The following is a 72,089-nucleotide window of genomic DNA, read 5'->3' as shown; positions in this document are numbered from 1 at the left end:
ACCTTTCTTCTGCCACAGGATTACATATCTCCAAAATAATATTTTTAGGTGAGAATCATCCATAAAACTATTTTAGCTCTTTATGTTACCTTAAAAACCTAGCCATATGAATCATGATTTAAAATACAGTCTGTTTCCTTATGTTCTCATATACTGTGCTCAGCTATATTTTATTACAGTGAATTACGAAATGTTGATGTTTGCAAGATTCATCTGTGGTATTCATAAAAAGACAGATTCTTAGGCTGCACTCCAGATATTCTTGTCCAACAGTTTTTAGTAAGAACTGAGATGTCTAAATTTGTAGTAAGCACCCTGTATAATTCTGATGCTGGTGATAGCGTTTTCTCTGGAACTAACTTTGAGAAATTATGATCCTTACCATTTACTCTTGATAACTTTTTGCATGCAGTGAAGTCAAAATTTCACTTTAAATATCACAAAATATCAAAGATCAAAGTGATAGTTATATCTTCAGAAATCTTTTTTGTGTGTGGCGACATGATACTCTTAGGACTGCAAAACCTTCTTATTTCAACCCCAAATTGTATGTTGAAAGTCACATTGAAAAACCATGTTGGAGTACTCATAAAATTGTTCATGATCTTGTCAGGTTTCAGTGTGAAATGTCAGTTCTTAGTGCGCTCATAGTAAAAGAATGACCAGGCACACCAAAGTAAGGCAAGCATGAAAATGAGGTTTATTGAGGAGAGAAAGATAGGGTTATAGGGCAAGAGCAAGCTATAGGTTTATAGAGCATGATACCTATGCCACAGATGACGACCAGACCCATTGTTGCAGCAAAGGGAGAGCAAAAGGAAGGGTGCAAAAAAGGGCCTGGTTACGGTCTGAGTCTTGTTTTATAGTGCTCAGATTGGGACCTCCCTAGTGGCTTAGACTGCACCATGGAACCACTTTGATTGGGCAGCTGGGAGTTGCATTACTATGCATGTGAGTTGTTCTAGGTCAATTTCCAGACTCTATGGTACCTATGCTGCTTGGCCCATGGGCTAGAGAGTCCTCTGAATTCCCTTACAGCTGGTACACTAAGTTATTTATGATTGGTAGATTCATAGGGTAGCTTCTCTTCCCTTAGTTTTGAAGAGGATTAGGATGGGGGCAATTGCACCATGGCAAAGCACTCACTTTCATCCTTAGGAGACCCAGAAACCCTCACTGTCTACTTAACAATCTTATATGTCACACTTCTCAATATTAAGTTCTTAATTGATAAGGTAGATAATTGTGGTATTACATGATTACTAACTAATGTGCTTATTAGCTATAGATCTTTCTGAGATCCTGATGTTATCAGGGATGACAACTCATGCTGAAATGTCACCTTACAAGGTAAAGTACCTTATGCTAAGGTCCTTTTGGAAATGCATGGCTTAAATGCTATTGACTGGAATCCAAAACTGAACTGCCATATACCGAACTGCTTTATACTCAACTGTGGCCAGTGATAAATCAAATTAAAGCAAGTTTGTAGTTTATTTTAAAGCTAAATACAGTGCATTTACTTAGAACAGCTCAATACATCAAAAAATCAACATTCTGAAACAATAAAGCTAACAGAAGGGCAAAAAATGATAAAAGGGGTAAAAATATAGCTTTTATTAGGAAAGATTAGATTAACATAATCTTTGATATATAAATAAACTCTGTGGCTGCCCAGTCTCATCTGCTTTACAAAGAAAGAATTTCCTTTTTGTAATTATCCATTTTCTAAGTATGGCCAGAGGAAGGTTAAGATCTACCATTTTTTTGAGGCAGTCTTTTCCTTATAATTTTCGTTTTAATTTTCTCATGTGCTTATTTTAAGGGTCTATATTTTCTTAATATCATTGGTTAGATTTTATTTTTTAAATCCAATCTAAGAATCTGTTGTTTAAGTGGTGAGTGTACATTTATTGTAATTATTGATATATTTTGATTTATTTCTATTGACTTAATAAAACCAAAAATCTTAAACTGGGTTTTAAATCTTTAGTGTAGGTATTGTGGATTGGGAATGAGGAATATAAAGAGGTATATTTAAAGTTTTGTGCTTTCTTATAATTCCTCAAATTCATGAAGCTTTTCAATTTATTCAACTTATTTTTAAGTTCATCTTTGTCTATTATAATAAAGCAATTAATGTTTGCAAACAATTGTTACTTCACTTACTGTAATATATTTTTTATTCTCTGGCAAAGATTGAACTATATTCTGGGGCTATGAAGGAGGAAAAAATATGGTATTGCCCTGAAATATGAAAGAGATGTTTGAATTATAATAATATTTGTGTTTTATCTACAAAAGGTGTTTATAAATCAATGGTAAATATTATAAGGAGATTTTTATAACTTCACTTTTACATTTTCTATTTAGAGAATTTTTAGCTGTAGTACCTTTAAAGTGACTATTTGACTTCATTCATTTTACATAAATAGTGGCAGATTTCCGGATTTTTTCTAATGCAAACTTTTTTTCTGTAGCATAACAGCTATAATCTCAACAGATATTGGGCATTGAATGTGACTGGTACACTCTATGCTCTTATGTATGTAGGACAGACTGGCAAAACATACAGGCTCAACAAGTAATTGTAGGATTATACTAAAACTATGGGAACAAGTAATATGAAGAATTTCCCCAGTTTGGGGGTTTGAGGAAAGCTTGCTGGAGGAGCTCCTAATTGGGCCCAAACCTAAAGATGAATGAGAGTTAATTTAATAAAAACTGGAGAGAAAGAGTATTCTAGGCAAAGATAGTAAGATGTTTGAAGACTGGATAACGGGAAGAGCATGAAAAATTTGAAGAAATACATACAGCCCAATGTGGTTGAGGTAGATAGAGTGAGAAGAAAGATGGGGAGAAGTTAAGATGGGTGAGGTAGCCAAGATAGAAATCATGCAGGGCCAATGAGAAACCTTGAAGGGTTTTTTTGGTTTCTTTTTAACCATCAAAAATTTCATTTTATTGTGCCTAAGAAAGAAAAAAAATCTAAATCACATTGGCCCTCAAAACCAGAAACAAAGTTTACTTTGCAAAAACCAAATAGTTTTGCATTTCTTATGTGTTTTTTTTTTTTATCTTAAATTTATTTATTTATTTTTCCCCAAATTCTGTGGGTACAAATACTGTTAGGGTTACATATCTTGTCCCTGCCCCCCTCCCCACCCCGCTCTGCCAGAGCTTCAAGTGTGTCCAGTCTTCAAGTGGTGTGCCCTGCACCCACCATGAAAGTGCGTACCCGTCCCCTTCTCCCCCCCTACCACCTGTTCACCTCCCATTAACAAAATTTTTTTTTTTAGATATTTTGGTTACAGTGTGCTTCTTTGCCTCTCCCTAAAAAGGGATAGAGGTAATCCTTCCCCCCCCCTTACAATGCTCATTACATCCTTAAGGTGTGGGTCTCTCCCCCTCAGATCCCTGTTGAACACTACAATTATTTGAACACCATAGTTTTAGGCTGTCAGTACCAATTTGATGGTGAGTAGATGTGTAGGGTTTTAAACAGGAATTATTTCTCCATTTACAAGGACCTACTTGTTTCCCAAAGCTGATGCAAATATAAAGATGGAGAATTCTGATAATGCATGTATATTATTTTTGACCCAGCCAGAAACATAATCAGGCTAAGGAAGGAACTGTCCACTTGTCTTCTTCATTGAACACTGGCATTCTCATTTCTTTGAAAGAGATACTGTGATTGTAGTACACAGATTTTACTATCTGGCTACATAAATTCTTCTCCACTGCATACATGCTTTCTCAGTCTGTGAGATGTCTGCCTTAATGAACTGCTGTTTTCCCAACAGTTCTGGTTTCTCAGCAATTATTTCACTCAACAATTGGCTTTTGAAGTTCAATAATTCTCATTTCCACAGCATGTGTTTGAGGAGCAACACGTACTCTCACATTACACTCTGACACTGCATCTTTCTAGCAGCATTGTACCAGCCAGCAGTCTCGATCAGCACATATGTTAGAGGCTTGTTTGGCAGCAGGGCACGGCATTGTCATACACTGAACAGTCACTTCAGTTGGCATGCATTTCTCAGTGCATACCATCCTTCTAATGTCTTTTGGCTCGTGGATATGCCTACTAGAATACAAATTTTATCAATTACTCAAGATGTTAGGCATTTCAGAAAAACCATGAAAATCAAGGAATTGATTTTGATTATGTAAGTTTCCACTTAAATGTGAACAGAGGAAGTGACTTTATTTGGAGATAAAGTTGTTGCAGATGGAATTAGTTAAAATAAGGTCACACTGCAGTATGGTAGGCTCCTCATCACTGGTGTCTTTATATAAAGGGGAAATTTGGAGATAGACACATATAGAGGGAAGGTAACGTGAAGAGACACAGAGAGAAAACAGATATCTACAAGCCTAAGAGAGAAGCCCAGAACCCATCCTTCTCTCTCAAAGCCCTCAGAAGGAATTGACACTGCCAACACCATGATTTCAAACTTCCAGCCTCTAGTACAATGAGAAAATACATTTTTGTTGGTGAAATCACTGTTTGTGGTACTTTGTTACAGCAGTCCTAGCAAACTAATACTGTAGTAGTGTTGTCTCTGTTTCCAAACTCACAGTTGGTCAATGCCTAAGTTCTGATCAGGACCTCAATTTTTAAAGGAATATTTCAAGGCTAAGTTTGCAGGGGCAAAGCAATCTCTTTTCAATACATAATTGGTGCCAACACATTTATATAAAACATGTCCAGTTGGAACAGACTTGGGAACAAATTAATTCCCAACCAAAAAATAACCCAATTTGTCATTAATTGTAAAAACAATTGACAAAAAGATTGTACAGCCTGCTGCTCTTGTATAAACAGTGAAATTACCTTGGCTATGACAACTAAACAATAAGAAAACAGTAGCTCTAATTAGCATTTTGACATCTATGCATTATGGAAAACCCCGAGAATGCATTAATAAGGTGTATTTTGGATTACTCTTACTTGAAATTATCAAGCAATATTTGTGTGTCTAACAGCTTCATTGCCACTGTCACATTAATTTATGGGAAAGAGTCAGATTAACAGCACATCACAGGATTTTGAAGATATCCTCTTATTAGCTACTGAGAAGTATAGAAGTATACAAGTATACTTCTGATTTATGCGCATACATTTGCACAGATAAATTCCACAATGGCTCTTAATAACCAATGCTGAAGTTAGTCATTTTGAAATTCAACCATCAGAAATCTGTTGGATCTTATCCTACATACCTTTGTTTTTCTTGCATCTTCAGGGGCGAAACAACTAACAATATTTATAAGACTAAATGATCATCCCTTGCCAGAAAATTAAGAACAAAATCTCAGTCTTTAGCTTTCTATTCATAAAATAAAAGCAACCGATTCCATGTAATTCATTTATTCATCGTTTATGTATTGAAGGCTAAGAAGTGTCAGGCACTGTTCACAGCTCTGGGGATGTGGAGGTCAAGAGCCAAGGTCCTTTCTCTTCCCTTGATGGAACTTAAGTTCTAGTGAGAGAGGAAGGCAATACAGAAAACAAAACAAAACAAAACAAAACAAAAAAACCAAATTAGAACCCCAAACTTCAATGATACGTGGGTTATGAAGAAAAATATTGCAGGGTGAGGGGATAATAAGATAAGGGGTAGCGTTGGGACAATGAAAAATTGAGAGTTAGTTAGATGGTCAGGGAAGGCCTCAGCAGGCACATGGATGATATGGAGGAACACATGGTGCTAGATTCTGGATACTTGCATTTGCTGTCTCTGTTTCTTAGAAAGATTTTTCCTCCTGATCTTTCACCATTATTAACTTCTATGAGCTTTCTACCGTTATATATATATGTGTGTGTGTGTATATATATATATATATATAATATATCACAGCACGTTACAGTGGCTCTTTGTCCTATTGGTTTTACAAGGTTAATATCACTGTCACCTGTAGGATGTGAGCTCCATGGAAGAATAGATTGTGTCTTATTTATATTTATTTGAATATATATGTTCTTGGCCCATAGTGAGTTCTCAATAAACTTTTATCTGTAACATATGTATGTATGATGAAGACTTAGGTTTAGAGCTTTCTTTTAGTAATATGGCTGTTAGAACCTGCACAGCACAACTGTACATCATCATTTACTAGCTGTGTACACAAGCACATGTCAAGTTAATAACCTTTCTGTGCCTTAGTCTTCTTATATGTAAAACGGGATTAATAAATATAACTACCACATGAGACTAATATAAGAATTAAAATGAGATAAGCCATGCAAAGGGCTGAGAAAGTGTCTGGCACACGGTGATCATTCCACAAATATTTTGGATGATGTTGTGATGATAGTGATGATAATGATGGTTATGATTGTGATGATGATAATGACGTTGACTTTTGCCACTTGAATAAGCTAGCCCTATATTTTTGGTGTCCTTTGGGGCACTGAAGAAAGGCTGAATGTATCTAATATGTAGGAAGCCTTATTACTTTCATGATATTATTTCACTTAATCCGTATAACCCATTTTCATTAGTAAAGACATTAAGGCTTAAAGAGAGAAAGTCATTTCTTTAGTTCACACAGGTTAGAAGCCTGTACACATTAGCTGCCAGGCATTCTGTTAAGGAATCTAACGTGGGTTATCTTGGATTATCTATTTAATCCTGATATCAGCTGCTCTGTGCAACTAAGGATGAGAAATTTTCATACTTTATAATAATAATTGTGAAAATATTGCTTCTGCCTAAACTGTTACAAGGACCTAATACAAACTGAAGCATATCTTAAACAACAACAACAAAAAAAAATGTAGTTTCTTTTTTTTCAGTTCTTGGAATTCTCTGGTGTAATGAAAGAAACTTGAGGTTCAGAAAAAGATAAATGAAGTGTTCCTGCTCTACTTTGCTTTTTAGACAACACTTAAGTGCATCTATTCTTTAAAGGACACATAAACAAATTGAAGCAGTCAGAGGGGAAAGATCAGGATGATGGAGTGACTCAGAAATCAGGTAATATTAAAAATGGTTGAAAGAACCAAGGAGAGAGTAGACTCAAGGAAGAAAATAGTGCCTTTCTTTGAATATTTTATGTTCCATCATATGAATGAATGTTTCCTTCCTCTACAGGACTACAGTAGGCTGAATTGGAACCATTGGGTATAAGGCATAGAATTATTTGTATAAACTTTGTACAAATTTGTGATCTGCACAATCTTTTTTGTAGTTATGCAAATTCGCAATACATTTGGATAGTATTTGACCTCAATATATCAAAAGTTTTAGAAATTGTGAAGAGAAGGGATAGCTCATGAAAAACAGAATTCCAAGTTCATAAAGGTGATTTCAAAGGAAATTTAATCCATCTTAAATTGCATGACATTGAAAATGCCTTCCAACCCTGATACTCTAGAATCCAGGGGAGTTTATGGAGAATGTATGATATTTCTAGCATCATCAAACTCATTTCCTCTTCTATCCTATTCTGGGTAGATTTAGTAAATATTTTGTGCATCAACTGAGAAAGTACCCATCTCTGTTTCTGTTATGATGTGACCAGAAGGTACTATAGAAAGTTAATGAACTTGAAATTAAACATACATGATTTCCAATCTTGAGTTTTGCCATTTACTATTTTGAGGACATTATGCAGATTCCCCAGGTCTCAGTACTTTTATCTCTGACATAAGAATATTATTCATTTAGTAGTAAGATTTAATAAAGTAACATGTGAAATGCCCACCTTGTGGTGGTGGTTAACAGATAAAACCATCAGTACCATCTGATGAACAACAGGCAATAACTGCCAAGAGAAAATATTTAACTCATTTTCCAGTACAATTTTCATTAAAGTCTAACATACATGCAAATAAGTGCACAAAGTATAATTATTTGGCTGGATATATTTTCTTTAAGTAAATAGTCTTTTTTAATACTAATAAGTAAATTTTATCTTGCATGTAGAGCATAATATCCAATTTAAGGAAGATAATAACCACACATTATTGAGTATGCAATATTAAAAAAACTGAGCTGGATAAGATGCACTATATTTTTAAATTATTTTATTACATATACAAAAATGAGCAAATTGTAAGTGTGTACATTTATAAATTTTGTCAAAGTAAATGCCTTGTAACCAGCATTCAGACGGAAAAAAAACACCCGAAGCTCCCTTTTTCTGCTTCTGTCTCTAACCATAGATTTATCCATGGGATGGTATATAGCAGAATTATTTTTTTTATGTATTTAGTTTTGCATTTAAGGCAGTGCTTCTTAACCTAAACATGCATCAGAATCACCTGGATGTTTTGTTAAACTGGTGCCCCAATTCTAGAGTTTCCAAACCAGTAGGTGTGCAGGGCCCAAGAATTTGCAATTCTAACCAGTCCTCAGGTGGTACTGACACTGTTGGCTCAAGGACTGTACTTTGAACACCATTAATCTATAGTATTCCATCTCATGAATGTATTACAATTATTTATCCACTATCCTTTTGATGTAAATTTGGGATATAATAAATAATACATGCCTGGCAATTCTTATATATGTGCTTGGATGGGTAGATACATGAATAGGTAAATGAATATATATTATGGTTTGTACACATATATTTGTACACAATTAATATTGTACAAAAGTTCAAGAGTGGTACTAACTTGTACTTCCACCAGTAAAAGAAAGGCCTAGCTGCTTTACATATGTAACAGCTGTGTCATTTATAAAATAAATTTCCTACACTAAATATATAATGGTGCCTCATTGTCATTTTGACTTCCTTTTTTTCTGATAACTAATATTATTGAAGATATTTTCATATGCTTCATTTGATATCCTATTTTGAAGTACCTTTTCAAGATGTTTGTTCAATTTATTCCCGATCTTTTATTTTTTATTATTTTGAGACAGAGTCTCACTCTGTTGCCCGGGCTACAGTTCTGTGACATCAGCCTAGATCACAGCAACCTCAAATTCCAGGGCTCAAGCAATCCTCCTGCCTAAGCCACCCGGGTAGCTGGGACTACAGGTATGCACCACCATGCCTGGCTAATATTTTCTATTTTTTAGTAGAGACAGGATCTCACTCTTGCTCAGGCTGGTGTTGAACTCCTGAGCTCAAACTATCCGCTGGCCTTGGCCTCCCAGAGTACTAGGATTATAGGCGTGAGCCACTGCCCCTGGCCTTTTCCTGATTTTTATATACATATATTTTTCTTAATAATTTATAGAAGTTATTTGTCTATTTTTTGGATACAGGGACTGTATATATGGGGTGTCAAGGCAGATGAGGGACAACAGATGTTATCACTGACATATCTACAGTCTAGAGCAAAAAGAAATGTGCCAGACTAGGTCCCAGTTTTTTAGGATGAAGGAGAAATCTATGCAAGTGCTCTCAAATCTTAAGGACATTTATGGAAACTAGGGGCGTTCTAACAGCAATCTGTGAATTGCCGAGCCCAGAGGGGAGGAAAAGCATCTCCACAAATGCCTATGAGTATAAATGACTTCTGTGTAAAATGACGTCTCCTCCAACACTCAGCCTTGTGTAACACCATCAAAATTTAGCCACAGGCAGAGGAAAATGAAGAGGGAAGCTGACCAATATTAAGTTTTCCCTACCCAACAGAATAAGCCCTCAAAATGGGAAAAAAATTTTTATTTTCTGCTCACTTGAATTTGTGGATAAAAGCTATAGGAATTGTGGTTGATATTTTTCAAAGAAGATTTAGTTTTCATAATTTTAATTTTATTTAAAAAATTGAAACTTTAATATTTATTGGAATTTATACTATTTTGTTGCTTCTTTCCTGAATTGTAAATCCATGTGTTGGCTTAAATCAAATGCCACGGCTGGGAAAGTTATAGTGCTAAAAAGCAAATATGGCTGCTAATTTTTTGCATCTTTGTCATCAACAGTCTTTTGACTATATTATTAGTGCATTGCACAAGGTGGGAATAAACAGGATTTCCCCAACTTGAAACAAGACATTCCACATGCATTTGACCAATAAATGTTGCATATATCTGTTAGGAAGATGCTAGAAGAAGGGAAATAGTAACCAACATTGTCCTTCTTAACACATTGACTGCCACACTAGAGAAAGAAACTTTTTTGGGGGGGTCATAGTGTTCTATTACAAAAAATAGAATAAAAACTTTTAAAACAAATGATCCTTCTAATTTAAAGAAAAGTTTTTATTTGTTATTGTTTTCTGTTGGTGAATTATATGCAACTTGAAAAAATTCTTGGGGCTCCCAAGGGAAAGAGACATGTGAGTTATATATGCTTCATGAGGTTCTCAGGCTCAAAACTAGCATGAGTTAAATACAACTCACATGGCAGTTAATGTGTTAAACTACAATCCTCAGGACTGTGCATGCCTGATACAAAACCATACTCCATGTCTGTAGTATTAATTTTAGATTAAATTGGCAAATAAAGCATAGCAGTGAAGATCAGAAAAGTAATTTATGAAATGACTAAATCCTTCCCTTAGAACCAGTGACATTTAGAAGTATTTTTGATTGAATAGTTTTAAATCTCGACAACACCAATGCTAGATTAAAATGCAAGCCGTGTTCTTTGACTAACCTTAGCTGACATCCATGTCTTTTCATTTCCTACAGGGTTGTAATGTTCTTCAGCTCTCACAGCGATTAATGAATGAAAGAATTACAAAACAGTAAATTCAGTTAATTACTAATGTTCTAAATTGGAATTCATATTTAAATTGCAGTTCTATTTTTGTAATGAAGGGAAACAAAGCATGCAATTTTTTTTTCATTCTATAAACCTTACAGAGATGCCATAGTACATTTAATATAACTTTATAAAAAGAATTTTAAATCAAGAATTATTCAACCATACTCAGGGAAATAAAACAGTATTACAGAGGAGCTGCTTCTATACTTTTAATTATTTAGAAGATAGAACTGCCTTTCACCTGCTTCAAAAAGATAATTTATGAAATTGAAATACTTGAAACTATCCAAAACTAAAATTTCTGGCATGTAAAATCATATGATACCTTAGATAGAGATAAATGTAAGATGAAAACGACTTTTTGCATCTTTTGAGAGCCACAATATCTTGTTTTCTAAAACATAGAGTGCTTCTTTTAAAAAATTGTGAAATATTTAGGCCGGGTGTGGTGGCTTATGCCTGTAATCCTAGCACTCTGGGAGGCCAACACGGGTGGATCGTTTGAGCTCAGGAGTTCGAGACCAGCCTGAGCAAGAGCGAGATCCCATCTCTCCTAAAAATAGAAAGAAATTAGCTGGACAACTAAAAATATATAGAGAAAAAATTAGCTGGGCATGGTGACACATGCCTATAGTCCTAGCTACTCAGGAGGCTGAGGCAGGAGGATCACTTGAACCTAGGAGTTTGAGGTTGCTGTAAACTAGGCACTCTAGCTCTGGCAACAGAGTGAGACTCTGTCTCAAAAACAAAAAATTATGAAATATTTAAAGTATAAAAATGTATAGAGAGCAATAGCACAAATGTCCATGTACTTACAAGCTGGTCTGTCACATTTACTTCATATACTTCATTTTTAAAGCAATGAAGCATTGTAACATTACCTATTTTAGTTCTCCTCTCCCTGCTTTCACTGTGATTACCATTACTCTGAAATAGGTGTTGTAGCAGATTGCATTTTCCAAAAATGTCCCCAATAATATCTTGCATTCCATATGTGCTTCTCAATGTGGCCTTGTAATTCCTGCAACAGTGGGTAGAGTCAATTGCTCCTTTTTCTCAAATTATGGCAAGTTCCATGACTGCTTGGTCTAAGGAAAGATGAAATGAATGTTATGTGAGTTTGGAGCAAAGATTGGCAGTTACCGCTTCTTGACTTTTGAAAGCCAGCCCAAGCAAGAAGTCCCATGGAGTGGCCCTGAAAGAGGGGCCATAATGTGAAGAAAGAGACCAAGGAGCACCCTGGCACAGAACTTTCTAGTGCCCCCAACCCAGCTGCCATCCTTCTGCATCCCTATGAAAAATTCAAGCATGAACCACCCAAAAGCAATCAACACCCAGAAAACAGAATGCAACAAATAATAAGTTGCATGTTAAGCCATCATATTTTATGGTGATTAGTTACACCATGCTAGAAATTGAAAGAGGTTTAAGTGGTCTTACCCCTGTTTTCGTATATTTACAGGTATCCAAAAATACGATATTTTCATTTATTTAAAAAATTTACATACATTCTTTTGAAATTTAATCTTACCTGAATTTAAATATTTTTATTCACTTTTCTCATTTATTTCTTTATTATGAAATTTTATGCTTATTAAAGGCATAGCAATAGCATAATGATGGTAAATATATTGTTGAATGAAAATGAAGTTTGAGTATATTTTTTCCAAGAAAAATTTATTTGAAAATGTATTCCTTCTCTAATTGAATTCCATAGGTCCTTTGGCAAAATTCTAGTGGTTTTATACCTGTCTTTCTATTTCCGGATTCTGTTTTCTTTCATTAGGCTATTTGTCTTTATATTCCAATATCAAAATTTATTTGTTCCTGTTGCTTTATATGTCTTTAAACTTTATTGTTTCTGAAGATGATTTAACTCCTCTAAAGTCTTTTGGAATCCACCTTAATTGAACAATCAGTGTCAATTTTAATCTGTAGCAAAAATGCTTACAAGAATTTTGACTACAATTATATTGAATGGAATTTTTCAATCTATGCCCATGTCATTTTAGATCGTCTTTAATTTGTCTGGGACTTTTGCATTTTCAGTATTTGGGTTTTATACATTTCATTTAATTTATTCCTAAGTATTTTAGATCTTTAATTTATTTCAGATTCTTTTGCAGTTATTACTATAGAAGTCTTGATTATAAGTCACTGAAGTTATTTCTAAGTGTTCTGTGTTTTCTGATTCTATTAAAATTACATCATTTATTTAATTTCCTTTCCCCGTTGTTTATTGCTTATATATAGAAATAAACATGTTAAACAAATTTTGAAAATTTTTTGCAGAGATGGGATCTCCCTATGTTGCCCAGAACTCCTGTTCTCAAACAGTCCTTTTTCCTTGACTTCTCAAAGAGTTAGGATTAGAGGTATGAGCCACATACCCAGACAGAAATAAACATTTTTGTTTGTATACAATCACTTCTCTTTTGCCTAGGTACCTATGCAATTCAATCAGGGGAAGTAATATAATTCTTAAATTATTACTGTTTTTACATCCATCAATCTGCATACTGAATGCATTTTGTAAGAAATTTTGTTTAGAAAGAGACTCAAACTTTATTTTTGTTCAGCAATATATTCACCATTGTATTGTTTTTTATTTCTTCCTCAATTTTCTATTTCTTATGGATTCATCTTTCTTAAGCCCAGAGAAAATGAAATGATATTTCATTGTTTGTTTGTGAACAATATGTTCACTTTTGCTTTTTTGAAAGTTTCTATTTCTCTTTTATTCACTGTATATGAAATTCTAGGCTGCAAATATTATTTCATTGTCTCCTTGTTTCTGTTGAGAAGTTAACTGCTAGTATAATTGTTGTTTTTTTTTTTCTTTTAAAAATAATATGTCATTTTCCTTTGGTGAATTTTTAATTTTTCCTCATTGTCTTTTGTTTTCGGAAATTTCCATGTGATGTTTCTATACTAAATTTATTTTTTAAATTTCCATTCTTAAGGCTTATAGGCTTCTTTAATTCATAGTGTCTTATATTCTGTGGATTGTTTCATCATTTTAGAAAAAATTCTAAGGCACTTTTCTCTTCAAATATTGCCGTATCTGTATATTTCTGCTTCTCTTTCTGTTACACTGGACACCAGTTAAACGTATCTGTCTTCTCACTGTGATTTATATGCTTTTGTTTTTTTTCCCTTCATCATTCTAGATAGTGTCTTTAGACTTATCTTCAGGATCACTAATTCTCTCTTCTGCTGTGTCAAATCTTCTAGTAAAATCATACGCTGAGTTCTTAATTTTGTTTGTGATTATTGTTTTTGTTATTTAGTTGTTTATTGAAATATGCCATATTACTTCTTATGACTTCCAGATGTTTACCAAATTTAAAATTTTTATCACCTTGTGGAACATGATAATATCAGTTACAGTTTTAATATCTCTACCTGGCAATTTAAATGAAGATTTAGAGGTTCTCTTATTATTATATATCATGTCTAATGGTTTCTATGTCGATTGCCTTATCTCCTTTGATCTTTATCTTTAATAGCATGTTGGAAATTGTAGTTTAAAAAAAATTGTAGCAATAATTTACATTCTAGAATAAAGCTTTTTCCAGAATGGATTTTTTTCCCCCTTTTTTTGGCACATGATGGCACTAGTGACGTAGAATCACCTTGATCCAAAATCGGAGAGTGAGATTTTCTGGGACAGTTAGGAAATTACTTGCCCAAAGCTGGGCAATTGATGGTTTAGATTTAGTTTCTACTATTCCCAGCAGATAGCCTTTCATAGGGGAAGAGTTTGCATTTCTATTCCTGCCACCATCTATTTTCCAATTGTTGCTCCCAAGTCCTGAGAGCCTGTCAAAAGTTCTTCTGAATATGTGCCAAACATCCCCCGGAGAAAGAATTTCTAAATGCAGGATTCACTCTCAGAATTTCAGAACTTCTCCCTTGACCCCATTTACCATTTTATTAGTACTCTGCCTTTGAGATAATTTTTCAAAAAGTATTTTGCACTGCCTTGTCAGTTTTCTTCAATGGGATTCGTTAGTCCAAATTATGCAAATCCATTGTTGCTGGAATCAGAACCCATTCCAGCCACAGAATCAGAAGACCACCATTGTCTTTTTAAGTATCACTTTTCCTTTACTCTCTCTATTTTATCTCACTGAAACTTCTATTAAATGTATGTTAGAATTGCTCATTCTGTCTTCAAAGTTCTGTAACTCTCCTTTCATCCGATGGATCTTTTTTATCTCTTTTCTCTCTCTTTTGGACAATTTCCTGAGCTGTTTCTTATAATTATTCAAGTTGAGCTTCTGCTTTAAATTATTATATTTATTTTATATTTAAGAAGTTCTACTTGTAACTTATTCAAATTGGGTGACTGTCACCTCAGTGTTCATTTTTATCCATTGTGGTTTCCCTTTTACTCTTTCATCTTTTACAGTATTTTATTTAATTTATATTATTATTTTTTGAGATAGTGTCTCTCTCTGTCACCTGGGCTAGTATGCCATGGCATTAGCCTAGTACACAACAACCTCAAACTCCTGGGCTCAAGTGATCCTCCTGCCTCAGCCCTCCAAGTAGCTGGGACTACATGTGCAAGCCACCACATCCTGCTAATTTTCCATTTTTAGTAGAGATGGAGTCTCACTCTTTCAGGCTGGTCTTGAGAAAGACCTGTCCTCATGCGATCCTCCTGCCTCTAGCTTCCCAGAATGCTAGGATTACAGACATAAGCCACTGTGCCTGGCCATTATTTTCATTATTTTCTTTTCGGAGACAGAGTCTCACCCTGTTGTCCAGGCTGGAGTGCAGTGACCAGATCATAGCTCACTGTAACCTCAAATTCCTGGGCTCAAGCGGTCCTCCTGCCTCAGCCTCCTGAGTAGCTGGGGTTATAGGCGCCACCACCATGCCCTGCTAACTTTTAATTTTTTGGCAGAGACAGGGTCTTGCTAGGCTGCCCAAGCTGGTTTCAAACTTCTGGTCTCAAGCAATCCTACCACTTCAGCTTCCCAAAGTGCTGGGATTACAGGTGTGAGCCATCATGCCCAGCCTCTTAAAGCATTTTAAACATATTTTTTCCCATAGTCTCTTTCAGATAAATCTGTTGTTTCTACTTCTTGATGTCTCAATTTTCTTGTTGGTTGTATTGTATGCCTTTCTCTCATACTTCCACACTGTTTAAAAATGTTTATAGAAAACTCCTCTTTAGGGAAGGTTCCTATTTATTCTTCAGGCATTTTATATCCATGTTGTTGAAGTGGCCTTACAAGGTAATTTGAACTTATTTGGTTGTTTTATCAGTCCTAGATCAATTTTAGTTCAATTCCCTTACCTTGGGAGTCCCACCTCTTCAGGATAGATTAACCTTCATACATGCATGGTATATATAGGCTTAGAGTTTTAATGTTTCACAGAAGACTGAGTTTTCTGCAGTGGAGGCCCAGAAAAGGCAAATTTTCTTAATGCTCTCTTTTCATGGCCATACAGTCTTTGAGGTCCCAGCTTGTGCAAGTGTTTCAGTTCCAGTTCTGTACTTGACCAAGCTCAAGGTCATGTGTATTTTCCCTGTGTGGCTACTACCACATCAGGCCGTTTCCTGATCTTCAAGTCTGATGTCAACCTTAACAGCAGTCCATTTTCACTGATGTGGCTCTTATATCTGCTTTATTCCAACACTTTGGCACTTGGGATTTACCTTAGCTTTGTATTACCCAAATATGTATTCTTATTCTTATTTTACTTTATTTTTTTTAAGACAAAGGCTCGCTTTGTTGCCTGGGCTAGAGTGCAATGGTGTCAGCCTAGCTAACAGCAACCCTCAAACTTCTGGGCTCAATAGATTTCTCCTGCCTCAGCCTCCTGAGTAGCTGGGACTACTGTTGCATGCCACTATGCCTAGCTAATTTTTCTATATTTCTGTAGAGACAAGATCTTGTTCTTGCTCAGGCTAGTCTTGAACTCCTGGCTTCAAGCAATCCTCTTGCCTTGGCCTCCAAAAGTGCTAGGATTACAGGCATGAGCCATGGCCTTTGGCCTGTGTTATTATTTTTTAAATGTCATATTTTCTTCAGGATTTTAACTTTTCATTAGGAGAGGAGGTTTTATGGTAGCCTAGTCAGCAATGTTGGTAGAACTTGGAATACTGACAAGTAGGTTAAGTTTTTCTCAACACATTAGTATAAAAAATAGAATAGAATATTAACTGTTTTAAGAACCTAGGATGCTGATCACAGTTGCAACATTAAATAGATGGTTAGTTCTTGGTAAATTCATTTTGCTCTTCATGCTTCTCATCGGATCAAAGAGTCGTTTGGTGTCAGACAAATCTGAGGACAGGATTCTAGCTCTGCTAAGTTGTTAGCTCTGAAGACTTGGGCAAGTTTTCAAATTTTCTGAGCCGTGGCTTCTTACCATATTAAATTTAAATATGTGAAATGCATATAGACATATGCTATATAAAGAATATAGATATAGAGTATAGATATGTGAAAATGTGGAATATGTGCATCACATAGCATATATTATGACTCTAGAAATGTGAAAATAAATAGTATGGTAACAATTGTACCTCACACAAAAGATATATGTCCACATATAAACAAAACACATTGACAATTTGATATAATTAAGTAAATACAGATAAAGAATTTTACTGGCCCTTAGAGTTCATTTTACTTGCAAAAATACAAATGTGAAAGATTTAATAATTTATAAACTTGAATGGTTTAACAGCTCTCCTAAATTTCTATTTGCTGCCATTTATAGACTCTTTTGATGTGAAAGAGTTAACTATATTAATATTATACTAAACAGTCCTGGATTAATAGTTCAGAGTGATTTAAGCACTGGCCAACAACACAACATACAAACATAAGCTCATAATAATTTTTTGTTTTGTAGAGACTGATGTTTTGAATTTTAAATTTTAATTCATATTTTTCTAACTATAGTTATAATCATTGTATTATGGTTTTATTTTTTATATTTGTTCTATTATTCATATAATTTAAGAATATTCTTTTCATAAAAAGAAATAAAATTTGCTCAATAAATTAATCTGTGCATTTACATTTCAAAGGAGTTCTGGTGTGATCTTAACAGAATATTAGAAAACTCCTTTGTAATTTGAAATAATAAATATTGTGTTAGAATCATTAACAGATAATTTTAATATTATGAAATAAGAAAGTTGTGAGAGCAGAGAGGATGACTGAGTGTATTCTTAGAATTAAGTTGCCCTCTCTTATTACTTTGAATATTAAGTGCTAATTTTATGTGGTTGTCTCCAAGATACACTGTAGATTCTTGAGAACAGGCATATTCTCTATCAATGTTTCCAGGGAGCCCATAGTAGTGCATGGCATAGAGTAAATGTGTCTTGTTTGTAGGAGGATTATGACGGAGAAGATTCCTGCATTGAATTTTAATACTCAATAGGAATCATTCAATGGTGGAATTCATGTCAGAGTGGTCAGATGCATAGGGCATATTCTGGGATGCGTATTTTAGTTGATGTGATTGGAACATAAGGTGCAAGGGAAGAATGGCTTAGGATGTGTGAGGTTGGAGATACAAAACAAAGAATTCCATAGCAAAATATGGACAATACTCTTCATCTTGTAAGAAATAGGAGCCACAAATGGGATCATTCTGATAGCTCATAGAGGAAAACAGAACTAGGAACAAGAAAAGCAGAATATGCTTGATATTAATTAAGAAAAACAAAGCGGGCATGGAATAAGCACCACTTACTCCAGGAATGGGAAAGAATGGGACCATTCAGGGAATATAATGAAGTTAACAGTGGAAGGATCTGTGACTGACTAGTTGCACATGGCATTCAGTTAAGAGAGAGAGGGTTTTAGAGCTGTATGACTTGCATTTGAATCCTGACTCTGACATTCTCTAGCTCTGAGAATGACATAGGACAAGTTTCCTAATTGCTCCAAAATTTAATTTTCTCACCTGTGATTATAATGACACCTCAAGGGATTGTGGAATTAAATGAAACGACGCATACAGAGCACTTAGTACAGTTTTCTGTGGCACATTCTGAACATTCTGGTGGGCATTTTGTGTGGGGGAGAAAAAATAGATGTCTGAGTCTGCTTGTTCCTGTTTCAGGGTAGCTCTCCAATTTCAGGTTTGCCTGTTACCCATCTTTCTCAAGGAGTCGTAGCATTCGAAGGAACAAAATTTGTTAAACCGATGTTGCTATTTTTCCAAAGGCAAAGCAAGGAATGACTGCGGTACCAATGTGCTGAGTATGCTTCAGCTTGTAGTATGGATTGCTGCCAGAAATTTATTTATTTATTGTTTATGTAATCAGGGAAGGAGTTAGTAGAACTGCCTAATAAAGTTTACCTTTACTTATCAAGTCTCCTCAGTCTGGAGCCTCTCAGTGTCCTGCTCACCTGCCCTAAGCGTGCCACTTCCAAATATCCACATGCTCTGGTGGGCCTGTGTTTCTCCCATTGTGTAAGGAAACAATCTGGAATGACAATTTATCCAAACATATCATTTGCTACTTCACTGGATGTACATATATTTAGATTAAATGTTCCGATAGAATAATGTTCAGCTAAAGGGAGCTCTATCAACACTTGTTCCATGAGTTCATCGGTCTATGACTTAATAATCTACATGCCACTGACTTCTAAATTTATGTTACCAGTTCAGACCTGTCTCAAGAACTCAGACTGCGTATTTAACTCTTTACTCTAGGTCTTTACTTAACTGTCTAATATATACCCCAAATTGATCTCTTTAGCTGTCCCCACACCTGTTCCTCCCACAGTCTTCCCCACCTTAATGGGTGGAAACGCTATACTTTCAGTGATTCAGGCTGTCTTTGACACATCCTCATACTCTACATCCCATCTCTCAGGAAATGGTGCTGGCACTACCTTGAAAAGACAGCTAGAACTGAATCCTTTTCCATATTCATGGCTATCACCTTTATCCAAACCATGTCTCTCACCTGATTACTGCAATAGCTTCTGAACTCTACTTTCTGTATCTCCGTTCCTTCCCACCTTTCATAATATTTTCTCAGCACAGTGACTGTATTAGTTTTCTGTTGCTGCTATAACAAATTACCACAGATTTAGTGGCTTTAAAGAGCACACATTTATTATTATACAGTTCTACAGATCAGAATTCTGATATGGGTGTCATTGGACTAAAATTAAGGTGTTGGTAGGCTGTGCTCTTTTCTGGAGACACTAGGAGAGAATCTGTCTCCTGTTCATTCCAATTGTTGGTGGCAGAATTCAGTTCCTTGTGGTTGCAGGACTAAGGTTCCCATTATCTTGCCGACTATCCACTAAAGGTCATTCCCTGCTTGAAGCTACCACATTGCTTGTCGGCTGGGTCTCTCCCATCATCTTCAAAGCCAGCCCTGGCAGAGAGAGTCCTTCTCATGTTGTGTGTCTCTGACTCGGTCTTCAGTCTCACTGTTCCACTTTCTACCTCTTTCACCCAGGTGATAGGATAGGATCCATCTTAAGGCACTTAACCTTAATCACATCTGTAAATTCCCTTTTTCCATGTAAGATAATATATTCAAAGATTCCTGGGATTAGGATGTAGTCATTTCTGAGGGGCTGTTATTCTGCCTACCACAGTAACTAAAGTGATGCCTTTTAAATATGAATCAGATCATATTGCTCCTCTATTTGAAAACTCTCTAACAGCTTTGCATTTCATTGATGGTAAAAGCCAAAGCCTTTATAATAACCTATAAAGCCCTCCCTGGGGTGATCCTCCCCTACATTTTGACTTTATCTTTTATTATTCTTTTCTTTTCATTCACTCCATTCAGCCTCCTTCTTGGACCCTGACAATACCAGGCATGCTCCTTTGTTAAGACCTTCACACTGGCTCTTCCTATGTCTAAAACATTCTTTCCTCTGCCTGTATATTCTTCCAATATCTAGATGACTAATTTCCTCCTTCAAGTTTTGTTCAAATGTCATTCTTTGAATGATACTACCTTGAGCACCTCATAAAAATGGCAACCATTGCCTACTCCTAATCCAGGTACTTCTAACCTTTTCCTTTTCCATTTCTATTCTCCAAAGCACTCATGACTTTCTAATACACTAGATAATCTACTTATTGATCATGTTTACTGTTGGTCTGCCTCTTCCTCCTATAATGTAAGCTCCATGAGGGCAAGGATGGTTGTTTTATTAACAGGTGTATTACAACTTTGTAGCACCAGGCTTATGGTATGTTTTCAATAAATTAAAAAAAAAACAAATAGTAAATGAATGACAGAGTCTAGTTGTGGTGCTTGAGACACTGGTGGCTACAATGGAGTTTTTGTTGTTATTTTTGCTTGTCCCATTACATACATGGTCAGGTACCTGTGCAGCTGTCACACATGTTGAATTCAAGTAGGATTACTAATTAAAGAAGAGATCATGATCCTATAATAATAATGAAAATATTCAAAATGAATTATCCTCATAAACTTTGGGAAATTACATTTTTTTTCTTTTTTTACTTTCAATTACTTCAAGGAGTTATGCTATAGTCATATTAATTATCCTAAAATTAATCTCCAAGCCAGAAAAAACTGAGATGAAGAGATAGAAGGTATTTTGTACACATAAACTAAAGACGTGGAGAAAGTAGAAGCATTTATATTACATACATCCCCAAAGCTAAATGTATTTGGAAAATGGTAAATGGAAAGAGATTTTATGTTCTTGATGGGTTTGGGGAGATAAGAATCTTCTTGAGGGCAAATGCCTACTTTTTATATGCATATATATATATATATATATATATATATATAACTTCTTCAAGGAAATTATTCTTCTTTAGTTGAGAAATCACTATGATGTTATATAAAAAGAATTTGTCTAATCTTCGGAAGGTCTAAGTATTGGTCACATAGTCAGTAAATAGTAGTTTACTAAGTCTTTTAAACTATGTGAGGCATTTTTTTTTCCTGTTAAAAATGCATACTTACATGAGACAGCTTTTGCTGTGGCAATGCATCCTCCTGCTATTGCAAGTCTCTGGGCTGCAGCGGCTTTGCTGGGCTCATCTGAGATTGGGAGGCTCTGCTTCATGCCACCTGCCCTCTCTTTCTGGAATGAAGGCAGCAGGGAGAGCCACTCTCTGGAGCGTGCTGTCCTAAGGAGGGCGAGTGAAGCTCTGGGGGCAATGCTTCTGAAAGCCTCTGCTCACAACCGGCACACCGACACTGTACACACTCCGTTGATGCAGGCAAGTCATGTGGTCAGACTGAAACTCTGAGGTTGGTGATACGCTGCACTGAGCCTGCTGAAAGGAGGGAAACTGATGAAAGCAATAATTCACTATCTCTTGCTACCTCATTGAGTTTTTGAGTGCATTAAATGTGTTTACTAGATTTTTTTTTTTGGTGAACGGTAAAGATTTAAGCGTAAGTATTAGCATGAGAAATACAAAGGAGCAACGTTAGCCAATGGGACATTATTATAGACATGAGTAATAGGTTAAAGAAAGCCAAGAGGCAGGGAAAGAACAACTAAAAAGATATAATAATTAAACTTACTGGAATTAAAAGAATAAAAGAAGAAATAATCTAGCTTGCAGCAGTCTGATGAAGAATTTTAAATATGAAGGACAGACTTTATCACAAAGGTTATCTTGTATGGCCTAGGTTGGCACTGAGTTTTACTAAAGTAATACTGGTGAATTATTTCTGTTTAGGAAATATTATGTTATGTATATATTAAAGAAGAAATAATGATACTATAATAACAATGAAAATATTCAAAATGAATTATCTTCATAAACTTTGGAAAACGTTTATGAATATATATATGATAATATTTCCAAAATACAAATAATTACATATATATAATTTTTTTTTTGGTGGTTATTTGACTATGTTTATTTGCCAGATTTCAAGATTGAGCCACATGGGTGATTGCTTTATAACGGTTACATCTGAAACAAATACACTGTGATTCTCAGGGGAAGTTAAAAAACTGAGTTGTAGGTGGAGATTTTCCTAGAGGTGAAAATTTCCCCTATTGGTGCCCTTGTACTAACTTAAGCTCTCCACTTCTTTGAGTTCCATATGCCATCCTTGGCCAAATTATTCCATGCTGTAAACGTGTACACAGATGATCAAATAAAGCAAGTATTACTGGTTTGCATTTTGCCTCTGGTTTACAGAAAAGATGTTCTATAAGATGATTTTAGCCCAAATGTTCTTCATACCACAGTGAACACGTGCATTTTGGGGCACTAGCGTATCCATTTTAGTATCAGGACACAGGCACACAGGCATTTCAAATAAATGATTTCCACTCATGTCCAAGGGGTGAAGAGAACAAAAATGAGATGATATGGCTTAGTTAAGATACAAACTGTAGGTTTTGTATCGAATTAGTTGCAATATATTCTAACAATCATACATGAGAAGAATTGTTTTTGTTGTCAAAACTTTAGATGTATTTGTAGGTTTAATAATTTTTATTTTTGAATAAGCAGGGAAGAAGCACTGTGTAATTGTGAGCCTAGTGAGCACGCCAATTTAATCTTAGATTTTTCTGACTCAGCCTCTAGGTAAGTAGTGACTTCTACTGTACACATATGCTCTAGTGCACTGGATCGTTGTGCCATCAATTATCTATTCTACCTCTTTTCTGGTGGTTTCTTTATCTGGGAGCATAGAAATAAACAAGTTTCTATGATTGATAAGGGGGGAGAAAACCCTCCCTCAAATCTGTGTTTTTTTCCCTAACATCGTATGATTCTTGAATGATCAATCTGCTTCCTTGTGGGCTCTATTTTTTTAATCTTCCATTCCTTTCTCAATCCATCGCAATGCAATCTATATTTCCCCCCTCTGTCATTTCATTTAAATTATTTGGATGAAAGCTAGTAGTGATTTCCTAATATTAAATGCAAATGAAAACTTCTAGTTCTGATTTTACTTTGACCCCTCTGATATTTGACACTTTGAGACACTTTTCCTTGAACTCTCCCTTCCTGTGACTGGAGTATCTATCTAATCCTGAGTGCTCCATCCACCTCAAAGACCACTCTGTCTTCTTTTTTATTGAGTGTTCTCTGTCATCCCTTCATGATATGGTGTCCTTTAAAGATTTTTCCTCCTCAGATTTTTTATAAATTTTATGCATTCTCATGTGTATTCTGGATCTAACCAGAATATACCAGATGATATACCCAGTCTGAATCTGTTTCTGAACTCCTTATTAATTTCTCTCTCTACTTGTCCATTCCAATTAATGAACATAACCTCCAACTTGATGAATTCAAAAGGAATTCGGTATTATCAACATTCCTCTCTCCTCTTCTCTTATGTTTTATATCTCAGTTAATGTTGATGTTTAGAAGGACCTCAGTCCAACACATTAATAGAAGTAGTATATAATTTTGGCCTTAACATATAGTATGGCTAAGATTATTTTTATTCATCATATTGTAAAGCCAATGGAAGCAGAGTGAAATTAACATAGCTTTTGATGAAGAAATATCAATTTTCCATTTGGATGATATACTTAAAACTTTTGAAAGGGTGATTATGTGCATTTTTCAAAGTGACGTTATGCCTGGAAAGATGTCAGTTGTATCAACATGAGAATGGAAATGTTATTTATTCTTTGAATTTATGTTTTAGCACCTAATGCATTGTCAATTATGATGGCCACTAATGGAATTCATTAACTTTTAGCAGCATTAGAAAATATATTTGTAGTACTTTATATGATATAAAACAACTTCACTCATATATGTTTCCTTGGACCTAAAACAATTAAACAGGTTTTACCTAACAAATACAAAGAACCACATAATATGAGAAAAAAATTACCAGCTTTCATGGCATTAGTGTAGCAAAACAGACTTTAGGAGTTCAATCAGAATGGTACAAGTTAGTCTTGGCTTTGGCCTATGACACTGAAATTCATGGTTATGGGGTGATGAAGGAGATAACTGGTCAATTAAATAACAAAATTAAGAAATAAGATGATAAGATAGATTAGAAATGAGCAGGGGCAAAGAAAAGGAGGTTTATTAAAGTCTTTGAAAGGCAGAAAAAATTATCTTAAATCTTCATGAAATAATAATTTTCTAATATGCCCTAAAAAGAGAAGTATGACCTTTGTTTTGCCTTCTATGTTAAAATTTTATTTTTAAACCTGCTCCCGTTATTATAAATAGGCCATTTTAGATTAAGTTCTACTTACCCATAGAATACAGAATACTAATAAGCTAATTTGTGCCTTGTGAAATACATCTTAGCTTAAGCAAAATTGAATTATTAAAATCACTTAAAACTAAGAAAACACACCAACTATGAGGTTTTGGGTGAAGCAACTCCTGGACCTTCATACATTCTTAGGCAGTAGAAAAAGACATGTTGGCCTTGCAATATTTATCAGAATTATTCCTTCACTACAGTGCAGTATAAAGGAACAATATGCTTAAATATAGCTGTCAACTTAAAAGTGTATGCAGGAAATTTGTATTGTCTTTTGTTCCCTGGACTTCATAGGCTGTCCGCTTGTGTCTATGGAGGGTCATTATTTTCAACAGCCTGTTGAATTGTTCATGATTTCTGGGAAACATGCTGTGCTGTAATGTGGCAATTCTGACTGTCATTTCTCTCCCCATGGGGGTCACTCTGAAATGACCACTCGTGCCAAGAACACAAGGAAAGGATAAAAGTCCATGAGCAGCTGGGTAACTTTATCACCTATTAATCCCCCAAGATTTAATTTTCAGCTCAGGAGATTATTCTCAGGTTTTTGTCTTTGAATTGTAACCTGAAGAGCATGTCTCAGTTTAAGGCAATTGTTCACAAAAGCAAATTCAAAACTGGGTATCATTTTAGATTGCCAGACAACAAGTACATTTCTAAATAATGAGAAACAGTCATAGCTTTATGTTGGCATTTTCCCAAAACCCATAGTTCTACTGGTCTTCATGAAATATTTCATATGAGTAACAAAGTATTATAAAAAGAACAGATATTTTTAATTATGATTCTTTATTAAGAAGAATTTTGATAATTAATTATTTTACTTTATTCATATGTTCTTGCTGTTGTGTTATGAATTTTCCCCCTCTTCACTCTAAAAGTAATTCATACCTTACAAAGATATTTTGGAAACTTAAAAAAAAAGTTACTCTCTCAAATTATTTGGTGTTTTGAATTTCATTTTAGTGTCTCTTTCTCACTGTTTACACACACACATACACACACATACACATACACACATACACCTTAAACACACAAATGAACACATCCCATTTATTTATATCTAGATAGATAAATAAATATTGACACATTATAAATAAAACAGAATTGTTACACTAAAATATGATATGTCCTATATTTTCCACTTATGCTATATTAATACGTTCTCTACATTATCATAGAAACAAAAACAATATCCAGTCATTCTCTGAATTGGTAAAATCTAGATTTCCTGACATTCCATTAAAAATTGGCTATTTGCCTTTGCTTTGTTGATATGAAAAAAGCTAGATTATTTTCAGTTTTTCATAATGTATATAATACTTTTATTCTTACTGAGTTCTTAAAGACTATTCTTTTTTTTTTTTTTTGACTGAAGGTGTATTGCTACTTAAAGACTATTCTTACAAGTGGAAATTTCTGTATCTTAGTTTATGAATATTATATAGCAACTAATAATATTTGATATTAAATTTTTACTCTTATCATCAATATATAAGAATACTATTTTTATTTTGCTGTTAGTAGCATTGGGTATCCACCCCAAAGTATTTCTGAATGAAAAAGGTAAAAATAATATCTTAATATTTAACATTTATAATGATGCTATTACCAAAGAGAATAAATATATTCCATATTTTTAAATTTTTGTATTTATTTTTTAATTAGAATTTATTTTTGTTGCTCATTTATATATTGGAATCTTAGCAATTCTTTTAGCAGTTTGTATGCTCTCTCTGTTTTTTCTTCTATAGATAAAGATCATAATCCCTGGGATCAATGAACTGAATTTGTAAAATTTCTTTATGTGACAATGATACCTTTTGATTTTTTTCATTTACTGCAAATATATTCTTCATTGCTTTAGGTCATTTAGACATAATTTTCATAATAAATTAGAATGATTTTAGTTGTTTAAGGCTGTTAAAATATGTTACTAGTTTTTAAAAATATTTCCTATTGCTTATAAATTTAGAATCCTTTCTCTTCTATACAGATTTTCTCACTATCCATTTTGCTGTATATATCTCTATTACATATATTTGTGGTTTGATTTGCATATGTTTAACTTTGTAATTCATCTGATATTTATTTTAGCCTTTACAGTGGGAAATATTTTGAATTTTTTTCATTTTCAGTCTAATTTTCTCAACATTTTGGTGATTCGTTTTAAATTTTATTTATATATGCTAGAATGAATTTTTTTTAATTGTTTTAGAGATTAGGCCATGATGAAAAATTTCCTGAATTAAAATCTCTCCATCATTTTTTGTTTGGAGACTAGATTTTTTTATAGCTTTGTCTCATTTTCCTCATCTATAAAAAGGTGAGGATAATAATAAAAATGGTAGAACCTAATCAAATAGTTCTCTGAAGGATTGAGTTAATTCATGTTTAACAATTAGCCTGTAACCAGGCTGTTCTTGTTACTTACATTGCTTTGATGAAATGTTTTACTTGATTTTTTTACTTGATAAAATATTTTAAGGATTTTATAGTTGTATGTCTTCTACAAGGTATTGGTTAAATATAATCCTTTAACTGAACATGCAAAAGATTCAAAAATTTATTGAATGCAGGTCACAGTCAGCCACAAAGAAGAAAACCAGCCCCAAAGGACCCAGTATTAGAAAACAGGATCATAGATAATTAATTGTTCTGCTCTCCTTGCCTCTCTACTCCTGTGGTACCACTCCTTTTCCTAAGAAATACTGCCCACAACAGGGAAGAGACCCTTATAAACTCTCCCATCTCTCTATCTATCCATGCCATTCCTCTATCTGTCCATCCATTCACCTTTGTGTGTGTGTGTGTGTGTGTGTGTGTGTACGCGTGTATGTGTGTATATACTCTACTTTGTAAATCTGCATCCCTGGCTTCACCTGACTTAATCAGAATTGTGAATTTTGTTTGAGCTGGGCGAAACTTTTTTTTTATTCTGGGAATTTTATGGCTAGGAAGAAAGGGACAGGCAAAAAGGATTAATTAGTACTGAAAGCTAATATGTATCAACTAAGCACCACAATGACAAAGAGGATGGCTTCCTGTTAATGTCTGAACCCAATTCTCTGAGTTGTCAAATTAAAGAAGTGAAATGATACCCTAGTGATAAACATGGCTAAAAGCAGTCTCGACTCAGAGTAAGTTCAATGTGAACAGAGAATGAGTTGTATTGTTTCAATAATAAATTATGACAAAAAAAGCTGTGTAGCTTAATGTGAAATAAATAAAACTGAATATAATTGCCTTTTGATGAAACCCAAACTTACTAATTTGTCACTTCCTTTGGCTCTCTTCCCCCCCCCCCCAAATTGGGTAATTATTAAATAATGAATAGAAAAGGCTTAGAAATAAAAATTGCAATTCTCAATGTAATGTCTAGGAAGATAACTGTCAATAATAGTTATGGTATATATCTTTATGGGGAAATTATTCAAATATATTTTTAAAAACAACTTTAGGAAATCAAGTTATTATAACAAAGAAGCTAATATTTTTATTTCTATTAAATTAATTTTATTAGTAAAGATTTGTAAATGCAGCAAACACTGACACTTCATTTCTATGAAATTCTATTCGTTAATACATTATATGTGTATGTATAGATATACAAATACTATGAAAGTTAAAAAGTAAGAATATTGTTTAAATAGTAATATGTGTCACTAAGATGTCTTTGTTTTTTTCCCCTTTGCTGCATATCTCATGCATCTTCATATCCACACCCAACAGCACAATACACCCATCAGATTAAGGGCTCAATAATTAACATATTGAATAAAGCATATTACTGGTAATTATATTTGTGTTTAATGACAATTTTTAAGAAATTTCTTTTTCCTAATTTTTTCATATATTACAGTAAATTCAGTGGTCTCCAACCTTTTTGGAACCAGGGACCGTTTTCATGGAAGACAATTTTTCCATAGATGGGGGTGGAGGAGTTGGTTTCAGGATGATTCAAGTACATTACATTTATTGTGCACTTTATTTCTATTATTATTACATTGTAATATATAATGAAATAATTATACAACTCACCATTGGTTGGGGACCTCTGGTAAATTGATTCTGTCAGAACATTTATTAATTGGTAGGGTTTAATCCACAGCTGTTTTTGAATTTTGGCATGTTCTCTTTACTTATGATACATATTCTAAATCACACAGAATATATTTGCACATTTATTTTGTATTCTTTTCCTGATTTTTTTTCTTTCCTTGATGCTCTCATAATAAAATGTCTTCAAATTTATGAATGCATTTCCTTTGCAGAAAGCAGATGCATTTGGTAAATTGTTATTTAAATTGCCTGTTATTTGGGAATATTTGGGTAATACTAATTCAAATTTTTTTATTAATTTAGGTTTAGGCCTTTTCAATTTATAATTATATAAGCCACTATCATAGATCAAAGTGATTTTTTCTTCCAGTTCAACTTTATTTAATTTTTGTAGTTTTTTTTTTGTTTGTTTGTTTTTTTTTTACTACCCCTGTCCTTTAAAAGCTGGTATTCCTTAAGCTTCTTTGTAGGTAAAAATCTCAGTACTCACATGGCTTTAATTACAATCTGTTTCTTTATATCACCTAAGTCACATTTTGGCCTGAATGGCTTTCTGAAAAGGTATGCTTCTATTCCAACTGGATGTTGCATGTTATTATTAGATGTCCTATTAGAAATTCTATTAACAACCAGACTTGTTCCAAATGGAACCCAACCCTCACTACCGGTATATACCTTGGTATATAGTGTATATCAAGTATACACCATGCTGTTCCAAACAGAACCCAACCTTCCCAACAGACACAGGCTAGAAGAAAGGTTGTCCTGGACTCCGTGCTTTAGAGGGCTCCTCTCTGGCCACCTTTAGGTGGCAACTCCCTCAAAGGGTCAAAAGTTGGAAGGGCTACTGGATGTACTTTCTTGGAGCTTAGATCTCACTTCTGATCCACACTTCATGTCCAGGGCCTCACAATTCTTTCTCAGGCCTATTTGGACATCTTCTCATGGTCTGCCCTTCTGCCTGTGGTCCTCACCTACTGTTATGCTTGCTTTCTTGCATTAGGGCAGGTTTCCCCGAGCAACAGAGCCAATAGGATGTATATATACATACATATACGTGTGTGTGTATATATATATATGTTTTAAGACATTGGTTCAACTGATGATGGAGGCTGGCAAGTTCAAAATCTGCAGGCTGGAGATCCAGGGAAGGACCAAATGAAGTTCAAATGCAGTCTGACAGTTTGCTGGCAGAATTTCTTCTTGCCTGACAGGGTCAATCTTTGTTGTACTCAACACTTCACTGATTGGATGAGGCCCACCCAGATTAGGGAGGCAAACTGCTTTACTCGAAGTCCATTGACTTAAATGTCAATCTTATTCAAAATTACCCTCATAGACACACCAGAATAACATTTGACCAAATATCTGGGCTCCTTGGCTCTGCTGAGTTGACACATAAAATTAACCATCATGTAAGCTTCTGCTCCTGAGGGGTGGTAGTCAAGAAGTGTCTATTTCCAAGGGATGTGGACATGCAGGATGAGCATGGGTTTGGAAGAGAAGACAGTAGAGACCAGCTCTTCTTACTCGTATGCTTCCTTCCAATGCAAAACTTTGGGGAGTCCAAGAATTCTAGATTTGAAGCTACCATCCAGGTTATTAAGAGGGAGGAGGTTAAAGCACCTTTTATTCAATTATCTGTTGCTTGCTTTGAAAGAAGACCTACCTTCATACTGAATCCCACTTATGTTTAGGACGGGATACCTCCTCCCTCATCACCACGAAGATCTTTCTCCTCTTATGTTCTATTTATTCTCAGTGAATGGCACAAACACACATCTAGTTCAAGATTTTTTATTTTTATTTCCTTCTCCTTTCTTTTATCTCTTAAATCCACTGCATTATGAATTCTTGTCAGTTATACCTCCCAGATACCCTTTGTGTCTCCTCCCTCCTCTTTTTCCTCGCAAGCAAACACTACTCTAGACTTCCTCTCTCACCTCCACCCCTGCATTCAGTCTGTACCAGTCTTATCCATTTTCCAATATTGAAGCTGAAGCTTCAAAACAAACAGACCTAATCTGATCTTGGAAAGCTTAAAACCTTTCCATGGTTTCTCATTTTATTCAGGTTAAAGTTCATGCTTTTATCTTGATAGACAGGGAACTTTATGAAATGGCCCATGCCTACTTTTCTAGGCTTAGCTCTTGTCCAATTTACCCACATTACATAAAATAATGTATTTCTTTTGGTTCTTGGGGTTTTTTTTCCTCTAAACTTTTGTTTTTTCACAGGCTGTTCCATCTATCTAACTAATTCCTACTTATTATCCAGTTCCCAACTTAAAAGTACTTTCTCCAGGAAGATTTTCCTGAACTCTCAAACTTGTACCAGTTGCTTCATAAGGGCCTGCATTTTATCATAATGCTTATTAGGCATTAATTATCTGTTCCCTCTCCCCTAAGACTGTGGAGGTTGTGCCTGTATTGTTCAATTTTCTGTCCATAGTGGCTAACACATTGGTTGGCACATAGTAAGAACAAAAGAAATATTATGGGTGAAACAAAAAACAGAATTTATATGCATTTTGACATTTTTGAAGCTATTAAACATGGACATTATATGCAATTCATAGATGTTTTGCTTTGAAGATATAATTAAAATATTATTTTGATGTTCCACATTCTGTTCGCACTCAGTAAAATTTAATGTTGTTCAGTTTTGAAGTGTTTGTTTGTTTACTCAAGAGTTGACTACAAAAAGTAATACTGCCCCAAGAAATCCTAGAAGTAGGCTTTATGTTTTACAGGGCTTGTTCTGGTCATAATCTTACAGTCCCTCAACTCATGGGCAAGGAGTTTATGGAAACAAAAGGTGGGAGCACATGGATTCTGCACTTTCTCTTGGCATAACAGTCCAGCATGGAAGCATGGGATTTCTTGCTTAAATGGCTCCCAGCTGCTTCTAGAACATATTTGAGATGGTTTCTGTCTTGTCCTCCTAAAGGTAGACTGCATGGCCACTGTCCACAGCCAGCTTACAGAAGGCCCAAGGCATGACTCTTAAGGAAAACTGATGGAACTGATGCCTTTGGACTGTCTGCACATATAGATTCAAGCTCCTTTTGATGAAGGACAGAGCCAAGGGCAGGGAAAGAAGAGTGTTTGGGGGGTGCAGATCCAGGGACCTGGAGCTGGTATAGCTTGTTCTCTCTGTACCAACATGTAGCAGATAATTAAAAATTTATGTTTGTCAAGGTAGGAGGTTAGAACATATTTTATTTAATGAATTTTTCAGATGTTTTAGCAACTTGAAGAATTGATTTATAAATTTTAAATATTTTGCTATATTTAATATTTGATATATTGGTGTGTGGACTCTTCAAATATCAGGGGTGAGTCTGATAGAAAGTGATCAAAATTGTGAGCTTGCATATGAATGCAATTTAGTGTAATCTTTCTCTGATATATTATGGGATTTCCAGAAAAGATCCTGTAGAACTAAATTAATATCAAAACTAGGACTTCATTCATGTAAGTGTAACTACAGACCCTCTTACAAATTTATACCATGCCATAAAATACAGTTAATTCTTGGGGCTGCTGCTATTTTTACAGGTTTAGAATATCAGATATATTTTCACATTTAGCCTTAGTGTCTTCTCTCTTAAGATCTATTATAGAATTTTTTATCATCTCAAAATCTCTTTTCTTTAATTAACAGAAAGATAAAATGTCTCTCTCAAGAAAGAGTAAGAACTACCCCTTTGAAATACAGTTTTGTTTAGCTTATAGGGTCAGAATCCTTTTTCTATATTATATATCTCAAATGATATCTTCAACTATGGCAATGTGGGTGCTTTAGAAGAAAAATGCAATGTATTAACCTTTCAGGTAACAATGGCCAATGCTAAAGCATAATCCTGCAGTTATTCATGTCTTATTTGCTAAAGAACATTCTTCCCCAAAAGATTGAACATATGTTAATGATTTAAGTTTCTAAAACTTATAACAAGATCTTTCTCCATGCACAAAGCTGCCAAGACTTTACCTAGCATTTCTGTAAGATCAATTCTTCAAATACCTCATCCCATAATTTAGATACAAAGACATTGTAAGAATAAGAACAAAGGTTCGTTTAAGCATATAGCTTTCAGTTAAACATGTTCTTTTAATCTTCATGAAAGCCATCTCTTAAGTTAGCCATAATGGTAAAATCCTTAAGGGGAAGAAATATCCTGAAATGGCAAATTCCATTTGCAGAGGTCAGATGTAGATGGGAAAAGATACTTGGCTGCTTGCTTTTTCTTTATACTTTTCATACATTTTTACCCTGTCCAAGCCCTAAGAAGTAAACTTCTGCTCTATTCTCACCACCATGTAAGAAAACAAGTCATTTCACTACTTCTTCCTTAACAAGTATGAAAGCTTAAATAATTTTTAGTGGCTTAGAAATAAAGCAATGGTTTCCCCTTAGGCATCCCAGAACCTACATTTATAATTGTTCATGTAATCTCATTAGCTTGGGGTCAAAATTTATTAAATTGCACTGTGTTAACTAAAACAACAGGAGATAGCCCTCTCTGGGTTTCTTTGATGATGGACCAATGATTGACTGCCAACATGATTTATAGCAAAATGAAATAGAAAATCATTGGTTCCTATAAGTCAAGTACTGCCATCAGAACATCTCAATGTGTGGCATTGGCTACGATGAACATTTTCACTAACAATGTGTCTGTTTCGAACTAAGACATTCATTGGCCTCAGAGCAACTGCTGAATAAAAATTCAATGAGAGTTATGTTTATAGTAAAGACATTATTGTTTCTTACTTGAATTTTAAACTTCTCTTTCCCTCCCTGCTATCTCAATATATTATGGGAAAGAAGATCAAGAATGCAACCAAACCTAGCCCAAATCATTTTAAGTATAATATCTATCTCTTGAGTTAATTTAATTTCCAAAAAGAATTATTCACAAGTCAATCTGTTTTCCCCATCCATTCATTCTCTCAAGTATCTATTCATCCCCCCTAGTAACCATTTATTGCCCCTAAACAGAATTACCTATATTCCTCATCTCCTACCCTAAAATGAGGATACAGAAATTTGTGGATCCCATTGGGGCATTGAGTTATCACTCTAGGTTTCTCCCCATGTGCATGGTAAATAAATCTCTTTCTTTTATTAATCTGCCTTATTGTGAGTTGATTTTTTGTAGTGAAACTTCCAGGGAAAAGGAGACATTTCCCCTCTCTGCCACAAAGAAAATCGTCACATTTGGGGCATTATTTTAAAGGCAGAGCTGGCCATATTTTCAGGTGGATTGGATGTGAAATATAAGAAAAAAAAAAGAGAGAAATCAGGAAGACCCTTTTGATTCCATGCAAGTTGATGAACAGTAGTAGCATCATTTAAAATAACTGGGAGAGGGGCAGAAGAGATCAAACTATGGCTCTTTGCTAATGATATGATCTTATATCTAGAAAACACCAAAGATTCTTCCGTGAGACTACTGGAATTGATAAACAAATTCAGCAAAGTCTCAGGTTACAATATCAATGTACAGAAATAGTAGCATTCCTATATGCCAACAATAGTCAAACTGAGAAGCAAATCAAAGACTCAATACCCTTCACAATAGCAACAAAGAAAATATAGTATGTAGGAATATATTTAACTGAGAAGGTAAAAGATCTCTACAGGGAGAACTACAAAACACTGAAGAAGGAACTAGCAGAGGACATAAACAGTTAGAAAACCATACCATGCTCATGGGTTGGCAGATTCAACATTGTTAAAATGTCTACACTACCCAAACAATTGGAATTTGAAGTTTAATATAACTAAATAGCATCAAAGATGATATAATTATGGATAAATTGAACACAATATGTACAGACAATATATATAAAAAACTACAGAACTCTGAGGAAAGAAATCAAAGAAGTTAAATATAAACACAGAGGTAGTGTTCATGGATTAGAAACTCAGTATTGTTAAAATGGCAATTCTTCTTAACTTGATGTATAGTTTCAATGTAATGCTTGTGAAAATTCTAGGAAGCTATTATGGACATCAAAATACTCATTCTAAATTTATATAAAAAGGCAAAATCCTAGAATAGCTAATACAATACTAAATAAAAACAATGTTGAATGATTTACCTAAGTGCTTTTAAGAATTACTGTTAAGTTACAATAATCAAAGACAGTATGATATTGGAACAGGATAAAAAAGCCTCCAAATAGACAAAAACAATATAATTAACTAATATTTGCCAAAGAACAAAAGACAATTCAGTGGAGAAAGGACAGTCTTTTCTACAAAGGGAGCTGGAACAATTGGATGTCTATATACAAAAGAATGAACCTAGACTCAGACCTTGCACCTTTATCAAACCTAACTAGAAATGGACCATAGATCTTAAAATACACCTAAACGTAAGATGCAAAACAATAAAACTTCTAGAAGAAAACATAGGGGAAAACCTATTGAACCTCCTGTGTGGTGAGGAGTTTTTACACACAAATTTTAAAGTATAATCCATAAAGGAAAAAAAACTGATAAGGTGGACTTTATTAAAACTATAAACTTCTGTGAAGAACACTGTTAAAAGAATGAAAAGACAAGCCACAGACTTCAAGAAAATATTTTCAAAGCACATATACAATAAAGGGTTTGTATGTAATATATACAAAAAATTCTTAAAACTCACCAATAAGAAAACAAACCACCCAGTTAAAAATTGGGTAAATGATTTGAACAGACATCTCACCAAAGAAAAAACAGAGATGTCAAACAAGCATATGAAAATATGCTCAAAATTATTTGTTATCAGGTAATTGCAAATTAAACAACAATGAGATGCCACTCCATACCCATTAGTATGGATAAAATCCAAAAAGACTAACAATAGAAATGGCTGACAAGGTTGTGAAGCAACAGAAATTCTCATTCATTGCTGGTAGGAATGCAAATCAGTATGGTCACAAAAAAAACAATCTTCTTGAAAAAAGATTGGTAGTTTTTTACAAAGCTAAACTTAGTCTTACAATGGATGCCAGCAATCATGCTCCTTGGTATTTGCCCAACTAATATGAAAATTTATGTTTGTGCAAAAATCTGCACATGAATATTTATAGCAGCTTTATTCATAGTTGCCAAAAACTGGAAGCAACCAATTTGTTCTCAACAGGTGAGTTGATAAACACACTGGGGAACATATACAATGGAATATATTTAGTGATATTAAGCCACAGAAAGACATGGAGGAAATTTATATGCATATTGGTAAATAAAAGAAGCGAATGTAAAGGCTACGTAATCTGCAATTCCAATTTTATGACATACTTACAAAGGAAAAACTATGGAGATAATGAAAAGAGCTGTGGCTGCCAGGAACTTTGGGAGAGGTTGGGAAGATTTAATAGCTTAAATATAAAGGATTTTTTTTAAGTGATCAAACTATTCTGTATGATATTATACTGACAGATATATGACACTATGCATTTGTGAAAACCCACAGAACTTTATAACTCAAAGAGTGATGCTTAACATACACACATTTACAAAAATTCATTTGGGAGCTGGGAAATACCAGGGTAAAACGTAGAGTATACATGAAAATCTCTGATACATGAAATAATCTCACTGAAGGGGGTGGATGAAAAATTGCTGACCTAAGTAAATTTGGAAATGACTGGACTCTGTAAGACTAAAAGCAGAAGAAATTATGTATAAGCACTGTACGCTGGTTGATAAAGCTATTTTCCATGGGGCTACAGGTTAGAAATCCTGAACCTGCTTTACATGTATACTAGGATTAATTAAGTAAATGGTTGGAAGATGGTAGGAGCCAGAGTTTACGATGCTAGATTGAAAGGTTACAGAAAAATGATAGGAAGAGGCTAACCTGGTCCAGGTGGTAGTAGATTAGAGTGGAAGGCATCAGTATGAACTCATGTTTAGTTTGACGTAGATATAGATGTTTACATAGAGAAATATATACATATAAACATGGGTTAGTGTATGAACGTATTATCTCTTGCTTTGTTAGCTGAAAGGTCCTAGAAGCAACAAGACCCCAATAGCAATGAACACACTTAGTGCCCGATCTTGATTTCTAACATCATGTTCCAGTAAAAGGAAACAGGACTTCTTAGAGAAATGGTTCATTCTAGACCAAGGCAGAAAATATCCAAGATGATTCTGAAGCATTCCAGAAAGTAAGGAAGTAATGGGGAAAAAAACCCCACAGAAATAAAACAAAACACAAAACCATAATAAGAGTATGTCAAAGGGACACAAGAACCATCTGAAAGCTCCCAAATGGCCTAAGCTGGAACATCTTAAGCAACAAAATAAAAAAAAGTATCATTGGATCATAATCTAAAATACAAAATAAATATCTATGAGTTTGGACTGATATAAATAAGTATATAAATAAATAAATGGGGAAGAACAGTTAAATCTCCCATACAAAAAAATTCCAAAATTACTTATGGAGATACTCTGTCCTCAAAAAGACGGATGGAGCACAACTCCTACTCCTTAAGTACAGTTTATGCTTGGCGACTTTTTTCCAAGGAGTACAGTATGGAAAGGCGGGGTTTGTGGGGAAGTAACTTTACAGTGGAGCAACAAATGCTCCCTCAGCTGGTTGACCTCAGCAAGGTCAACATCCACAGTGATAAGTCATGTTGATAGCATGTACCCATGATATGATGTAATGAAAATAGCATTTCATCTCTGTGATCTTCCTCCCTCAAACCCATAACTCCAGTCTAATCATAAAAAAAATATATCAGACTGATGGACACAGTTGAGGAATATTATACGAAGTACTTGCTCAGTACTCCTCAAAACTGTCTAGGTCATTAAAGACAAAATAAGTCTGGGAGACAGCCACAGCCAAGATGAGTTTAAGGCAATGTGACAACGCAATGTAATATGGTAACCTGGAGCAGAAAAGGGATATTAGGTAAAATAAAAGGAAATATGAATAAATCATGGCCTTTAGTTAATAAAACTGTATCAAACTGCTTCATTAATTATAATGATATAACAGAGTAATGTAAAATGTTGTTTACAGGGGAAAGTGGGTGTGGGGCATACGAGAACTCTGTACCATCTAAGCAATTTTTCTGTAAATCTAAAACTGTTCTAAAATTTAAAAGATAATTTAAAATTGTCTATGTACTTTCTGATTATGCAAAATTTCACAGTACTAAAAATTAATATAAAAATTACTGTTTTTTGTTTGAATACTTGCATAAAGTTGCTAATATCCTGTACTTTGAACATACTTCACAATAAGGGAATTTATAATAAGGAGGAATTATAATAACTTAAAAACAACTTGAAAAAAATAAAATTTTTCTCTAGTTTCAATGTTACAAATGCTTTTCTCAAGATATTTTCAAGCGTTCTTCAAGGACACATAGCAAAAAACATCTTTATGTTCAAGAGTTTTCAATGGTTTTAGTGTAACCAACAACAGTAACAATGGCATAATAAAAACATCATTTTGAAGAAAAGGAAAGAAATTTATAAAGAATATGAGTTTTCTTCTATTTAATTTTCTATATTCTTCTCTGTATAACATACTAAAAGCTAAAAGATGTTGGATCTCTTACATAATTTTATATGAGTTTGCCATCTGAACATTTTTATTATTCTCACATAAAAATTTTGTTTATAACTTACTGAACCAGAAATATATTAGCTCTCCTTTGGCTAAAAACATCAAGATCCAGAAAAGTCAGAAATAGAACTGTTTTTTTGTAAAGTTATGGAATTATATAACCTTTACAAATAAAGTTCTTGTAACCATCAGTATGAAATGAACAACCAACCAACCACTAAGCTTCTGTCAGAGAGAATTAGTAAGAGCTGGAGGCCATTCTACTAAGTGAAGTATCACAAGAATGGAAAACCAAGCACCACAGGTACTCACCATCACATTGGTATTAAGTGATCAACACCTATGTGCACATATAGTAATAACATTCACTGGGTGTCAGGCAGATGTGGGGGGGAGCAGGGGATGGGTACATACCTAATATACACCTAATGGGTGCATTGAGCCCTATCTAGGGGATGGTCACACTTGAAGATCTGACTCAGGTGGGGCAAATGTGCAACCTAAACCGTTGTACCCCCATAATATGCGGAAGTGAAAAAAAAAGAATTACTGTAATCTGAGAAGTTCCATAATAAAATAAATAACTTCTTTCACCTCTAGGGAAAAAATATGTCAGATGATGAGCAAAATATTTTTTTCCAGAGAATAACTGACAACGGATTTAAAGGTAATTTTATTAAAGCAAAGGTAAATAAACTATTCGCAAATGATATTCTAGGCAGAATGAATGGCAGTGGCAAAATCACAGAAACAGGAAAACTTAAGCTACAAAAAACACGTGATGAGGATCTTAGAGCACCTGTATGGAAATAGGAAGGCATTGGGCTGGAAAATTAAAAGACCTTGAATCTGGGGTAATGTGTTTTTATTGCTGATTAGGTAATAAGTACCCATAAAGCTCTTGACCAAGAAAATTTTTTGAAATAATAATTGGTCAAAGAAGTGTGAGAAAAATTGGAATCAGAAAAAAAGAATGGGGAAATATCAGTAAGATAAAGGTAGCAATTTTTTTCTTTTTTGGAGACAGAGTCTCACTCTGTTGCCTGGGGTAGAGTGCCGTGGTGTCAGCCTAGCTCACAGCAACCTCAAACTCCTGGGCTCAAGGGATCCTCCTGCCTCAGCCTCCCAGGTAGCTGGGACTACAGACACACGCTACTGAGCCCTGCTAATTTTTTGTATTTTTAGTTGTTTAGCTAATTTCTTTCAATTTATAGTAGAGCTGGGATCTCACTCTTGCTCAGGCTGGCCTCAAACTCCTGAGCTCAAGTAGTAATTTTCTTTTCTTGGTTAAAATTTTGCACTGCTTTTCTGTTGCTCTTAAATTCAAAGTTTATTCATCCATCCACCCATTCATCCGGTCATTCAATTATTCAACAAATATGGATATAAGCAGAAGAGAGATGGAGAAACAGACAAAACAATCAAAAACATGTAGTCAGAAAATAGGGAAACAGGCAAGAGATTGGGTATCACAGAATCCTGGAGCAGAGGTAGTCTGAGGAGGTATTAATCAGAGTCATGGGAGAGAGTTGGAGGACACAAGTCAAGAACCAGACTTTCAATGTGGAGATTTTAAAGTCATCTGAAGACAGTCTTCTAGTGTTCACTGTTGTGAGAATGCTAAGTATAAAGCCAGAAAAAAAAACATGAGAAAGGGGTCAGCAGATGGTAAGAAAATGGAAATAGTGTTACTATAAAATGAAAACAAAACACCGTTTTTTTCAAGAAACGAACTTTGATCCCTTTTACTGCTTTTATGCAGGTTATTCAATCTTCTCCATTCTATCTCACAATCAGCTCATTGAGTTGGTGGGTCTAAAACAAGATTCATGTACAAGGTTTGTGTGCAAACCAACGTGATCAGAAATATTGTTATGGTTGACTTGGGTCCCCCTAAAGTTCATATGTTAAAGTCCTCCCAATGCTTAGTACCTCAGGATGTGACCTTATTTGGAAATAGCGTCATTACAGAGGTAACTAGGCAAGATGAGGTCATACTGGACTAGGGTACACCCTTAATTCAATAGGTCTTGTGTCCTTAAGAATAGGGGATGTTTGGGCACAGGTGCACACACAGGGAGAACATCAAGTAAACACAAAGGCTGAAATGAGGATGTTATGCCTAAAATCAGGGAATGGCAAAGATTGGCAGCAAACCACCAAGAGCTAGGAGAGAGGCATGGAATAGTTTCTTACTGACAATCCTCAGAAAAAAAGATTTCCAACACTTTGAGCTCAGACCTCTTCCCTGTAGAACTGTGAGAAAATATATTTTTGTCGTTTCAGCCATCCAGTTTGTGATACTTCGTTATGGGAGCCCTAGCAAACCAATAGAATACAAAGGACTAAATCTGTAGAAGCCAAATTCTGTCTTCAAATCTAAACATTAGAAAATGGAACAGAGGTAGAGGATCCAGAAGCCACAATGGTAATGGGACATATTGAGAACAAAAGCACAGGTATTCATACTGAATATTCTATTTTATTTTCTGGGGGGAAAAAAGGAGCTGTAGGTCACTGGTGTGCCTGTGTGTTGGTTGTTTAAAGAAAAGGGTTTGGGATGCATGCACGCAGGAGTGAAGCCATGTGAAGATTGCAGTTAAACTTCCACAAAGCCAAGAACTATCAGAAGCTGGGAGAGAAGCCTTCAGGAAGAACATGGCCCTGCCGACACCCTATTTATACTTCTAGCCTCTAGAATTGTGAGACAATCAATTTCTGTTGTTGTAAGCGTAAATAAATAAATAAATGAATGGGTTTGGATAGACAGCTTTTGTGATATTTCTGACATTTCCTTTGACTGCAGCCATTTCCCATAGTTACTCATCACGAATCATAGGCTCCCGTGCTTGACAAAATGTATGGAAATGTTCAAAGCAAAAATAATCTAGATCTAGAGTCAGCCACACTTGGGATTTTCAGGTTGCTTGGGAAATTTTACACCTACTGGTATCTGCCTGCCGTGGCCTGTTTTTGCTAAATTCCTAAGTTTTGTATCCTCGGTTTTCACCCACTTAGTCAGAACTGGAATTGTGTAAGTTCCATTTCAAGGCCTTGAGGCCCAGACCCCTGGCTTTTTGACCTGCAGCAATCTTTAATCCCTAGCTGGTCCATCTCCAGGCGGTTTTCCACCCAGCATGACTGCTCCTCCCCGGCTATGTTCATCTGCTCTTCAGACCTTGCGTGTTAGAGTGAGCCTGCTCTTCAGACCTTGCGTGTTAGAGTGAGCCTGGATATTTGTGGTCACATCAAACACTGGAAATAACTCTTTTAATTTCTTAATTGGGGTGAAAAAGCTTTGAGGTTCTTTCTTTCAGTATAAAACACTATAGTATTATGTAGCATAGCTGCAGTGGCATTGACTTTGTTCATCATCTGACCGCTGGGTCCTCAAAGAGATGTATATTACATGATCAGTAATTAAATTTATTCTTTACAAACACAGTAGACAGAAAAGCATGGATTTTAATGACTGTTAAAAATCACATTTTACAAGAAATATGTAGGCGATGAGATGCTATTTTAAGCAAAAAAAAAAAAAATCAGGCTGAATTTTTTTTGGACATTTGTAGATTTCCTTGCTGTCCTAAAGCTACTTAAATTATTTCTTGTTATGATTTTCAACCTTTGTTAATAAAACATTACAAAGCTATGTCTGAACCTTTACAGCAGTTGCAGGTACTCTGCCTTAATAGTGAAGCACTACATTTTCTGAAATATTCTATTATAGTTCACATGAAAAATGCTCATTACCCTTAATCATACATCTTTCATGTTTTTGGCTGTTGTACAAAAACAGGTACAAGATTCTATTTGGGGGCAGGATCTTTTTCTCGGTGTTGTCTCAGCTTCTGTTTTCCCAGTCATCTCTCTGTGGCTTTTCATATACTTCTGCCCTCCTTGAAAATAGAGTTCATGTTAACACATAAATGAACCCCTTTACCTTTACTAAACTTAGGTGATTTTGCTTTCTTTTAACTTTGTCTCAATGGAGGTATTTGTTGTGGGGATTTCCTATTCTCTTAACTACCTTGACATCTCTCCATACAGATTTGTTTTTGAATAGTTATTTAATAATGAGATTTACACTATAAAAGTAGTAAAACATGAAATGAGAGAGAAGGGAATAAAAGAAGAGTAAGAAAAGAGTAACGGAGGGAAAAGGGGGAAGAATTCATCCCTAACGATATCCAGCTATCTACTAGGAAAGAAAACTAGCAAGGGAGACTGGGGGGATGATGATGCTGGAGGGTAACTCCTAGTCCCAACCCTCAGTTTCCTATGGGAAAGGAGTTTCTAGTATAAGCCTGACCTCTTCCTTGCTCCCTTTTTGTCCCCACCCCAATAGATGGAAAAAGGCATATGTGACTGACTGGTGAAGTTGAGGAGAGTAGTTTATTCTTGCCCATTCCCATTGGGTTTTGTTTGTTTCTCCATGTGATAAGTGTTAGAGGCACAGGCACTTTGGGAGAAGCCCTGGTGTTGTCAACATGGCCTGTGGCAAGTTGACTAAATTAATTCTGGAGGAAACCATTAAGAAACCCACTGTTGGCGTAGATCTAAGCCAAGCTTCCCAAATGGCTTTACCAGTCATCAAGCTGGCATTTTGACATCCATTTACATGACTCTTGGGTCTATCTCTCCATGACTTCTGTATTTGTCAAGGAATTAGGTGAGTTATTTATTGACCTCCTACAACCCCAACTGTAAATAGTACAGTGTTATATGGGGAGTGGTTGAGTCCCATCCAAATTTTCCATGGTTGAATAGGGACTTCCCACTGTCCACCTCCATTAAATAAACTGATACATTCAGCTTTCTTCAAGAGGCACTGATTTTTTTTTTTGCCATGTTTTGTATCACACTATCTTTTACAACATAAAACTGGACTAGGTTAGATTCCATTTTATCAAGTGTGGGGATTTGTCCTGGTATAGGTGGCAGTCAACTGCCATAGGATACCTATAAAAGGAGTCCTTTACCGCATGGTAATATGGAACCAAGATAAAGGTAAATACTACCCATGATTTATAATATCTATTGTTTGCTCATTATACAACAGATTTGCCAAAATATACAATCATCTAGAAATTATAAAAATTATATAAGCTAAAGACATTGGTCTTTGTGATTTAAAGAAATTCTGAGAAATTGTATTACAAACTAATAAAAATTGTTAATAGTATGCATTAATGGTATTTAGAGGTATTTTCAAAATTCTGTTTGCTTGTTTTTTGAAAGATATAATGTTGTGAATTTACACTTCTTTCCTCTTTAATGCAATCACGCCATATGTCACTTTTTCAACTTTATAAGTTCTGAGAATTTTGGATGTGTTTCCAACAGAGAAATGGTATTTGGCAGTAACCACTGTTGCTGCTGAACAGTGATAATCTATCTATAGAAGAGATGCTCACTTTTCATATGTAGTAAAACAGAGATTGAACCTGCACGAAAAAGAATGTCAGGAGACATAATTTATAATTTTAAGAATGAAGCAAAACTTCAAAAGAAAAATACCTAATAGTGGACCCAATCACCATATATTTATAAAGCAACTGATACATAACAGTCTTATGCCACCAGGTGGGAATACAGTCAGGAACATGATAGAAGAAGATGCTGCTATTATTCATCTAGTGGTGGGATACAGAAAATAAATACATATTTTAAAATTAATTCTTTAAAACCATCATCCAGTAATATATACACATAGACACTCAGGTGTAGAAACTAACTTGGCGGCTACTGAGTTCTTCAGGGTAATTAATTCAGGAGAATGTTTTCTTAGGCTTCAAAGTCTCAGCTATTTGTCTTTACTTCCAAAACCCAGTGCAGTAGTCCTGAGACAAGGCAATGTCTGTTAACATCTAATTGTATTCTCTGACTTTCTTTTTGAAGGACCTCACTTTCTGTTATCCCATTTACCTGTCTGGTTACTGATTCAGTTACTTACCTAGGACTATTATCCTGCCATCTTACTCATTGTACTTTCTGGTCTTTGTTTGAGATTAGTTTTGCCCCTTTACTCTGCCATGGCTGTGTCTGTATCTATTAATATTTGCTGCTGATTCAGTTCTGGTCTCTTGTGCCTTGACTTCTGCCTTGCTATGTACACCTTGGAGATTTTAAGTGACCATTACCATAGAAAAGTTTTTGATATAACTACTATATTGCCTTTATTTCAGTCCAATTCCCCCATTCCTTACCCTTTTAATAAGAAAGTAAAAAATCATCTGTTTAGATCTAAAAGCTGTTTAATTGCTTAATGCTACCTTATTGATATTATAGCCTTGGGTAAATTTTAGGGAAATATTCTTTTGTATTTTAGCTGCAAGATCCTTCTGCTAACAAAAAGCCCTCTTGTCAAACTGAAGTTAGAGCTTGGAACAGGGAATACGTTGAGTTTTGTTTTTTTGGTTTATTTTTGATGAATGACTTTGATGAGATTGGACTCCAATTAACTAAGCACCCATAGATTATACAATGTTTATTTAGAAAATTGAGTTTGGGAACTATTTAATTAATATTGTTGAATGTGAGTGATTTGCTGATTTAGCTCTACCTCCACCCCCATTTGGATCATTTAAAGGTTTTTTTTCCTTTTCCTATTAATTTTTCAACTAAACTCCACAGTTATTCTTTCCAAAAAGAAATGTTGTCAATGCAAGAATGAGTTGGACCAAGGGAAAAACATTATGTCTTTTCCAAGAAGAAGGTTGTCACAGAACTTGACACGCTGAAAAACTGAGCCTTTTGTAAGTGCTGCTTATAACATTTTGTTCTTTGGGCCAAAAAGTCAGATGCTAGTAAATGAGCCAGATTGTCCTCAGTGCCCAAGTCACTCTGGAAGCTCAGTGCAGCCAGCTGGGTTCAGCCGGCCTTGATGAATGCTGGAGGAGTCTCCTGTGGTGACACAGAGCAGGGAATTGAAAACAAAGTGGAAGGTTGGCTTCAGGTTTATGAGTCAAATCTACCCCCTTCATACACTGATGTCACCAAAGACAAAAGGTATGAATGAATCGTCTAGTTGCTCATGACTAGTTATATTAACAGGACTACATAAACCAAAAAAAAAAAAAAGTGGATGCTTAAATTAGATAACTGAATGTCTTTTAAACAGACTATAAAATTTGAAAGGAAATATAATGAAAAAGATAATGAAAATCTAAAACAAAGGGTAGGATGAAAGCTTTCCAATTTTACATTAAAATTCTTTTTTTTTTTTTTTGAGACAGAGTCTTATTCTGTCACCGTAGTAGAATACACTGGTGTTATTGTAGCTTACTGCAACCTCAAACTCCTGGGCTCAACAGATTCTCCTGCCTCTGCCTTCCGAGTAGCTGGGACTACAGGTGTGAGCCACCACACCTAGCTAACTTTTTCTATTTTTGGTAGAGACAGGGTCTCCTTCTTGCTCAGGCTGGAGTTTTAAAATTCTTAAAGGCAAAAGTTAGCACATCTAAATTGAATAAGGAAACCTATACCATGGATTTCTACTCAGTCACAAATAACAATGGTGATCTTGTACTTCTTGTATTATCCTGCATGGAGCTGGAGCCCATTCTACTAAGTGAAGTACCCCAAGAATGGAAAAACAAGCACCACATGTGCTCACCATCAAATTGCGGTTAACTGATCAACAGTTAAGTACACATGTAGTAGTAATATTCACTGGGTGTCAGGCAGATGGGGAGGGGAGAAGAGGAGATGTGTGCACTATCTGGGAGATGGACATGCTTGAAGCTATGACTTGGGTGGGGCAAAGGCAATATATATAATCTAAATATTTATACCCCCGTAATATGCTGAAGTAAAAATAGTAATAAATAATAATAATAATGAAACCTAAAATATCATTATTAAGATCAGGTAAAAACTAGGACTATTCTAACCTTTCCATTATTTTCTTTTCTATAAGACTGTATAGGAGAGATACATTCAATATTTCAGAATTTTAGGCCAGGCGTGGTGGCTCACGCCTGTGGTCTCAGCACTCTGGGAGGCCGAGGCAGGCGGATTGCTCGAGGTCAGGAATTCGAGACCAGCCTGAGCAAGAGCGAGACCCCCTCTCTATTATAAATAGAAAGAAATTAATTGGCCAACTAATGTATATAGAAAAAATTAGCCGGGTGTGGTGACGCATGCCTGTAGTTCCAGCTACTTGGGAGGCTGAGGCATGAGGATTGCTTGAGCCCAGGAGTTTGAGGTTACTGTGAGCTAGGCTGACACCACGGCACTCACTCTAGCCCTGGCAACAGATCGAGACTCTGTCTCAAAAAAAAAAAAAATTCAGAATTTTGGGGATAATATAGATTAAATAAGAAAACAAATGTTTGTGAACATGTATGTCTATTAAAGTATATAAAACAAGTAATTTGGCACCCTCAAAGCGTCTTAAACCATACTCATTTAGTGACTATTTACCCTCTGACAAGATGAAATTCTCCCAAAACTGTTTTCTTCTTGTTGGCAAAAACAATGTAATCTCTGCTCCTGGCAGCCAATCTGGAAATGGGGTGAGTGGTGAGTGGCAGAATCAAATGGAATCCTTAGAGGTTTCAAAATGGAATGAATACAACACAGTTCTGAGCTAAGCACATGGGCATGCGTAAAGTTTTTGCCTTGCAAAGCCGGCGATTCTTTGTGAAGAGGCTAGCAGCAAGTCTTGCGTCTTTTTCTCAAGTTGTTCACGAAGTGGAGACAGTAGCTGCTTGTTTGACAAGCCTTTGGATTTCACAGGTTGCCTGAAGGTTTGCAGCCAGTTCTTTCCTGGCCCCCGTTCTGATGGTAACATAGCAATTGGATTGTTAATTTTAAACATGTTGCTTTCTGGTGAGGGAGAGGGTGCACCATGTTATCTTAAGTCTGTTTCCAGCTTGACACGCTCCCTTACTTCCACACCACAGTGCACCTCGGGGAAATTCTGCAGAATTGAATTCCATACATTAGGAATATGTAGATGTAGCATAAATATTTAACAGAAAATAAAATGACCAAATGTCTAGCAGACTGTGCTTTTAAATGTCCTTTCCCAGTTTTAATCAGCAGCCTTAGTTAGGTGTCAAGTGATGTAGAGGACTTTGTAAAACAGAAGATGTCTTCAGAGATTGAAACTCTGTAATAAAATGAAAGACATTTTCCACCTCCAAAGAGTTTATCTTCTAACATGGCAATGGAATAAAGGCATTAAAAGGAAAAAAGTTTTCTCTTTGTGGCTAGTGTTTATTAAGTCTTTTCCCAGCTAACATCTTAATTACCCTTCTTCAAAAGAAGAAAAAAAGAGAGAATGATTAAATGTACAAATAATATGAATCAGATTAATGAAATATTTCAGAGTAGCTGTGGCCAAAAGCAGCTATTTTTCTCTTATATTGGAAATAATATGATGGGGAAATGATATTGATAAACAGTGAAAAAAAGTCAGATTAATATTATGTAACAGTTTTCTTATAAAATAATGAAGTCATGAACTTTTTTCATTATACCTCTAACCTTAAAAAAATAATAACCTTTTTTTCAGTGAAATTTTAAAGCATTCTTTTAAACTATGGTGATTATAAACAATGAATGTGGAATATTATTTTAAAAGATTTGCAATACTTTTGGCTTGTCATAATTAGTAAATTTATGTTTTCAGAAGAGTTTAATATTTGAAATTTTAAAAATTATTTTTCTCCAATATTTCTAAAATCATAGAGTTGATAATACAGGAGTTACTGTTTTTAAAACTCTTGTTACATATCAAGTGTTACTTAATTTTTTAAAAAAGTAAAATGTTTTACAATACTCAAATTCAATTTTATTTTCATTTTTCCCATGGGAATACTGTAGCCCAAATAGTTAAATAATTAGCCCAAAGCAAAAAGCTATTACTTGACAAAACAATATTTTGTCTTAAGAGCTCAAATTCTTAGCACTGCACCATACTCCTTTCAGAGTTAATATGATACACATGGGAATTCAATTTGAACTTAATATAAGTGCTACAAAACTGGCATCAGCATAATTATGTCATTGGGCTGCTGCTTCTGTTTACCTAGGCTTTCTTCTGCTTTTACTCTATAGTCTCTTCTCCAGCTATATAATTTAATTCCCAAGCCTCAGTCATTATTTATATACTAATTATTCCTAAGTGAATTGTCCAAGATCGACATTGTTTCTGAATTCAAGACATTAGATGTCTTCTAGAGACTTCAAACACATCATGCTATCCATCTGACTCAATTTCAAACTGTTCTCCTATACATGATTCTTTTCTTTTTTTTCTTTCTTTCTTTCTTTCTTTTTTTTTTTGAGACAGAGTCTCACTCTGTTGCCTGGGCTAGAGTGCCATGGCGTCAGCCTAGGTCACAGCAACCTCAAACTCCTGGGCTCAAGCAATCCTCCTGCCTCCTGCCTCCCAAGTAGCTGGGACTACAGGCATGTGCCACCATGCCTGGCTATTTTTTTTCTATTTTTAGTTGCCCAGCTAATTCTTTCTATTCTTAGTGGAGACAGGGGTCTCGCTCTTGATGAGGCTGGTCTTGAACTTCTGGCCTCAAGCGATCCTCCCATCTCTACCTCCCAGAGTGCTAAGATTACAGGCATGAGCCACCACACCCAGACACTGGTTATTTTCTAGTTGTTTACTCAGCAAATTACACCACCATCCAACTAAATTTTGTATGTCAAAATTGAAAAGACCCCCTTGCCCTATCCTCTCTCCCATCTACTATTTCTAGGGCATCGCTGCATTCAATTAATACTACCCTTTATATATTTCTTATATTGATCCACTATCCTAAATCTCCTTTGCCACAAGCTTAGCACAAGCTACCACCATCTCTCACTTTGACTGCTATAAAACCTAATTTACTGACTATTATTTACCCTGATCCACTTCCAATCCACTCAACACACTGAAGCTAGAGTGGCATTCTCAATATATGCATCAGATCACATCTCATGTAAGCTAAAACCTTTCAGTGGCTGCCCACTGCTTTTAAGTTAAGGATTAAACTCATTAATGTGGCCTACAAATCCCTGAATGGCCTGCCTCTCAAGATGACATACCACTTCCCTATCCAGGTAATGTATCTAGCTTGAGGTCCAGGAGAGATTTGTGGGTGGTGTACAAGGCTCTTCATGAGGTATGATGACATCCTAATTAAACAATCAATAGGCAAAAGACAAGTGACCTGCCTTCCAAGGAGAAGTATAGGATATCTACTAACTGTACTAAAAGTCTCATTTGAGAAGAGGAAGGGTGGCAATGTCCATAGCAATAAGGAAATTCTGTTGGGACTGATTTTGTAAAATCTCCCTAGGCTGGTAGTGTAGAAAGTTACTTGAGTATGCCCAGGGAACAAATCTTTTGTCCATTTTTTTTCCCTTTTGTGGCCCATGGCTGTCTTTGAAATGTGGGCTACAGAAAATGTTCACCTTGGGGAATGCACATTCTATAGCCACATTCTTCAAGTGGAAGTTTGGGGATATTTTTAGGCCAGGCTGTGGTTTATCTGGCATTACATTTCTTGCACAAATCAATCTAATCACCTCAGTTCGTACCACGTGTCTGTTAAATATACTCAAATTCACTGCTAGATGTAATTATCTAGTATGGTTCATTTATTTAGGTCTCCTTGCCTTTCTCTCTATTCATCTGAAATTATTGACAGCTGTCTTGAGGTTATGGGATTTGAACCCTATCAATCTGTCCTTTCTACTCTTTAACCCCTCCCTGCTCAGGGCTAAGTGCTTGTGCATCCAAAAGCTTTATGGGGTCTTTTCCAGTTTGGGAATCTAAAAGCAGTTGATATTTCCAAACCTGCAAGGGCCAGGTTTTTTGAATTCTCCAAATTTGAATTCACTTTTGCTCTCAAACCAGCTAATGTTTCCTTCCCTGAGTTTATCTCTTTTTGTAACACATTGCTCTAAGCATCACTTTACAAACAGCACACATCACTAACATGCTGCAGTTAGCCCTCCTCTGGTCATTCGGATTTTTAGGGAAAATAATTTTACAAAATGTTTAGCTATTGCACAATATGCATTAGCATCCTTCCAGCCTCTGATAACAGCTCCTTCACTGACTGCCGCCTAATAACTAACACAATTGAGGCAGGTTAATTTTTTATTTATTTTTATTTTTATGAGGTATACTTTACATGTAGAGAAATGAACAGATAGTCTATAGTTTGGTGTATTTGGCCAAATATATAAACTCATGTTACCAACACCTTAATCAAGATTTAGAACTTTTTCATCACACCAGAAACTTTTTTCATACCTTTTTTTAGTCAATGCCCTATAACCAACAGGCATCTTGTGTTTTTATTTTTATTGTGACAGATTTGCTGTGTTTTTTCTTGTGATTCATCTAAAGCAAATCATGTGGATGTACTCTCTTGCATATGGTTTTGTTCTATGCAATGTTTTTGAGATTCATCTATTTTGTTGTACATATCAGTTGTTAATTAATTTTAATTGCTGGGTAGTATTGTGTTGTGTAAATATACCATGAAATTTTAGAACCATTTTTCTATTGCTAGACAATAGGGAAGTTTCCAGTTTGGGGCTAATATAAATAAGGCTGCTATGAATATTCTTGTACTAGTCTTTTTGTGAATATGTTTTCATCTCTCTTGGATAAAGAAAATAGGAAATGGAATTGTTGGGTCATAAGAAAGTGATAAACTTTAAAAAAAACTGCCACATAGTTTTCTAAATTGGTACCATTTTATACTTACATTGTCAGTGAATGAGATTTCTAGTTGCTTCATATCCTCACCAACATTCACATTTCAGTTATTATTATTTTTTAGCTTTAGTTATGTTAGTAGGTATGTAGTGGTATCAAATAGTTTATATTTTCCCTATGATGACAAATAATTTGGACACATTTTCTTGCACTTACTGTTGATTTGTATATCTTGCTTTATAAAATATCCAAGTCTTTTTATCATTGCTTAACTGGGTTAATTGAATTTTTAATATTGAGTTTACTTCTTTACATCTTCTACATATGTCTTTTGTCAAATATATATAGCAAATATTTTTACCTCGTTTGTAGATGGTGTGTTTTTAATAGTAACTTTTTATGAGGAGAAAGTCTTTCATTTTGAAGACCAACTTAACAATTTTTAATGGTTATACATTTGTGTTTTTGTGTGTGTGTGTGTGTGTGTGTGTGTGCTGTCAAAGATATCTTTGCAAACCACAGGATCTCAAAGATTTTCCCCTATATATTCTTCTTTTAAAAAAAATACTTTTATTGAAATATAAGTTACATATAATAAAATTCATCTAAAGTATAAAATGTATTAGTTTTAGTATTAATATAATTATAGACGTATACAATCATCACTATAATATAATTTTAGAACATTTTTATCACTCTCAAAAAAACCCCACACCCACTGGCGCTCACTTCCCATTGTCTCCCTCCCCAATTCTTGGTTCTTGCTAATAGAAACTAACCAGTAGAAGGAGAAAATTAATCTGCAGAAGGGGCAAGGAAAGGTTCCAGGGGAAGTGTTATAGCCCAACAAGTGGTCAAGATGATACAGAATGGGCTTATGTGTCACCTGGTTCTATATTCGCAGTGAGGTGGGGATGATGAGTACCTGCCTGACAATGAGAAGGGAAGAGGAAGGAGGCAGTGTTGGAGTTTTAATGACAGTGGTGAAAGTATAAAATCACTGTTCAAAAAAGTAGATGTGATTGAACCAAGGAAATGTAGTATGATTATTTGTTAGCATGAAGAGCCCATTTGAGGTTAATGGTCATAAGTTTTAATTTTGGCCTGATTAAATGATTGGGCATATTTTTCCCAATGATGTTCTGAGTGGAACAAAACACACAGTAGGCAGAGAGTAGGAATGAACTTGATTGGGATTTTATCAGCTGAGAATGGCAAAGCAAAAATGGCAAGGGAGTTAGAGACTTACGTAAGAAAGTGATGGTTATGACAGACCAAGGAATTCAAGCTGGATAAGGTGGGAATTGAGGACTTGAGCAATGCAATAGGCAGTCACAATATAGTAGAGGCAACAGATTACAACTCCTCCATGTGTGGTTGAATAGTTGTTGCAGTCAAGGTATCAGAAAGCATTTCTTCACAAACATTTGGTTTTGATTCTGCAAGTACTATGCTGTACCAAGTGCAACTATGCTCGGAGTCCATTATTTTCTAGTTCAACTACATCCAGACTCATTTTCATCCCACTTTTAAAATTCTCTGTTTTTCCTTTGTACTACTACCAACCGTAACAATTAACTCTTGAGGTAGCAGAATATTTGAAAATAGATAGTGCTGATATTTCCAGCTGGATTTATTCCTGGTACTTGCCTTTATTCTTGGATCCAAGAACAGAAACTTACTCAATGCAACTCAAATACATTCAAAAATGGAAATTGTAATAATAATAATAAAGCTTACAGAAAGTAAATGAAGTAAAGACAGGTATCACAGAAACAGTGTCTAAAAAAAATAGGAAATAAGGTCATACTCCCCACCTTTAAGAACAGGGTTACCTAGATTATCTCATCTATGCTATTCTCAGATACACAGCATACATTTGTAATTCCATGGCTGCCACCTCTAGGACTCCATGTTTCTACAGTTGTAGGACCCATGACCATCTGACTAGCTTGTGTGTGTGGTTCTTTAAATGCGAGAAGAATCTGATTGGTTCAGCTTAGCCTTTGGATTGGGTCAGGTATGCACGCCTGGCCCTGTCAGCTGTGTCTATGGCAGGATGGTGGAGATTATATCCAGGCGTCCTCAAACTATGCTCCGTGGGCCACATGTGGGTGTTTTTGCCCATTTGTTTTTTTACTTCAAAATAAGATATGTGCAAGTGTGCATAGGAATTTTTTCATGGTTTTATTTTAAACTATAGTCCAGCCCTCTAACAGTCTGAGGAACAGTGAACTGGCCCCCTGTTTAAAAAGTTTGAGGGCCCCTGTATATGCCCATCCCTTCAGCAGTGCAATTAAGGTACAATTGGTCGAGCTAATTCTCTCCAGTAATTTGGCCATTTAACTCACATCCATTGACAACTACAACTGGATTAATTAGCCTCTACTCCAAATCAGCTCCTTGTTTTGTTACATGTACACCACTTTCCTAGTTACTTCCAAGTTATCCTTAAGTGCTTTGTTACCTTTGCCTCTTTTGTCTAGTTAATTGTTTCTTCCTAATTGATCCCTTTTATTCTCTTCTATTTATTACCAATTTAGTGTAGGCTCTGTGATGGTTAGTTTTATTTTTCAACTAGGATAAGCTACAGTACTGAGTACTTAAACACTACTCTAGGGGGATTAGTGTAGATATTTTGTGGTGTGATTAATATGTATGATCAATTGAAAATGAGGTGATCCAATTAGTTGAAAGGATGATCTTTAAAAGTATTAATTGAGGTTTCCCTAAGTAATAAAGAAATTCTACTAGTGGACTATAGCACTGGCTCTTGCCCTAGAGTTTCCAGTCTGCCATATATAATATGGTCTATATATTTATTATATATATGTATTTGGCAGGCTGGAAAAAACATACACACATACACACACATACCATATTGGAGATACATGATACACACACATGCACATACACAGGCACATATATCCTACTTCATTTTTCTGGTAGAAAAATGGTACCATTTTTCTGATAGAATTTCTGGTTCATTTTTCTCTGGTAGAATACTGACTGATACAGTCCCTTTTACCAGAGTCTATTGAAAAAATAGCTTTTAAAAATATTGTTCTGTTTTCCTCTTTATATTTCTGTGTCTATGACTATATTTTTAACCTGCATGGATGAGTAGAGACAGGCATATATAAATTGGAAGAATTTCAAAAGTAAAGAAAATTGAGTTAAAATTACACATCTGACAATTTAAATAAGATTGTGCACCAAAACATGAGACTTTAGCATTAGATTTGGACAAGAAACAAACAGACAAAAATCTTTCTAAAGTTCTTTCAAATAATATGAACAAAGCCTAAAGACTTAAGACTATAGAATTTATTCTACAGGTCTAGAGAAGATATCCCTTTCATCTATGATAGCTATGAGGTTTTCTGTTTAAAGGTAATAAGAATATATGGAGAGAAAAGAAGAGATTTAAGTTTGACTTTTCAGGTCTGAACCTCAAAAGCAGTGCTAGTTGGTAACTGACCAATGTTTTGGAAATATGCAGTGAGAAATGGAGTAGCTCAAGAAAATAAGGAATTGTGTCATGCTTCTCTTGAGATATTAGCAAGGGGCTGCAAGCTTCTAGGGAAGCCCTGAAAGGAGCCACTTCTGAAATGGTAAAGACTCATTTACCAAGGGGAATCCAAGCAGGTGGGCCTGGAACAGAGTCCTGGTTATTCATAGTTATCATACAGTGTGCAAGGACCCCAGAAGAGTCAATCCGCCCTGAGGGCACAGATAGATAAACAGAAGTCTAGATCAGTACGGTTGAAAGTTTGGGGCTCAAGGCCAGGGATAAATAAGCAGGACCACAGAGTATAGCAGTGGGTACTAGCATAATCTTTAACCACCAGTAACCAGTAACCAGTGCAATGGGTACTAGCACTAATCTTTAACCACCTCACCCTCACCCAAAAGTAATCCACCAGTAACCAGTGCAGTGGGTACTAGCACTAATCTTTAACCACCCCACCCTCACCCGAAAGAGCCAGGGAGAACCAATTGTAGCTTATCAATCAGTCACTCAGTTTTCAGACAAGACAGACCCCTCAATTATCATAACTTGTGTGGTTCCTGAAGATCCCTGGGCTATGAGAACCCCTTTCACTATTAAGTCCCCAAAGCCATTTAAACATTATTTCTTCTATCATATAGTCAGATTCTATTTTACAGAGGAGCAGGAGTAGGAAGGGGAAATCAGAAAGAGCTTTCTTAAAGGGTCTTAGTGTTTACATTGATAGATTATTTATATTATTACATTGGACTAAATTTCTTAGATTGGGCTAAATCTGGTTCACATACAGTTTTATTTCTACCCTCGTTTCAGCTCTCATCACACCCTACTTCATTGGGATTGTTTACACCTGTGCATCTCTCCCTCAAGACACCAGAATATAAATAACAATCATATTGTATTCACTTCTATATTCCCTAAGGCACCCACCACAATTTATGGGAAACAGCTATTGTTTAGTTTGAAATGAAGTCTCAAGGGCAAAAGTAGATCAGTGAATCAACATAATAGCTCAATTTAGGGATGGCTACTGCCGTCAGGATAGGAATTGTCTGTGCTCTGTCCAGGTGTTAAGTGGGCTGGAGTGGTCAGTTAAGGTGAGTTGAGGAGAGAGGGCCCCAAGAGGGAATTAGGGTTTATCATGGTCTGCTATTGAAGCATAAAACTGGGCTCTTTACAAAATCCCCCAAATTTTAATTCTATCCTTTATGGCCTAGCTAAAATAGTGTGAACTGTAAAGGGACCACTGAAATATTATCCGCGCCATTCATTTAACTGTTTTATAATATCTAACATCCTTTGAACCTACTCTGTGTTCCAATTGAACTCATTATTATTAATTGATTTTTCACTTGACTGAGCATTTTCTGCTCAACTAAATTATGAGCTCTTTGAGGACAAAATATTGGCATCTCTTCATATTTCCCCAAGGCTTTCTTATATTAGACATTTAAAGATATTGTTTGGTTAATAAATAGCTTAATTTATGTCCTGATGACAGGAACAAATCTAACTATGCAATTGTCCTGAAACAGTACCCGAGAAAAAGCAGATCTAGATTTTTGTCTTAAAATTTATGATAAACAGCAACCAGGAATTGCCTCTTGCAATTTAGTGTATTACAAGAGGAAAAAGAAAAAAAGCAAATGAGAGAACATAGCACAAATGCGCTTTTGATATATGAATATTGTAATTTGGTATTTCTGAAGAATATGGTTTTGTGATTAATCCACATACTTAGAATTTCAATGAAGGAATGCCAACACAATATCCTATTACAGACAAAAAAAAATAATATATATATATCAATGTTAACCGCTTCGGTATAGTGCTCACGGGCTACGAAACCTTGCCCACAGCCGGCACTCACAGTCCGCAGGATAGTTTGTGCTGTGCATTGATGACGAATCCGTTTTGCTCTTGTGTGATGAGGAAAGCTTTAAAGCACTGAAAGCTTGTTTTACTTTACAGGCAGCTTTACTTGTAATGTAAATCAGAATAGGTAAGATATACATATATGTTTTCATTACGTTATTTTTAAATGTTCACAATTTTATTTTGATAAATGAAAAATTAGAAAAGTCAATTCAAAATTATAGTTTTATTTCATTCACATCATAAAGAAATAAGGCAAGTTTTTGAATATTACGATAAATTTTATTATTTGGTATGATACATTTCGAAGCATGGGGCTACAGATAGGCCAACATTAGATTGTTTACAAGAGTATCTAGTACTACGCCTTTTATTATTTTTTGAGCATATAATGCATCTCCTTAATGGATTTTTCCTTTTTGTTTTATCACTATTGTAAGGTGCTGGAAAATGTTTTTCTCTAAAATGCATGAGATTTTCTGATGCAGTACAAGGGTTGTATTGCCTTGATTCAGAGTACTGTTGTAGAAGTTTTGTTATTAACGCTAACTGTGCACCTTCATATTATGTCTGTGGGCTAAAGTCAACGCTCTAGGCTGTGAGCGTTCATCTGTGGCTGTCGACTATAGTCGAAGCTCGTACCGAAGTGGTTAATGGCATCTTCTATCTTTGGAAGTTCAGCCAAACCCATCATCTTTTGACTGCAAAAGAGAAATAAGCAGAAGCTGAGTTGATGAGGAGATATAGTCCAGTGCTTGCAAGATCCATGATTCCAGTCTTGTGGGGAGGACAGTGGGGGGTGGGAGGGGACACAGGGGGAAATGGAGAGATTATAAATTAGATAAAAGAGAATAAAAATTTAGAGCCTTTTGCCTGTATGTCATGGGTTCACAATGCCACTGAGCAAATCTGAAGACCATGGGCTCTGCTTTGAATTCAACTTGAGCTCCAAACTTGACAGCATTATTAATAACTTGTAAATGGCTGAGGAAACTATTACCTGATGTGATTGTTTTAATAGGCATTTCCTGGATTAGTTCACTAATTGTTGAGGTGGCATTGTGGAATTAGTCATTGAACATGACATGGCTATAAAGTGATATTAGAAACATTGCAGTGGCTATTGCCAGGTGAATTGGGTGTGGATTTCTTGCTATATCAAAGGATAAATTTAAAGGTAGTAAAAAAAAAAATAACTGTCAACAGATTTAAAATGCTTGAGGCAGAATTCTTTCTCTGACAGAGTAAGATAGATAAGGCACTGGGACTTACTCATTTGAATATTCTCTATAAGCTTACACCTGAATTGGTACTTATAAATGTACTCTAATTAAAAATGCTTCCTGTGAGTGAACATGCAGGAGAATGTGTTCAGTCTGAGAGAGAGCAAAGTGACTGCCTTTCCAGAAAGATCTTCTTTATTACCTGCTAACTTGCCTGAAATTATATTATTAGAGTCATTTATTTGACTTAGGATATTGGTTCCAGAAGGCAGCTCTGAAAATACACTATGCTGTCTTAAAGTATGTGTCCTGAGCTCTTACATAGACATGCAATTTTGGATTTGGAAGAAAGAAAACTGGCTCCCAATAAGCCCCTTATTAGGTCATGCCCTATGCTTGGCATTCTGGATCATGAGAAAGAGTATTTTGAGGAGCAGAGAGCCTCCTTCCCATCCTTAACACCTTGATGCCAATGTGTCAGCCCACATATGTAGACAGTGAGTGAGAAATAATTATGGAGAGGTTTTATTTAGCCTCATCACAGCCATAAGAGAGAGATATAGTTTTTAATCTTTTTGAGCATCTCCAATTCGGTAGAAATAATATAAGCTATTTGAGATCACACAACTGATAAGTGGTTAGAGCCAGGGCTTCACAAGGCCCCCACATGCCACCATAATGCTGCTACATGAGAAAGGTTGAAATATTTTACTTCTCTCACTTTTCGTAATGTGGAAAAATTAATGACCACAAGTGTTACATGATACATGCAATGACACAAGCTACAAACGATGCTTCGCAAGAGTAGCTGAATCAGGTGAAAACCTCTTCTTACCATGAACAGCCACCTAAAGGCGCAGCTCTTTCACATTATGTGTTCATGGCTCACTGTTTCTGGAATAAACAATCTCGATTATTTACCAGGAGTTCTCAGTTTCCCTTCCCTGCCCCATCTAATCCATTAGAAATCTACCTCCAAAATAGTGTATATCACAGATTCACCAGTTTATCATTCTAGTCAATGCTACTGCACTAATCCAGGCTATTGATTCTTTACCTAGAATACTGCTTCAGGTTCCATTAGTCCCCATGATTCTTTCTCCCTAGCCCCACCCCTTCCCCAAACCTCTTCAGGTAGCAGCAGGAATGATATCTCTAACGTGGAAACCGGGTTACACCACTCCCCTGCTCAGACTTCCCCTGTGGCCTCCCAAGGTCTACAGTGGCCATGCGTGATCTGGCTCTGACTACTTCCTGCCCCTCACATATCCTACAATTTTCCCCTTGCTCACTCTTTCCTAGCCACATCAGCTTTCCTGCATTTAAAAAAACATACCAAACATGTTTCCATCTCAGGGTCTTCTCTCTTATTTCCCCTCTCTGTGGACCGCTCTTTCCTCAGACCTTCACGTGGCTCATTCCCTGTTCCTTCAGGTCTTTGCTCACGGTTACCTGTTCAGAGGAGCCTCCCCTGACCACCATAGCCCAGTCACCCCACTCGCCCTACCTCATCCCCATTTTCACCCCTTGCTCTGCCTCATTTCTCTTCAAAGCTCATCTTCACCTAAAATTAACATACATATGTATTCATTGATTTGTTACATTATTTTTATAATGCCTGTGAGAATAGTGACCTCGTCTCTTTTGTACCTTGTTGTACCCTCAGGGCCCAGAACAGTTCATGCCATAATAAATAAATATTTGTTTAATGAATGAGTACCCTTTCTGGGGGAGAAGGCTCAGCGAGATTTCTGGAAAAACGGAGCTTCTTCAATCATCCCGCGCCATGAGGTAGAAGTGGGATGTCCAGATAGAACATAAATGGGGACAGAAACAAAGTTCAATTTCATCTTGAAAATCATAAAAATGGGGCCCAGAGATGTCCACTAATTTTCCCAGTATCATACAAATGGTCAATGGCAGAACTCAAATTTCCAATGTTATTTCTGCTCCTCTATAAGGTGCTGAAGTAGTCTCAAATTTTAGAATAAAGATGAAAATGTTCCTGGGATAATCTCTTGTTAGAATAAAATTCTACTTTTTCAATTATTTTTTAAATGTGAAATTTTGTGATTGATTATGAACATTAGCAGAGAGGATAGAAGTGTCTGCAGATAAGGAAGGCTTAGCCCGTCTACCCCTAGTCTACACCTGCCACATTTCCAGAAACTCACTTTTGGGGCATTCATTCCCTTCCTCCCCAGTAAGCTAGGTTTCATTTTATCCTTAAAACAGTCCCTATGAAGACAGGACTTTTCTGTAATACCAAGTGTGATGTTTAATATTAAATCAGACCTCTGGATCTTGTGTCTGATTGGCCTAGGGCTGACCATTGAAGGTTACTGTTTGACTCCCTAGAGTGATTGACTCCTCCATGCCATACACTCCAGTTGCCAGAAATAGACTTTTATTTTATACCTGTATCCTTGATTTGCTCTTGCAAGTTCCTGTCTGGGGCCAGATGGCTTGTTCATCCCAAGTGTCTGAGACTCCAGGGACAACCTCCCAGATGACAGCCACTCGCTCTTTGTCTACCTGTAGTAACAATCTACCACCATTTATAATATAAACCTAAATTATAGGCTCCAGTTCACTGAACTGTTTACATGTATAGATTCTACACGTCTCCCTACCATCTGTTCAGCCCTACTCAGGGTGATATAGAGCTAGCACCTAACTGGTTCCTTCCTTCATTCCCGCCACCCCCACCCCTGCCATATCTTTCCCAATCCATCTGGGTTGCTGTACTGAGTTCTGTGCCATATGCCTATGAACTGAGAAAAAATATTCTGAATTAAATATGTGACAATACCAATCCTAATTTAAAAGGATGCAAGTCATCATTTATTGAGTGCTAAGTATGTGGCAAAATGCTTAGCTCTTTATTAGCACTCTCTTATTTTGTCCAAACAGGTTTATGATATTAATACAATCATTGTGCCTCATTTTTAGATATATAATGAGTATAGAAAGATTGATTTTATGAGCAGAAACAATGAAGACTTATAAGAAAGAAATTCTTTTCTTTAAATGTCAGGATCTAAGAAATAAAAGCTGATTTGTAATGTTATGGAAAAAAGTTATAAAAGCATTAAAATGTGCTGATAATAATGATATAGTGATAACAGTTAAAATAGATGGAACAGATGTTTTTAAGATACCCCCTTTTATTTATGAGAAAATTAATTTTGAGGAGTTCATGGAATGAAGGGGGGTTCAGTTCCAAAACCACTCCTATCTCCCAGTCTAGCATTTTGCACACTATATTACACTGCTTTGTAATCAATCTATACGAGGTAATTAGTATGTAAAAAATTGTGGATAAATAGATTTTTTTTCTCCCCATGTGGGCCCAGATGCCTTCTCAGGACTCCTCCCAGGCTTCTTCCAGCCACCATCTCTAGACACTCCCACTTGGCCTCTCCCAGTTTCAAGAGCTGGATTGGACCGACCCAGTCCACAGCGCTGATTTTGCAGAAGTTTTTTTTTTTTTTTTTTTTAATGAATATCTGCATCATGAAACATTTATAAACTGTAGAGCATTTTGTACATTGTACATTGTATTATTCCCTCGTGAAGCCAATTTCTCCACGTACCATCTACGCATACAAAGTTGTTAGTTAGACAAAAGTCATGGTCACTAGCCAGGACTTACATTCTAAATTGTTGTAGTTTGTCACTATAGGTAGACAGAGAGCAATGCTAGAGGACTGGCTTCCGTCTGGCAGGCCTGTCTAAATAAATTCTCAGAAAAAAAAAATGCACACAGTTAAGATGCTATATGAGGAGTATATGCTTTTTAAACTGTAGAACCAGTTACTAGGTGTCATAAGCTAAAAATAAAATCCTAAGACCCCTGCTGACTGAATGGATCTATTCTTGGCCAAAGAGACCCCAGAAAAATCTTAGAATTCTCAGCAATGATAGAAAGGGCGGTCAGACATAGCTGCCCCTATACTCCCTTCCTTTTGTAATTTAGACACAGCAGTAGTGAGACACACGGCAGGTGGGTGGGAGGCGCACTGGGACCTCTCAAGCCGGATTTCTTACCACTCGGTAGACACTGTGCAGAGTGGAGAAGTCCTTCCGCAGCCGCCTGTGTCAGGGGAAGGAGCTGCAGTCAGACCCGGCTGAGACCCGGGCCTACCTCATTGACCTTGACCTCGCCTACTTCAGACCCATATGGAACTTCCTCTGTCATGCCAAGCTGGTGTTGGACAAGGACAAGGACATGGCTGAGGACAGGGTCCTGGAGGAAGCGGAGTTCTGCAACATCAGCCCGCTGGTCCTCACCATCAAAGACCGGATGGAAGAGAAGGGCCACACAGTCACCGGGGGCCCACCCAGGCCTGCGCCCCGCGCGCTGCAGGGCCAGCAGGGGGAGCTCGCGCGGGTGGTCTCCGCTGTGTCTGATAGCTGGCGCTTCCAGCAGCTGGTGAGCATCGGCTCCTCCTGCAGTCACGGTGGTGGCGAGGGTCAGGCAGCGTCCCTGTGGGAGGTGTCCACGGAGCTCCACAGCTCCCCACACGGGCTGAGCGCCCAGTCCAGCCGTAAAGCCAAGAGCACTAAGGAGAAGCTAGAGGAAGAAGAGGAGGAGGAGGAACAGGTGTAGGTGGAGGCAGATACCCAGGACAAAGCCCAGTCATCTCAGGGTCCCGCTAACCCTTCCTGCCTCCCTCCTCTGCCTCCTGCTGGAGGTTCGCATCTGTAGCCTCTCAGACCGGAGGCCGAGCTGGCGGTGAGGGCTTCTCCTCCGCTCCTCGCCCGCCCCCAGAGCTGCCACCCCTGCGCTTACAAGCCAGAGGCACCCGGATGTGAGGCCCCAGATCACCTCCAAGGACTTGAGGTACCCATCTGAAATCCTTTATTTTTGTTTCAAGGGGCGGGCTCCCGGCCCAAGATGGAAGTAGTGCTCTCCCCGCTGCCACCTCTGTCTGCACCTGTGGGGCTAGGATATACACCTGCCTCCATGGGCGGGCGGGAGGCGCACTGCGACCTCTCAAGGCCCTGGGACCCCTGAGAAGAGCCATCTGCCCCTGGCCAAAGTGTGGCACTGCCCAGCTGTGTCTCCCAGGCCCCCATGCATGTCCCCTCCCTGAGGTCTCCCTGCTGCATGGCGGATGCGCTCCCCTGCTGCCCGGTCACATCACCTCCTTGAGCCTTAGTTGTCCAGTGGGGTGACTCCTCCCACCCCACCCACCTCACGGGGTTGTGGTTAGGGCGCAAAGAGGAGCAAGGTCCCCGGAAGCCCTTGGGAGTGTCTGAGGGCTGCCCTCCCTTCACCTCCCCCTGGAAGGGGAGGACCCAGCTCGACCCCCCTGGCAGAACTCTGGGTTTGTGAGTGGAGATTCAGGGACTGGTGGGGGTGAAGCGTGTGGGGTTTTGGTCCTGTCAGAATGGTGAGTGACTTGGCTTTCACTTTGGCTGTCTCCCCTATCCTCAGCCTCAAACTAATCTCTGGCAGAGTGCCCTGATCTGGGGGTGGGGTGGGCAGAAGGGGCTTGGCAGGGGCAGTGGAGCGACTCAGGAACTTGTGATAGGGGAGGGGACACTCCCTTCTGCCTACGGAGAGTCCAGGTGTGACCGAGTTGAGCGAGGGGCTCCTCCTGCGTTTGGCCTCCCAGGATGGGCATGGGCTTCTCATCTACATCCGACCCCACCGTGTATAAAATCTAATATCCGGGAAAAAAAAGTTAAAATAGCACGCATAAGACTAGCAAAACAGACTCTTCTTGGCAACAAGATACTAAATTGCAAACATGACCTGAGGCCATGCAAGGCAAAGGTTAAGTAAGGCCTTACAAACCATAAAATCTCATTAAATGTGTTTTTTTTTAAATTAACCCAGTATAATGTGGGTTACTTTCCAAACTGACTCTGATATAGCATCATGTCACAGATAGCAGACCCCCTTATATTAACTCAAGCATTTCTTTCTGCTGACCCCAAGTCTTAAAACAAAACTATTTATTTAACCAGTTACAAATCAAGGAATCTCTGAATCTACTATGATTTGAAAGCCCTTGCTTAGAGATGTCCTCCTGCCTTTTTGGGTGAAACTAATGTATACATTCCACATGTTGATTTATGATTTTACCTTCAATTCCTGTCTCTAGAATGTATAAAATCAAACTATAGCCCAAGTACTTCTGGGCCACTTACCCAAGGCTTCTGAGCTTTGTGGAGCCATGGGCATGGTCACTCATGTTTGGCTCAGAATATACCTCTGTAAATTATTTCACAGTTTGCTTCATTCTGTTAACAAAGTTATGGGCTGAATTGTGTTCCCCTCCCTACAAAATGCATATGTTAAAGTCTTTATCCCCAGTATTCAGAATGTGACTATATTTGGGGATAAGGTCTTTAAAGAGTTAATTAAGGCTATATGATATCAACCCAGATTACATCTTGATCTCAGGCTTCTAGCCTCCAGAGTAGTGAGGAAATAAATTTCTGTTGCACATGCCACCCAATCTATGGTACTTTGTTTTGGCAGCCCTAGGGAATTAATATACCAGGCAACTTTGAGGAGGCTAATCTCTGTGTAATGCTACCCTGCGGGCATTTAAGGAGGGCATTCCTAAAGCACTAGTGGACAAAGGGCACTTGAATTCCTTCTCTTAGTCTGTACATTTTGGAATGTGAGAGATCATTTAGAAAAGAAACCAACCCTAACTTTCCCCCAGTTCTTCAGCCAAATGTTTTGAATTGCACTAGACATACAACTATCTTCCTATTGCCAAGTGCATGTTGATAGTAATCATCTAGAAGAGGGGACTGTCTGTGAAGGTAGTTCTGCAGCATGTCAGTCAGGGGACCAGCAAGCAGGAGAAAGTCAGCCTGAGTCCACAAGGCAAACCAATCTGGAGTTCCAGCTCAAAGAACATGGAGTATTAAGATAAAAACACAAATCCCAATTGCATAATCCTGCCCTTCCCTTTTGGTTAATGTAGGAAGCTATGCATGGCTCTTGTATATTAATTTCAGGAAAGTGGCCTTGAGAGACAGAATGGAAGATTTTTTGGACATTAAAAAATTTCCTGCATTTCTTTTTAAGATTCAATTTAAATATTTGCTTTAAAGGATTTTTAAAGGACATGGAAGAGTTTATGCACAATTTTCCAGCAGGATTTCCACATTTATTCTTGGTTGATAGTGCTGTAATATAAATCTGTTTCTGACTAATCTGAATGTCAGAACTTTGAAATTATTTAAAACATTTATAGTTTGTTTTGTATTAATAGCAGCAATATACCATATAGTGAAGAATGACGATATAAAATTAACTCATGTTCAATTCTTTGTTCTAAAATATAGAAGTGACTTGAAAATAATAACAGTAACAGCAAATGTATATTTAAGCACCAAGCTAAACACTTTTATTATTTTATTAATTTTTATAGAAATATAGTATACTAAGCACTTGATAAATTTTTGTGAAAAAAATAAATAGTACAGATGACCAAAAAAATATGTCTTGAAGAGTTAAATAACTTTTTTCAAGTTCACAAAGTTACTGAATGGCAGAAGAAAGATTATAACCCAGGTCCCTATGGATCCAGATTATAAATTGTTAACTACTATGTTATGCTATGAAATATAATACTCAATAAAATGAAGGTAAAAATTAACACCTATACAGAAAAAATATTTACTAAATGGAGAAGAATCATTCTAAGAGATCCATGCAAGCAGAATACTTACCATATAATTAGCTATAGTTTTCATTTGCCAATCTCAAAGCTTTATTGTAAACACAATTTTGGATCTGTGTTGGGCTTTAGTTATTTTCTTAATAAGTTGTCATTTAAGCCTACCATAGTCTGTTGGACTAAGGCTGTATGATTTGTCCCCTATCATTGAAATGATAGTAAAGAAGCATGCACAATGATATATTTATAAAAGGACTAGAACTGGTGGACTGAGATGGGGATGGAAGTTAGCCACCAGTACATCATAGCTTCATACATTGCTAGAATATGCTAAGTGATGCAATTGAACGGATGCTTTAACCCAAGTGGAGCTCAGAACATGCACAGAAAAGAAGTGGCAAAGAAGGTGTAAGTCTTTGCTAAGAATTTAATATCAGGAGACTTCTGGGCTCTAAGTAGCTACAGAGCCAAGACCTAAGATGAAACATTGGATTGAAAGAGTATCTGCTGAAGAGTAGCATGAATGAGATTCCCCTATTTTCACTCACATCCCCCAGGAGCAGCATGGCTGCCTTCTGAATGAAGCCAGCAAGTTATTGTCCAAGAAATGAAACTATCTATTTAGGATGATCCAGGGCTCCAAAAGTGGACATTGGTATCCCAGAGTTGACCTCTACTAAAATTTGTCACACTCTTTACTCACACATATAAAATAAATAACAAATAACATGCCTAGCCTAGATGCAAAGAACTGGCAATTAACCATCTCATCCCAGAGAGGAACCTGCAAGGGAAGGAGAAATATGGGTCCATGCAGAAAATCCATGATACCTACTAATGTCAATCTACTTTGATCCTCACTCAAAAGTAAATAGACAAACTTCTGATCATTGCATGTTTTAATATTAGAACTTCTCTTTGTGCCGATGAACTACCCTAAACATTTGTATCCCTGTAATATTCTAAAATAAAAAATTGCAATAATTTATACTAGAAGACAGAAAGTTAATTTAGAGAGGAGAAAGAAGTTTAAAAAATATTTTTAGTGTCCTCCCAGAGCTGACAAGTTATATTGCATCCATGAAAACGATCAGTAACATTCATTCACTAAGTATCTATTATGTGTGCCATTTCCTGTGCTGAGACTTACATAGGTCAGTTCCTTTTTCCTTCCTTCCTTCCTTCCTTCCTTCCTTCCTTCCTTCCTTCCTTCCTTCCTTCCTTCCTTCCTTCCTTCCTTCCTTCCTTCCTTCCTTCCTTCCTTCCTTCCTTCCTTCCTTCCTTTCCTTTTTTCTTCTTTCTCTTTTGTCTCACTTTGTTGTCCAGGCTAGAGTGAGTGCTGTGGCGTCAGCCTAGCTCACAGCAACCTCAAACTCCTGGGCTCAAGTGATCCTCCTGCCTCAGCCTCCAGAGTAGCTGGGACTACAGACATGCACCACCGTACCTGGCTATTTTTTTCTATATATATTAGTTGGCCAATTAATTTCTTTCTATTTATAGTAGAGATGGGGATCTCGCTCTTGCTCAGGCTGGTTTCAAACTCCTGACCTTGAGCAATCCACCTGCCTTGGCCTCCCAGAGTGCTAGGATTACAGGTGTGAGCCACTGCGCCTGGCCTCCTTTAACTTTCAAACAACTAATATTATCCCCAGTTACAGAAGAGACAGCTAGAGATAGGGGGAGATATTTTGTGTGATATCCCTTCTCAAGCCTAAAATATTTACTAATTAGTCCTTAACAGAAACATTTTGCTGCTATCTGATATAAAAGATTAATACAGGAGGGACATCCAGCCAATAGAAATTGCAATAACAATAAACACAAAAAATGAAGAGAAAAAATAATAAATTCATAAAAGAGAAATTCCCAGAACTTGAAGAATTCACTGAGGAGCCATTAGGAAGAGTAAATACACACACACACACACACACACACACATACACACACACACACACATACACACACACACACACACACACACGTGCATCCACATGCCCATACCCCTTACATTTAAATGTATTGTAATAAACTGTCTGAGTGCCAAGGGTAGCAATACATGCCAAACATTTCTACAAAGAAAAAAGAGACAGTATTCACTAAATAAAAGGAAAAAAAAAGACAGGAAAGAAGGAAGGAAGAGAAGGAAGAGAGGAAGGAAGAAAAATGAATATTATATTCACATCAGAATTCTCATTAGCATCACTTGATGCTGGAAGTTCTGAGGTTAATACTGCATCACCATTATGTAAAATGATGCTTGGCACATAGCAAGCACAAAATAAATACTCGTTCAATGCATGAAATAAAAACTATCAGTACTGGTAGTGGTGCACCTGTTCTGAGTCTTAGGTACCTAAATGCCTGCTGATATCTGGGCTGACCCTGTGCTCTGCCTGCTTGTTTAGAACAAAGGGACACTGTGAGTTATGACTCTCATGACAACTTTTCCAAGAAATTTTTGAATTATAGACACTTTGCTTATGATTTTTCTTGTCAATAAGATATGAACAGATAAATGGGTGAAACAAAATGAAATTTAGAAAATTATTTTTAACTTACATCTTACTCAACAGTGAAAGTCACTGAGAAAAATAAATTTATCTGAATGCCCTGGAGTTGTTCATTCATTTTTGTAAAGAACTCCTTCACCATGTGCCTTTCAGTACATACACAATAAAATAGTTTTAGGATTGCAGTAAAGTTGTTATATAAGTATTAATTCAGCTATTTTTCTTTTTGACTTATATTTCTTTATTCATATTCTTTCAACTAAACTATGTTTTTTGAACACCTAACATTTATTTATTTAAAATTTATTAAATTTTATTTAATAATTTTATTAATATTTTATTTTAATTAATATTTTATTAATATTTTTATTTCATAATTTATTTAATATTTATTAAATCCAGGTTAATTTGATATAATCCAAAATGACTGCTTTCTAAAATATTTGAATAAAAAGTTAAGTAGGTATTATGGTGACTTGTCACAAAATTCCATTTTTAAGGCTTAGAGAGGAGACATGGCTTGCCTAAACTCACACAGCCTTCAAGTGGTAGCTGGCATCCAGACTGCTTTGGGTGAGGCATAGCGTAAGTTGTAGCAATTCAGCATTCCAATACCAGATATCACCCTATGTATATAAATAATATTCCTCTTCTTATTTAGGGGAGAAATAAGGAATAAACATAATAAATCTTATTTTAGAAGTTGAGATTCGCAATTTTCAGGAACAGTTAGGTAGCAGAGTGATGGGGCTGGGGCTTTTGAGTGAACAAGAGACATGGAGAAAGAGGAAATATTTTATTTTAAAAAATATATAGGGAGAACCTAACTGTACTAATCAAGAGACAATTTCAGAAACATGGCAAGTCAGTGGTGAAACTTAGACTAGAAATTGAGAGTTCTTCCTGGGCCTTGCCTGTGATTTACTTGCAAACCGAGACTGTGGAAGTGGGATTGATATTTGAGTCATTTCCTTTCCTTCTTTATTACACCATTTACAAAACTGCAATGGCAAAATGTTCTTTGAAACCCAGCGAAATGTAAAGTTTGGCCAGTTTGCTTTTTATATGCTGAATATTTTACTTTGGTCTATACTTCATTATGCTTTATATATGGATCTATTTTTATATGTTGGATCTATTTTTATATGCTAAGCACTATTTTGAAATTATGTCATTTTTTTCTGTGAAATAAATCTACCAGAGAAAATAGACTGTATTTATTGTATGATTGCAGCACATTGGATTAAGTTTTACAAAATATAAGTGCTTTCTTGAAGTGTCTGACAATGATAGCGGCCGGATGCATTTGTTTCTGCAGGCATGATGCTGTGTGGATATAGGCCTATTGTTTCTTTGGACTCGAAGAAATCAAGACTGTTTAAACACTCATTGTATCGTGGAACAATTGCCAATATTTTTTAGAAATAGGATTGAAAAGCTGATGAAGATTCAAAGCAGTGTAGTTTGTCCACAGTAAATGTAATGAAAACCATTCAATTCCTTCCACCACTACCTGAAAGTTCAATTGTAACTTAAATGCACATTTCGATCATTAACAATATATTCACAGCTTATACTAGTATCAATCCTTCCAAATCATTTATTAACATAATTGGCATGCAGCTTTTGAAAATCTTCATGTGCTTTGAGTTTTATCACAGGCCTAAAGAGCAAACCAACCATTAACTGCTGATATCAACTAAATCTTCAGGGACTTAGAAGCATGGTATAAATGATGCTTGAAATTAACACTATTAATTAGGAAAGAGGAAACTTGTGCTCTCTCCTTTGGTTGAAAGTTAGTATTGGTTCATTGGAGTTTAGTTGACAACATTGCAATTTTAAATTATTTTTATTGATAAGCTGGTTTATATTATATGTATAAAAACAAAACCTTTTTGTTTTTATTAAAAATAACAAGAAGCAATATAAGGCATGGTTCACTAGCAATGAATTTCTGTACAGATAAAAAATGATAATATCATATAGACTTTTTTTTTATCGATGTTCTCATATTCTTATAAAATAAACATGTTAGGATTTTGCATAATTTGGTTTTTATTCTCCACAAGATATTCACTGATTTTCATAATTTACTTATATTTATTCTGGTGGGAAGTATGTTTCTTGCAATTTTGAGGGAATTTGCCTTACTCAATTTTTAGGCATGGTTACTTTATTAGCTTCTCTGAAAATATCTTACTTAAATTTGATGTTTAGGACATCCAAATCTTTTTAATAATATTATTAAAGGTTTTTCACTTATTGAAACTGTACATAATAGGACATTTAAGCATATTTCTAAAATATAAAAATAATTATATTTTTGCCTGAGTTATTAGGACTTTATCTTCTTAATCTTTTTCCCTCCTATTTTCTTTTTTTAATTTTTTAAAAATTGTTTTAATTTTTTTACAAATTTATTTTACATTTACTTAATATTTATTTCTTTTTACATTTTTTACATGCCCAACACAGAAGTCAATCCCTCCTATTTTCATATAATAGAATAATTACTTAAAATGTTTTAATAACTGTTCCATGATATATCCTCTTCATCTGTTTTATATTAAAATAACCTATTTAAGAACACAATACAGATGCATCTATTCATTAGTTTATCTATATTCTCTGTATGTTCAAATACTTCTTGGCTGACTGAATCAACGAATCAATTCCTGACTAACATGCTTTATTATATTCAGGTTTAAAACTACTGTAAAATTAGTGTATCTCGCCTTTTGAAGTTTTAATAACAAACTCATTAATTATAAAAGAATTCAGAAGAGGTTGGATATTCACAGATAATAAATGTATGTTCAGTGAAAATGTGTATTTATAGAAACTATGTACCCATCATAAGTTTACCATGTACATTTGATTTTCCCTAAAATGTTTACTAACATTGGTATAAAAGAATGATAGTACTGTCCAGTTGGTTTCTCATGTCAGAACCTGATATCCATTTTAGAATCCTAAATTTCGCTTGTCTTTCACTTCTAGAGAATTAGTTCTAATGATATTACTCTCTAAGCATTTAAATTTTTCTCATGTTTATCCACCCCCACATTCCCTAAAACTTCATCATTTCTCACCCACTATATTAAAAGTCTCCGTACTGTTCTCCCTTTCTTCAGTCTTATCATCTTTCAATAAACAAGAATTCCATATCAGAGTGACTTTTCAAAATATGTCTAACCTTATCTATTCACATGCTCAAAATTCTTCATTCACATTTTAATATCCACAGAATGATATCTTACTTCCTTAACATGATATGTAAGATTTTTACATACTTGCTCAGTCTTATCTTCTAATATTCTCTGCTTTCAATAAATAATTTTTAGCTACCTAAACCCACTATATAATTTTATGTATCTGTTAACTTTTCCCAACTATCTAGGATGGCTATTCTCTTAATAAATATCTGAAAACCTATTACTCATGGTTTAAACTCGGTGCAAGTAAGGTGGAACTTCTGGAATAGTGGAATGAGGACATTAGCAAATCCTTTTCATCCAAGAGCAGCAATACCCCCCCCCAATTACCAAAGACAACCATCTCAGAACTCTGGAAATCAACAAAAGGCCATACAACAAAGTGAAAAAACATTTATAAACACAGGAAAAAAAAAAAAAACTATTGAATGTTGGTAAGAGCAGTGGGGTGTGTGGTGCTTTGACTTGCACTTCTACAGTTCTATCAGGGCTCATCTTCTCAGAAGCCCCATGGAGAAGACTCACATTCAGAGGCATTATCAAAAACAGTAGCATTTAGTGGCAAATAATTGGGGAAAGGCAATGTCTCAGCTGACTAAAGCTATGATGCTGGGGTAAGCAAGAGATGAGGGAAAAAATTAATGGAGAGATCTAGGGAATGAGATAGTCACAGAGATGTTTGAAAAATTTCATCATATCCCCAGTAATCTGGAAGGCTATGTGAATGTAGAGGGCTAAGTTCATGTGCAGGGCTGCACACATACACATGGCTGCATGCATGCTCAGTAAAGAATGAAGAGAGTTCTAGTTAGTTACTTATACCTGTTGGACCATGAGATTCTTTATAAGAAGAAAGTTAAAGTCAGAGTAGA

The 72,089-nt window shown here is 35.9% G+C and overlaps 1 pseudogene; it reads left to right on the top strand.

Moving 5' to 3' along the window:
• Positions 1–21,666: 21,666 nt before the first annotated feature.
• On the top strand, positions 21,667–62,695 carry LOC105862458 (BTB/POZ domain-containing protein KCTD17 pseudogene; annotated as a pseudogene).
• Positions 62,696–72,089: the final 9,394 nt, after the last annotated feature.

The sequence above is a fragment of the Microcebus murinus genome, chromosome 4, assembly GCF_040939455.1.
Source record: "Microcebus murinus isolate Inina chromosome 4, M.murinus_Inina_mat1.0, whole genome shotgun sequence".
In the NCBI taxonomy this organism is placed as follows: domain Eukaryota; kingdom Metazoa; phylum Chordata; class Mammalia; order Primates; family Cheirogaleidae; genus Microcebus; species Microcebus murinus.
This window is presented reverse-complemented; position numbering and strand designations above follow the sequence as displayed.